Below are 72089 nucleotides of genomic sequence, written 5' to 3'. Positions count from 1 at the left end.
CAGCTTGAAATATCCTGCTGACAGACAGACAGACAGACAGACAGACAGACAGACAGACAGACAGACAGACAGGCAGGGGTGAAAACATTACATTAACTTGAGAAAAGACTACTTGGCAATGTTGGGCAAGTTACTCAGGATTGGAAGTGTAATACGTAACTCTTTACTTATTACTGTGGTAATAACATTACTTTACTTATTATTTTGTAACAAAAGTAAATAGTTACATTACTGGTCAATATATTACTTTGCTACCAGCCTCCCCTTCTGAAAAAGTGATGTACAATACAACCTGTTCAGCTAACACCTTTTAGACCTGAATCCACAATAATTAACCTCACAGGAGGAGTCAACAATCAGCCAAAGTGCACTCATTGCAGCTCTCAAACCTGATGGGATACAGTGTGTGTGTGTGTGTGTGTGTGTGTGTGTGTGTGTGTGTGTGTGTGTGTGTGTGTGTGTGTGTGTGTGTGTGTGTGTGTGTGTGTGTGTGTGTGTGTGTGTGTGTGTGTACAATGGCAATTAGTAATCGCTTATATTACTAGTTACTGGGGAAAATAATGATATTACACTAAGTTACTTAGTAATGACTGCCCAGCACTGCAGCTTTGGTAGTAGGCATAAAGAGAAAAGTCTCTGTCCTGCCATGTAATGTTATCCAACTCATTTCTTCACAATCATACAGCTGTGCAGGTCATTAGCAAACAGTTGCACGGGAACCAAGGGGCCTGCCAAAATCTGCTCCCCAACTCTTGCTACAAAACCTGTAAAAAATGATGACAGGTTTCTGGGTCTGGTTCCTTTGGAGGTCTGAGACTTACATGAGACACTCTCAAACATAAGAGCTACTGGTGATGACAGACAATGGAGGCTGGACAGGATCATGGCTTTGTATTTGTGACCTGCAGTGTGAACAGTGAGGAATCAATACACAGTGGCACTCTCTGACCCAGTGTAGCCTAGCATTGACTGGAACGTTGAGCCTGATTTATACAGTAATTAGTTGCACGCCAAGGCCGTGCGCCGAAAATAGCAGTTCGACAAGCTCACAATGCGATGCAACATGTTGTGAGCTAGTGGATCTGCCATTTTCACGCACCAAACTGGTGCGCAACTAGTATAAATCAGCCTTTATGGGGAGCAGTTGGTTGTTTATTAACCTGTCAAACGCTGATCCAGTAAAACATGTTGTTGGTCTTGCGTGCAACTCCAACTTCAATTTATTTGTCACAAATTCTGCTGTAAAAAGATGGTAAAGTGTGGGTAAAATTATTGTTACATAATTATTGTTACAAATATAAACATAATGTGGAGCAAATGTCATGTTATCTTTGTTATCAAATAATGGGATGATGCAATAGGACATTTCTATGAATTGTATGACTGCATAAGTCATTGTAATGTAATGCTGAGATGCATTATTACTACACAAACTGAAGCTGTTGAGGAGACTATGAGGGTTACCAAAATAATTCTTCACCTGAAGGAGGACAAAGCTGTAGGTTGCCCTTTCTGTTGCCATAACACATGTCAGTCTACCCCTGTGTATACCAGCAAAGGCCAATATGTCATCACCATTGTCACCTACTCCCCCTTACTGACAGATATGCCTTTGAGCAAATACATTTACAACAGCAATACAGTTTGGCAACAAGGCCCCAGACTGTTTTTGTGTAAACCATATTTCAGTCTGGCACACTCACGTCATAAATAGATTTAACCATTTATTACAACAAATGGAATACATTTACGCATGCACCTGCAGTGCATATGATGCCAATGTTCCAAACTTCATACCTGCTATCACATGCTGTATGCTATATGTACAGCATATGTATCTTTATTTGTTTTATTTAACCTGTTTCTACCTCTATCCCTTCTGCTCTCACTCTAAGTCTGTCCTCTCTCTTCTCATGGAAATACTACAAAATTATGGTGTGCGCCCCAAACAAATAAATCACCCACTTCTTTAGACCTTTACACCAAATTCGTTCTTGTGCAAGCTCTATCGTTATTAGTTATTTCCAGAAAGAGAAAGAAAGGGGGGGGGGGGGTGGTAAATCAAACAAGATATATCTACATATATACACACATAGCATATCCATTTCAATACAGTATGTACATGATGTTAGACATAAGGTGCAGGCGGTGGTCAGTTGTTCAACAGTCACATTAAGAGACTGGTTTACTCCAAACATTCATGTCATAAATGTAATGTTTGGAACAAACTCTCACACAAGTCTACCTTGCTGCTGAAAAAACATGCTGATGCTAAGGGTTCAGCAGAGGTCACTCCAAAAATCCTACTCGTAGATTCCTCAGAAGAATTTAATGTAAACCAGAATGTCACTGAATTAAGTTTGCTTGATTTGATTTTACATATCATGATGTCACACAGATGTCACAGAGACATCAACTTTTACAGTCTAGATGTTGGCATGGAACTATGTTCTCTCTGTGGTGAAGCATGCCAGAAGATCCATACAGCACCATAGTGATTTGTAGCACAGCTGCACTGGGACATTGGGATCGCTCAAACCAAAAACTTCTTAAATTAGTTTGAAGGATAGTTCAAGTTATATCCACTAGACCATACCCGGTCGACGCATCCGTGGGGGGATATGCGCACATGATCTGGCAACCCGGGAGGCGACATTGTTTGACACATAAACGCTAATAAGAAGCTGAGATTTGATGAAATGGAAAAACGGGCTTCACAGTTAAGTTCAGATGGTAATGGTCAATGGCTGTGTGCAAAATCAGAGCAATTGCTCCAGCCAGTGAGGAGAACCGGGTTGTGACACCACTACAGACAAACATACAGACAAACAGAGGTTACAAGAATTATAGTAGGATAAGAATAAATGATTTCTCCTATGTGTAAGAGAAATAATTTGTTTGAGGAATTTACATGTTCTTAAACATATCCAATCAAAAAAAAAAAAGAAAAAAAAGGCCCTGTCATTTGGACCTTAGCTGGAAAGAAGCTGTGGAAACTATTAAGGGCTCCAACGCATGCTGAGACCATATAAATCCTATATTGAGAAAGCACCATGAGAGTTATAGCCTTTTTATGTAAATGCAGAGAAGTGCATCCAAAAATAACAGCAGGTATCACAGCATTTCATTAGGTTGGCGTAGAGCATTAGGTTTATTTGTTTATATTCTTGCATGGCTTAATGGTCATGTTAAATTTAGTGAGTTGACATAACAGTATGCATGGTGGGGTGGCTTATATAGTCTGTGTAAAGTGCATTGCAGGAGGTGTGCACACCAGCGAGGGGCTAGACAACCCGTCAAAGCAAATCCATTTGTCATATTGCCGCTGTCGGGCAGAAACCTTGTATCTCTCATATTTCAACTTTTTCACGTAAATCAATTTCCCGCAGACTTATATGCACCAAACCCTTTCGTATATGTTATTAGAATGCATTATTCTTCATGCAAAATCAATTACAATAGTGCCAAACCTCAAATAATATATTCATGTGCCCAACATTTGTCAACACAATATTATAGAAATGATGCAAATTCAACCGATCTTTTTTTATTTTCAGTTGACGCATTTAGAGTTCAATTATTAGGTCCGTCAATGTGTTTGCCGTTTCTGCAAGTGTGGCCACAGTTTTGCGTATTGGACTTTCACGCTAACTCCATATGTCGTGCTTAATTTATAATATTATTGACCATCACATCACATGGACGGTTGATGAGGATACCGTATGGAGGAAATCTAATGCCAATATTTTCAATTCCGAGGAGGATATGTTAGTCCAAAGGACGGATTCCCCCTCAGTAATCAATAAAGCTCTGATAAGAAATCGGATATTGCCGGATTCCAGCATCATCTTTTTACCTCGGGAAAGGTGGGTGAATCAATTGTTCAATAGAAAGGGCTTATATAATATCCTTCCCAAGTTTTATCAGCCTTTGGGTGTGGAACAATGCAAATGATCTCCACGGGAGCATGCTTGCGACTTACAAACACAACATTTATGACATGGTTAGTGAATGAGGCCCAACATTTAATTCTGCACATGCCACTCTACTGTGATTACAAATCATCTTCTCTACGGCCTTTCTCCCTTTCTCTCTTTCTCTCTCATACACATTCATTGTCTACTTCTCTCTATTTTTCTCTCTATCTTGGACATGTGATCACAATGTTTTGTGGTTGTGCGCAAGTATGAAAAGCGTAGGTGGACTACGCTGCCACAATCTCACAAAGGGAGTGAGCATGACTCACAAAGGGAGTGAGCATGACGATTGCTCTGTGATTGAAAAGTTTGAAAAAATGAGTCTCTGTAGAGAATGGAGAATTGAGGTCCGTGGCCTGCTGACAGTATGCACAAGAAATATGATTTACTGTCAGTCACACACACACACACACACACACACACACACACACACACACACACACACACACACACACACACACACACACACACACACACACACACACACACATGCACACACTCACACACGCACACACGCGCAATATCCCGCCCTGCCGAGATAATGATCAATTTATGTCACAGCATACCTGTACACTTTATGCTGCCTTCATGTAAAAACATTCTATCTAGCAAATTCCACACACAACCCCAAAACACTGCCCCCCAAGGGACAGGAGTTATTTAACTTCTGCTGTTTTTCCCGGTGTTTGCTGCATGAGCACAGTGGGCTTCTGTGACTGGTCACAAAGGTCTGGGTGAAACAGACCACACGGAGCCTCACACTGTGTTGATACAGTTGCCTAGCCTGAGGCTTGACAACAGATCCTGAAGAGAGGGGCCAGAGCCTTGGATGAGGCCCCTGGTGGTGACCTTCTTCCCTGTCCACCTCACCCAGACACTGCTCTCACAGCTGAGCTCTGAGTCCAGTCCTCGTCTCTCCGGGGGTCCATTTGATCTATCATAGCCCCTGAATGAATTCTTAGCATGGGTCCCACCATTATGCGTTAGAATAAAGATTAAATCAGTGGTGGAAAAGATTATATCCACCTAAGATCTCAAGAATTAATTATTTAATTTCAGTCATCTTTCCTTGGCATTGCAGCTGCAGAGTTCAATTTACATTGTAATAATTATAATGAAAGACAGGAATACATTGAAACATGTCTGAGAAGATACTATAAAAAAACTACCCACCAGTCAAAAGATTTGCACAACACAGGAATAGACCACCCTTTGCTACGGACTTCTGAGGAAGTACATCTCTCACACATGAAGGAAAATCTGAGTCATCGCTCACTTCCAATAAATCAGATTAAATCAGATCAGAGCTCAAGCACATGCCTATGGTTATATTGTGGAATTTAGCGTATTTCCATTTGGTAAAGATACTTTCAACAGTGTCTGCCTCAGTCTGTGTAAGTTTGTTCAAAGCTGGCACAAGATTCACTATGGGCAAAGGCACTGATTAAGTAACAAAACAAAGAGGGGGGCAGAAGTTCTTTGGCATTGGTTAAGAAGACCTAGGCTGGTTTGATCAGATGTGAAAACCACTTAAAACACTAGCACCTAAAAATACTGTAAAGACACAAACCGAGAATAACATGTCTTTTAGACCCTTGACAATACTGAAGACTGAAGGACTGCCTTAAGGTCACTTACATTTTCATCAGAGGAATGTGGAGGCAGCATCCCTATGAGTCCTTATGGTAATCAGCAACTGTTTTTGCTCCTTGATCAGTCATGTATCCTCAATATTGAGTTTACCGTTCATTATAACTGACTACCGACTACCGTACTGTACTTAATACAATTTTGAGGTATTTTTAGCGGTGCCAACCGCTCTACATTTGACTCTGTCCGTGTGAGTGTCCGTCCGTCCGTCCGTCCGTCCGTATGTTATGTCCGTCCGTATGTTTGAACACGGCAAGGTAGCAACACATGCGCCACTTCAACACACACACACACACACACACACACACACACACACACACACACACACACACACACACACACACACACACACACACACACACACACACACACACACACACACACACACACAAGCCAATACTGCACACATGCGCACACACGAACACACGCACACACACACACACACACACACACACTTGACGTCCGTATGAGCACGGCGTATGAGCACGGCGTATGAGCATGGCATTTAAACAGCTATAACTCCAGTTCGCAGCATGCTACGGAGTACACATTTTGTACATGGACTAAAACCACCAATAGGCACAAACTGAAATGAATTAAGCCCCGCCCCCTCTGTCTTCCTATTGGCTGAGCTTTAAACAGCCCTACGCCCAGTTTGCAGCATGCCACCAAGTCCAAATTTGGTATGTGGACTTAGACCACCAATAGGGACGAACTGTAATTACTTAAGCCCCGCCCCCTCTGTCTGCCCATTGGCTGGGCTTTAAACAGCCATTATTCCAGTTTGCAGCACGCTACCAAGTACAAATTTGGTAAGTGGACTCAGACCACCAATAGGGACGAACTGAAATTAGTTAAGCCCCGCCCCAAAGGCACCGCTTCCTTCACACAGGGTGGGATTTTTTTTACTTCTACTCCACTACATCTCAGAGGCAAATATTGTACTTTTTACTCCTCTACAATTATTTGAAAACTTTAGTTACTAGTTACTTTGTAGATTTTTATTATTATTACAAAACATACAGTAACCACTTCAGCCCTAGGCTATATAAATTTCGGCTATTTGAAAATAGCCGATCTACAAGCTCACAATGCGTCGCAATTCGACACATTGTGAGCTTGTAGATCTGCTATTTTCAAAAGATTTGTATACATTTTATACCTTTGAAAACTTGTGAAACGGGACATTCTGCATAATGAGTACTTTCTACTTTTGGTACTTTAAGTACATTTTGATACCAATACTTTCGTATTTTTACTCAAGTAAATATTGAATTCGGTACTATCACTTTTAACAGAGTATTTCTACATTGCAGTATTGATACTTTTACTTAAGTAAAACATGTGAGTACTTCTTCCACCACTGGTGATTATGAGAAAAAAGCAAGTCACTTCAAACCTATTGAGTGGCAGCGTCATACCTTACAATCTTACAATTGTGTAAAAGTCTACAAATTACAGATGCATTAGAATGTAGCTGACTCAGACGCTCTCTGCTGACTTGTGCATGCACGATATTTCACGGCATCTTGCTTTTTACCACCGTGAAATAAAAATGTTGTGGTACACCTGATGAACTTAAGGACTTGGTCATGGTATTTGAACATTTTCCACATCAACCCATTCTGTGTACAATCATTTGATGCTTTAACTATTCTTTCCACTCATTCATTATCTTGCTTGACTACTAGGATGACAGACGAAGCCAGAATACCGTGCCTGTGTGATGAATTTGTTCTGTTCTAAGTGTCTTTCCCTCGATGACCTGCAAAAAAACAAAAGAAATATGAGAAGAAATATTTTTCTCTCCCATCTGCATTGCCTCAGTCATTTAACCACTTAAGCCTGATTATATACTTTGTTGTACGATGTTGCCATGTGACAGACATAACCGATCTTACCTGCTCACAACGGGTCGAATTGGGACGTGTTGTGAGCTTGTAGATCTGCTATTTCCAAAAGAAAATAGATTGTAAATCACGCAGATGTCAGGATCCACTATGGGAACGGCGTGGCTCCAATGTGGATCTCAGACTTCACGTGGCCAGCCTGTGACATCAGTCCTCTGACATTTCTATGACATATGATTCACATTTTCGGCAAGGTTTCAGCCCGAGCCCGTTGACTTTATTTATTGATATAAATATATTTTTTAGTATGAAAAGTATATGAAACATCACAGTATGTTGAACAAATATGTGTGGAGATACTAAGTTAGCCTACTGGCAGTATGCACAAAAATATGGCACCGATTGGTCAGGTGGTTCAGACAACTCCAGACAAACACAGACTGACTGACTGATTGACCCTCTTATAGATGGCAAGCCTCCTGCAGAGGCCCAGAGAGGGGCTGTGAAATCATGCTGGAATTTCATCTTACAGTCATACGTCATTACAATGTACATTATGACAAATCAATGTCTCCATTCATAGTGTGTATCCATTCATAATTGTGCGTACTTCCAACAGGTGTTCCAGGTGTGTTCCTCACACAGCATCCGCTGCGTAAAGTCGTAGATATCTTCTTGAAACCCCCAATTTTTACACATGCCCCTCCGGTAAATCATAGTGCTTGGAGGCCAGTCTATTACAGTATGTCAGTATTACAAGGTCATATTGATGACAACACGGCTCACCATGGGCATGGACTCGGTACCGCACTGCTCCAGGTTCTCTGAGCTACAAGTCGATCAGTCAGATGGTTCTTTAGATATGTAGGGGACACACAGACAGACAGACAGACAGACACACTAGTCTATAAACGTGCATTCATAGATGACATCACGCTGCTTTGTTTATGTAATGTTATTCCTCTCCTCCTCTCTCTTTCCTCTCCCTACACTATTAAAGATCCTAAATCCATTTCCTATTGTCTTCTTGGAAAAGAAGGGCAGCTTTTTTCCACTAGGCTACTGCTGAGTGTTGTTAAATGTGTGTATGGACAACATGAATCATGTTTTTGATACAGGGGAGCTGGTTCAATGAAGACAAATCGTTTCCTTCCAAATTTATTGAAAACAGCGTGGGGCAAGAGAGAACATTGCATTTATCAGAGCGTCATAGTGTGTCCTGCCTAAAGTCTCAATGCTCAAGTTTTGTCGGAGGGAAGCTTCCCAAGCTATTCCCCGCTAATAAATCTGTTTAGATTTTTCTCTTAATTTTCATATATTGCAAATTTTGCATAATTGTCACCCCTACACTATAGCAATCATGCTATCGGGCTTACAGTACCTCTGAGGGTATACAACATGTACCCATTAAGGATCAATTTTAAACGTGACCAATTCGTGAATCCCTACTCCACACTTTACATTATTTACTTCACACTTCACACTTCTACACATAAGCGTATGTGCTGCCATGCCAACAAGTGTCATTGATCGCACGTGAATGTGTTGTTCTCTCTTCAGATGTCATGTGGCGTGTGAAGAGGTTTGACCCTCTTCATCACATCAGGTCAATGGCCCAGTCCCTTGGGGCAAGAGGGGATAATGCTCTGCAACAAACACACACCTGTAGCATCAGCCCTACACTCCAACTCTCCAGTCATGGCCTCAGCTGGATGTGAACGTGAGCTCCTCATCGGCTGTGGCCATTAATTCACAACTTAACATGTCAGCATGATCAATGCCCTTGTGTGCAGTCTGTGCGTGCGCGCGTGCACGCACGCGTGCGTGCCTACGTGCAAACACAGTAAAATCTTCAGTGTTAATGTAAAAACGGGCCCCAGTAGACCTTTACTTGGAACTCTTATACTGTAGGTCCATTATGGTTTAACTCTCGCAGAGTTAAACTAACACTGAGGATTTTACTGTGTACAGTAAGTTATTCTCTGTCAGGCATGGCATTTTCCAGAAGAAGAGATAGGGAACTCTGTGATGCTAATGGCAGTAAAACTGTCTACAAGGTCACTTAACAATATGAAGAATGTGTCCAGTACTGCATCGCGGGTAACATGAATTCACCCATTGCTCTGCCCATTGGTAATACACAAACAAAACGAACAAGGCGTTTTTTCAACGCCCTACCCATTGAGTACAGGGACCTTCCCCTGAAGAATGAGGTCATGTTGTTCAGGAACCCAGTCATCTATCAGGACAATGGACGACTCATAAATTCCCAGGGTGCAACGTTCAGTTGCACCAATCAGATGCCTGGGAATCAACACCCATACTTGCCCTTTATTTCCTACCATATCAAAGGGGTGTATAACTAGCCATCTGATATCATTAAACTGCTTCCTTCCCTAACAAGTGCTAATGGGAAACTAACAAAGAAAGTTAACACCCAAATATAACCAGTCCTCCCTAATTAAATTTGAATACATAATGCAATACTGCCTAAAGATATTATTTGACAACGTATTACTGAGCTGGCAGTATTTAAATATATAAAATTGTATGCCAAGCCCTGAAGAAGACACTGTGTGGTCGAAACCGGTCGACGTCTAGTGGCATTTTATTGTTTAGTATGTCGTAGCCCTGTCAACCTATTAAAGGCTTTTTAATCCTTGCTTAGAGTGTGCTCGAAGTTTGCCTGTTTCGATGGGACCCCTCTTCATTCGGATATAATTGTATGTAGAGAACCAATTGGTCAAAGAAACGAAATACTTCACAAGTTACTGTAAGGCCAAACTCTGTACAAGTAAACTCTGTACAAGTAATGTTATTTTCTTTGTTCTACCAAAAGATGCAAACAGCTATTTTGGCAGCCATTTATTAGCATTTTGTTCAATATGCAAATTAATTCTATGTTACACCTGGGCAGCTAATTCAATTAACAATGAGTCTGTTTGATTTAGCCAATAGCATTGTCAATGCTTGCAAACTGGCACAACTAAATCAAATGTACTCACTATTAATTGTATTAGCTGCAGCTGTGTTTAATCTGAAATGACAAGTCTGGAAAAGGGTCCATTTGTCTCAATTAAGGACAGTGATGACCTGTACACCTGGTAAATGGGTGACATCACGGAAGAGCTCTGGTTTGGAGAGTCAAGAGACTTAACATTGTCAAGTGCTTCATAAACTGTTTTGTTTTTTGTTTTTTTGTGGAATAACAAAGGCCAGAGCCATGGAAATAAATAAAGTAGATGTCATTAAACAGGTCCATTTTGAGGAGGGGAGACATCATGCCAGACATGGCCTTGCAAAGAATGTGCAGGAAAAAAAGAAAAAGATAGAAAAACGCTGTTTAGGAACAGGAAAAACCAAGGCATCGGGAATAGCGACACATATGAGTGATAGTTTCCGTGAGTAAACCACAAAGCAGGGATTTTATGGTATATTAGCGGTGGGTCCACTGATGGAGGCGAAATCTCTAATCACTGACGTGGTGATATAAAACAGCAGTAAGCAAGGGCGTCTGGAGCCAGACCCATTCACAGTATATGAACTGGAACGTGTTTGAGTCAAGGACGGGCACCGAAATACCAGGACGGGTCCAGTCCAATAGACTACAAAGAGTTAGTGCTAATGTATGGTATTAAGTGATTAGGAGTGCAACAGTTAATCAAATTATTCAAATTTGTAAAAATACTAAATCATTATTTTTAAAAGATCGGGACAAATATAGATTTCTTAGTTTTTCTTGTCATTATAGGTGACGAGTTCTCAAAAATACTTTTTGCTCGACAACGTTGTGTTGAAGTACAACCAAGTATATAAGTGGTAAGTCAGACTAATCAATTTAGTCAAGTCAATTGAGTCATATTTACAATCCTCCCATCGTCGCTCCTTTTAAATCGTGGCCAAACTCACATCAGCCTTTCATAATCCTGCAGATGAACGATTTGACTTTGAATACCAAAACAACAGAACAGAAAACTCTTCAAGACTACCTTCTTTTTGTGTTTAGTTACTAAAATACACTGTTGGTAAGGTAACAGACTGAGGTTTTTGTCACACTGGGACATTCATCAAAGCGGCCTTTCCTCGCTCCAAACCCCAGTTGGTGTGACTGAGAAGATTGATAAAGCCTGCGGTGGATTAGCATGACGAAGCTCCTTTAAATAGAAGCACTGAGCAAATCACCTCGCTTTGACCTGACACAATCCTGGTCGTCACCTTTCTATAATGTGCTCATGAAAACCTTTTCAGCATCTCGGACGAAGAACTGTGCCATAATGACAGTGAAAATATGTACAATTTTCCAACTTTTGTCATAAAAGACTCCTTTGTACCAACCATCGTTGATAAGACATTACTCTTACAATAACAATTTTACCATAATTTTGTGATATTGTGCACATCTTATAATAGCAATAGCGATTACACGGAATTATTACAACTTCCAAAGCAGAGGGGGTTGTGAGATAGGGCATGAAAGATAAAGGCAGTGTGTTGTGGTGTAGGGCAGTCAGTTCCAGGCCCCCACCCCCCGTTCTCTCCCTCCCTTCCTAGACCACACTGTCTGCACAGCAGCCGGGCGGAACATGCCACTGACATTTCCAGCTGGGACTAATTTTTTTTTTTCGTCTGTAAATTTTTATTATTATTTTTAATCATAAATGTTTCCTCTTGCGGTCATGTTAATATCTGGAAATACACTGGCGCTGCCTCGGATCCTTCACAAGTGTTTGCGTGGTGGCGTGATTAAAGGGCGCCTGGAGAGCTTGAAGTCCGGCCTTCGCGTGGGTAGGCAGAGACAGCGGCAGTGGCAAGACTTTCCAGGAATATCTCAAATAAATCAGGTGTGATAGCTGAATGGAAAAATGGTCCATATGCCATGTTCACTTTCCAAACATTCCTTCTACCAGGAAATCCAAGTTTTTACACCTTTGTCATAGAACGCCTTCTCCTGGGTGTTTTGAGAGAGAGAAGGGAAAAAAATCTGTGTGTGTGTGAGTGTAAACAAAAAGTTTTTCCATGGCTTTGTTTGTTGTATTTTTCCAGGCAACAACAGAATCATCCGTTTACGCACCTCTGTCATGCTATCAGCCATCCCCTCTTTTCTCATCCCTCCACCCCGTTTCCAGTGCATTCACAACAACACTCTTGAATAATTGTAGAGGTCAGCTACAGCAGGCCAGATATCCAAACAGGAAACAGGGGAAAAAAGTGTGGAAATTATTCCGATCGAGTGAGATTGGATGACGGAAAACAGGGGAAGAGGAGACATGAAAGGAGGGTTGAAGAAGTGCACTGTCAAAGTAGAGCTTCACACCAGCGTTTTGTTTTGATTGCGGCTCTTAAAACTGGACCGCTGAAGTCACGGAGTGTGAGGCAGGAAGTCCAGCTTGATTTTTATCAGGGCCCGGGTTTAATTCTCCACAATTATTTTTAGCTCTTGCAGGACACTCGATGTGCTCAGTACTAATGCACCGGTACAATCAAAGGTTTCCTGGTGACTGGTTTCAGCTGTGTGGGATTAGTATAGGTGAGAAACAGAGGTCCTTGCATGCAGGCAGGCCCTGAGTGTGGTCACGGAGAGGTCTCTGTATTCACTCTGGGGCTGTTGCCATTGGAAGCTCACCGGCCTGTCGTGCCGTGTTGATGTTTGGATAGAGAAAACGTAAATGGAGTGTGATTTTTGGAAGAAAAATCGCCGCACCGATTGTGTTGTCATTTTTTTTCATATATATATTACCAGTGGTAACATTTTTGGCAAGTTTGTATGTTTCTTCTTGTGAGGCACTCAGCAGTCAGGCAGATTAGGTCATTTTCTTTTTATAGCACCTCTTTGTGTCTCTGCGCATGCACTTGACCACTGATGAGCGGCAAGCGGCTTCTATCGGTCCCGAGTTTGTGTTGTCGAGTTGCCATAGGAAAAAACATTAGCAGAAGGCCTCCCCCAAATCAGAGCAAGTGCACCTCCTGAGTGCCGCACTTTGCTCAACCCCAGCCCTATATGACCAGGTCCCTGGCCCCAGCTGCAACATGTACCACAATGTGGCATGCCATTCGTGCAGATCTGTTGACCGCCTTATTTACTCTGTATACAAGAGCAAAGGAATTGGGAGTTAAACAGATAGGAAGCTGGATATCAGAAGGCTGAATGGTCCTGACTCATGCAACACTGTGGACTACCTCAGACAGGCCTAATTGAAGCCACATTCCTAAGGGTGAGGCTTGAATTCCAAGGCTGCTCCCACACACATATACACTGGACAGCACACACCCTCTTACACATGCAGGCACATGGTCAGTGACAGGGTTTCATTCACTTGTGCAAGCGAAATATCCCGATCTCATCCATGATAGTGGAAGGGAAAGCTTTCATTTCAACATCTCCCAAATCCCTTATCTCGTTCCTGAGTGACATCAGGAAGGTGTTTGCAAATTATTTTAATTTTCAACATATGCTTGCGAGTTGGTGCAGAACAAATGAGGTTGTGATTCACTGCATGTTTACAGACTTCCCGCAGAGTGGCTTTGGTCGCCCAGCCTCAACAGGCCATGAAAATGCTGGGTCAAGACATCAAAGGCCTTTGCCAGATTATTCCAGTCAGGAGCATGAAAACAACACTGTGACAAATACAACTTGCATGGCAGGACAGAATGTCCCTCATCCGTTTGCATTCTGTTCTTAATCAGATTGCATATAAATGTCCCAAATTAAACCAGGCTGCTCCCCGGGAATGTGGCTTCATGGTTGCACTGGAGCTTAACACAAACAACAGGTCAACACTTCACACCATGGACAAACTTCACTGTCTTGAATAAGCAAGAATTGCTTTCAGGTGCAGTGTTTACTCTCCTCATCATAACTGACACAGGACCAATCCTGGAAACCCTGGACAAAATAGCCTTTCTCACAATTTTACTGGGCCTGGGAGAAATGATTTGTATAAAAACAGAAGCCCAAGATGAACAAGGAATTTTCATCTTCATGTTTCATCTTAAAGGTCCATACTACTGCCTATTTTTTGATTTTACGTTTGTTTATATTTTCTCCAAAGTCATTACAATGTTACCAACGTATCTGAATAATTGAGTCAACTAAAAGCGCCCTTCAGGCGTTTGGCCCCTTCCTACTACAGTACGTGAAAGCCACCCGTACCCCCAGACAACACTGCCGGGTCTCCTCCCAACTGCCCCCATCACCTTTTAGTGTAAACTTTATTGATCTTGTATATTGTATGTAGTCAGTAATGTTTTATTTTTGAAAAGCAGAAGTCATTAGAGAATGTGTTATGATTATGTTAATTATGAAAACAAGGTTGTTTGAATGAATGACTTATAGACAGAGCACAATCCATAAACAATGCTGTCAATTATACCCTCGACATTTTTCACAATAAAAACCTTCATGCTGTTGGTTGCTGGAGAAGGTGGTGTGGCCATGACCAAACACAAACTGAGTAGTTTCGGCATCTACATAGTCCAACCAATGTCTGACATCAGGTGTGATTGGCCTGGCACTCAATGCACTCGTGGGGAAGCCAGACCAGCCAGCCAGTATAGACCAGTCCACATACAGTACTTTCTTTTAACCCTCACTAACAAGCCGTAAACAGTGAGATTTTATTGTGTTGGATAACCTATGTTTCATGTCTCTGATTAAGTTGATATTCATACGCTATTGAAATGAATGGAAAACATTGGCTTCCTAGACCAAAAGAACCACAGTATGCTTTGGAAAATCTTGAGTGCGCAGTGGGTGAGTCATAATCAATATGCAAAACATGCCAGAACATTGGTAGGCTATGGTCCTTTAAGGTGCATACAAGTGCCACAGTGGATGTGAACGAGATTACATAATCATGTTGGATGACAGCTGAAATTCCCAATCAGAGGGTAACAAGCAAAATAGATCATTGGTGCTGCATTCGTCAGTGAGAAAATGAATCATTCCATCTCAGTTCTACCCGGTTTTATAGTACAGCCTCAGTCCCACATCAGAGAAAGTCAGGCTGAACAAAACATCAAGTTAGGATAAACATTCAAATTCCAGAGGAACATCCAGTTTGAATATTCAAAGACTAGTGGAAATCTGTCTTGAAAGAGGATTCAGACACAATATGTTATTCTTGTCTTGACAATCTAGAGCCAAACCCTGTCTGTTTCTATTTGGGTATAAGGTTTTCTTTTCTTTAACACTATTGGTCCAAGCACAGCATAATGTTATACAGTCTACAGTAAATCCAAAAAGCCAGCTTCCTATTCATTTTCAGCGGGCAGTTCCAGAGTGTGCATCCTGATGATATTACTGCTTTGGGCCTTCCTGAGATGAGACCCTCCTGAGTCCTTTGAACAAGAACAGGTCATGTTCACAAATGTTGATTCAATGGTTAAAAATCAAAGAAACAACAACATACCTCTTTAATGGTAGTCTATGAGGCTTTAAACATCTGTGTAAATTATGAAATGTCACCTCAATAATATCACATTTATTAGCTACAGCTATTCAGTCTGTCTGATATTTCCAATACTGTGGATTACAGGCCTGTGGATCTACAATAGTTTCCTTAGTCACTGGAGTTCCTTTCTCTGCCGTGCATGCTTGGAGACTTTGGCAGGAAGCTCACATTAGTGGAATGCGTGCAAGTGTGTGCGAATGTATGTGTGCGCTTCTATGTGTGTGCGTGTGTGTGTGTGTGTGTGTGCTGTCTGTGTGCTGGGGTGCAAGTGCACACTGGCGCAGAGCCGCAGCCATGGACAGCTGTGAAAACAGCTTCCCCACACACGCCAGTCCACAACAGTTTCTGAGACACGTACGTGTGGTCTAACCTAACAAGGACAATTACAGGTGAGCTGTGCTCTCACCTGCTCTGACACTGCTGTGACACTTTGACTGTCAAATGTTTATTTTTAGACATTCCACAACAGCTTTTTATAGTTGTTGTGGAATGTGGAGACGCCACAGCAACCAGGGCAGATATGAGGGTTTTCAATATTGACAATGTGTCATCACTGCCTAAACATGTCTACATTGTTACACATTACGATATAAGCACCCGTAACATATAGTTCATGTTGCTGAGCCTGTGAAATCCTGCATTTCACTTAAGATGGTCTTCCTCAATTTATTTCCACATAGTGAAAGGTTCACTGTTCAGAGATTTCACTGTTTCACAAGTTCAGAAGTTCATCTCATTAATTAATTCTTTGCTCTTGTATATTACAAAAGTTCATAACAGACACACCGAATCATGAGACCCTTGATTACAGCTTTTGAAGAGAGTCGATCATGCACACAAATCTACATTGTCCAAGATGCTAGGAATAACACAGCGTATCTGAATTTTGGAAGTTAGTTGCTAATTTTCTTTCATTAGGAATTCTCTGCCCTAAAATAAGACTACCTCCAATAAAAGGGAAAACAGTCTTCTTGCCAATCAAAATGAAGCTCCAGCTGTCAAAATAGATCAGGCTCTGTATTCTAACATTCTGTCATCAATTAATGTCATCTACCCAACAAAATGTATTACTAATTTAATTCTTAAAATGTAACTCCCTTTACATGAGAGTTTTAAAGTTACCGACAAACCACACTACTGTTGGTTACACTGGGACAACTACTTGGCACTTAAAATAGTAGTTTTTCAAATGTGATGTAAATTGAACAAATGGAACAGGCCATTAAACCATTCTGGCTGCTGTATGGTCTATTTATATCAGTGCATTCAAACAAGGATTTCTTTCCTTTTTTTTATAGCCAACGGAAAGACACAGATACTTTCCCGGTTTTAATGGGTTAACATGCTGCACAATTATGTCTATGGCTAACTAGCTCCCAGCAGGCAGTATAAAACACTTACCATATCATAACACCTCTCGGAGTCCGAGTAGCACTCACAGGAAATAACTAGACTAACACTAGACTAGTGAGGCTAAAAACAAAAAATCAAAACAAAAACTCAACTAAAGACAAAAACGAACATTTTGAAATCATTTTGGGGAGGAGAACATACTGTTAGGCTACAAAATGCCTTTAAAACAGAAAACTAGATGGACATGTGTTTGTCTGAATTTTTCAAAGAAAATTATATTCACATTATTCATCTATACTTTAATGAAGACAAACATGAACCAGCTAATTTACACTTGGAGGTGAATTTGGTGTAATGACAGGATATACTGTAACTTAGCATCCCTATTCTGGCGTGAGCGTTGGTGAAAATAAAAGATCTACAGCACAAGCTCACAACGCAACGCAACACCATGTGAGCTTTTATATCAGCTATTTTCGGCAAAAATAGATTTGATGTTGAGGGGAAAAAAAGATCAAACCTAGTATAGAGCCCCGGAGGACCCCGGTCAACTGTGTACTGTAGTGTATAGGGTTTAAGTGGTTATGTTGAGAACCCGGTTTAACAAAGAGTGACAGGATCTTAGTTGATCTTCAAAGTGATGCAGTCTGGTTCACCCTGCATTTTCCAGAATGGAGTGGCTATACTACTGGGATAACAAGTAGTGTGATGGAAAAATGGGACCTATGGCACAGTATGTATTGTGTGTGTGTGTGTGTGTGTGTGTGTGTGTGTGTGTGTGTGTGTGTGTGTGTGTGTGTGTGTGTGTGTGTGTGTGTGTGTGTGTGTGTGTGTGTGTGTGTGTGTGTGTGTGTGTGTGTGTGTGTGTGTGTGTCCGTGTCCGTGTGCCTGTGTGTGCGTGTGTGTGTTAAAATTGTGTCTGCGTGTCGGAGCACATATACTCTACAGATGTGTGTGCAAGTGAGAGAGAGAGAGAGAGAGACAGACAGACAGACAGACAGAGAGAGCGACAGAGACTGAGAGAGAGAGAGAGAGAGAGAGAGAGAGAGAGAGGGCCAAAAGCAAGACAGATGGAGAGAGAGCGAGAGAGATTCTACATGTGAAAGGCATCTGGATTTGATCAGCGTTTCCCACTGAACTGCAGAAGGCCTGGTTGTGTGGTCATACAGTGTGTGGCAGTGCAGAGAAGATCCTGCTGTGTTCATATGGCCTGTAGAAGTGGCCTGACTTCAGGACATCTGCAATAATACCTGTCCACCCACAGTACTGTATTGCACATGGCACAGAAGTTAGCCGTATACTTGACTGAGGGAAGTCCCTATACTATCTTTGCTGAAAATAGCCGATCTACAAGCTCACCATGAGCTCTGCTATTAAATCTACTGTAGATCTGCTATTTTCTGCAATGGCTTTCCCAACACGATGGATGATGATATAGACTCAAGAGAAAGTGTCAATTGGTCGGCTTAAAGAGGAGAGACACCTCATTGTGGAAATCATCAGAGAATATGAAAAAAAAATATGCCACGTAACTACATTGATCCTATATTGACCCTACATTCCCTATTTTGGGCATGTCATTATAGGCGACCATTCGGTCAAAATACAGTAGGTGAAAATTCTGCAAAGAGATGTGTTGCAGCACATTGTGAACTTGTAGATCGGCTTGTAGATTGGCAATTTTTGCTGTGCGACGGTGTCGTGCGCACTGCGCAGTGTTAATTTTGACAGCAAATGTTGATGTAGTTTAGTCATAGTCTTTTGAATAAAATTGCATTTAGTTTTAGTATTTTAGTCATCTGAAAAGTTTTTGTTTTAGTCTAGTTTAAGTAGACTAAATATCACAAGATTTTAGTCGACTAAATCTACAACAAAAATGTATTTTGGCTAGGCCTTGATGCCGTCGTAATGGCAGATTTTACACTTGGTTGCATGCCGAAATAAGCCGATCTGCAAGCTCACGCGTTATGCGTCGTTCGTCGTGCAATGATGTATAATTCAGGCTTAAGTGGTTAAGATTTCCCCCCCGAAGCCTCGGAACGAAGCAGTGTTTACACACTAGGAAGGAAACGCGAAGACGTGAGAGAACTGAAAACAAATTTAAATTGAAAAACTGTCTTCATTCAAAACAAGACAGTCAGGGGAGACAGATAAATATTTGTGGGTAAAGTAGCCGTCTTCTCCCATGTGTTGAACTGGGGAATAAAATTCAATTACCGAGTTCACTGCTGTCAGTAGGAGCACATGTAAACAGAAGGGAGAACGTGAGTCGGTTAGCCCGGGTTAAGCAGTGTTGCTGTGACTCAGACACGATTGCGTGGCCTCCCAGCCCCTGATATCTCCACTCATTAATGTGTGGCATGAAGGGGAAAACACATGGCAACAATGCGCCTTGGCTGCCTCGCGCAAGTTTATAAAGCTGGGGAGAAACCAGACACGCAAACGGACGCGGGCTCACTCACTCACGGCCTCTCCCATTTACGTCTGCATGCCTGTGCGTGTGTACGTGTACAGTGTGTGTGTGTGTGTGTGTGTGTGTGTGTGTGTGTGTGTGTGGGTTTGTATGTTAGAGTAAAGTGGCTGCTGCATTTCATTTTTCAACATTCATCTGCCCGCTCTGTGGCCTTTGAGGTCCAGCTCATGTCCACCGGAGCTGCAGATGTATGCTAAGTAGTAGCAGAGCGCTCTCTCCCTCTCTCAAAGCGCTTGGCGGAGTGAGGCCGCCCACCGAACACAACGCCCATACCAGACGAGTGCATCACCCCTGTTCGGAAAGAATGAACACATTGCTTCCTAATGTGTTCCCAATGAGTGCAGGTATTTGTGAGGGAGTCAGTGATCTGTGATATAATTGGTTCTTCAAACTAGGCCATGATGCTTTACAGGCAAACCCTCTCTTGCTGTGACATCCACACAGAATGCAGTGACAGACATAACAGTCATTTAGTAAACAACTGGGCCTGGCTTCGAATCAATACGCCCAACACACAGACATTGAGCAAAAACAAAACAAAACAAAAAAATCCAAAACAAAAAGCCACTTTGATGAAGAAAAATCCTCCCTCATTCTTTCAAAAAGACAGAACATACTGACAACAAACCCTTTTCGAATGGACGATCATATATGTACAAGTTTGAATCAGCCCACCCCCCTCTATTGAAATTGGGTCAGGGCTGTCTGATGTAACAGTTTTAGTGACCCAAACTGCTGGTCCCACTGATTAGTGTCCAGCTGAGATCAGACAGCGAGAGGACATCAGGACCACTCTGTAGCCCCTTAAAAACATCCCCTTTAATTATTTTTGTAAGTGTAAGTGGACAAGTGAGTGGAAACTATGCGCACTCCGGCACCCCCCCCGCAGGGGAGTGAGGCCTTTAGCTCATGGCACGACGGTCGGGTGGGATACATTTACACATCGGAGGGGCCTGTTCAGGAGGGCAGGATGAGGTCTGGGTAATAGGACGGTACACACCTAAATTCTGAGCCCCCTACGGATCCAATTTTACTAGAGTTAAATGAACCCAGGATTTAGCTCTTCCGTAACTGGCCAGCTCTGGCCCACACTCCACAGATCCAGTCAGCTCTGACTGTGACCGCCCCCCCGCCCCCCCTGACCATGGACAGCATGATAGGCTGTCATCTGTCAATCTCTCCATCCATCCATCATCCGTTATTGACCCTTAACTACATCTGTTTTCTTCTCTATTTATACCGCCGCGCTCCTTACATCATGATGAATGTGTGGCCTATCTATCACCCTGTGTCCTCCGTCTCCCTCCCCTCACCGTCTCTGTCAGCCCCGCTCTCTTTCTCACGCTCTCTCTCTCTCTCTTTCCTCTTCCCTCCCCGCTCTCCCCTCCGTTCCTCACCTCAGAATCTCCACCGCACACCCTGTCCCGGTCAGCCTCTCATTACATTCACCCACCAGAATGTGGAAGGGCTCCACTTCATGCGAGGAGAAAACCACAAGTGTTGTTCTGCCTGGAGAGAACCCAGAGAGACGCTGCGAGAGAGAGTGCGAGAGAGAGAGCGTGCGAGAGAGACAGAGAGAGAGAGAGTGTAAGAGTGAGAGTGAGAGGTTAGGGATCTGCCTCAGTCTGCACTCAACCTGACTTTTCACAGACAGACAGAAAGACAGACAGACAGACAGCTGCAGAGACCAGGATCGAGGAATAGATAGATAGATAGATAGATAGATAGATAGACACTGATTGATCAAACGATTGACAGAATGATTAATAGACGGATACATTAGATAGGTAGACAGACCCTTTTGTCGGCTGACTTTTGGACACAAAACCGTAAAAGTAAAGTACAGTATTACAAAGCTCATCAGCCTCACATGTGATACAGACAATTGTTTCTCTTGCAGATTAGTGGTCACTGTATGTATGTGTGAATGGGTGGTTGGGGAGTGGTGGTGTCAGAGAGACTGAGTGCAACAGAAAGGCAAAGATAAGACAGAGAGAAAAATAAATAAACACATATAGATGTGGCTGGTCACTGGGCTGCTCTATTTGCCTCCATGTCAGGTTCTCTCAGGATGCTGGCACGCATCCCTCACATTATGAGGCTCCCGGCAACCCTGCCAAGAAACCCTGGTTCTAGAGTACAGTAGTGACCAGAGCTGTGCATTTATAATGCAGAGTCTGAGAATTAGTGTGAGTGGGTTCATGGGACTGCAGTACATTTCGGGTAGAGGTGTCTAAGGTTTGAATATGGATTAAATTGGCTCTGTAGCCCTGGCTTCTCAAAGGCACCATTTCAACCAGTTATGGTTCAGATTCCCATAGCTTTGTTTGATCATTTGGCACGGCAGCACTTTTACCCACTTAAACCTAGTTGACCCGGGGTCCCCCCAGGGGTATGTACTTGTTTCCCTCTACACCAAATATCTTTGTCGAAAATAGCCCATCTACAAGCTCACCACACGTTGCAATGAAATGCACTTGGAGATCAGCTATTTTTGCAGAATGTTCACCTATTATGACATGCCTGAGGGACAGCATCTGGTGTATGGGTGCAACAGGTTAATTAAACTAATCAACTGATTATTAAAAAGATATATTCGTTAATCAATCATTAAAAATACATCTATTTAAAACATTTACAAACAGTGAAAATAGCAGATCTGCAAGCATCACAATGCGAAGTGTTTTCACTATTTTTGCACGACACCATTGTGCGACGAAGTATAAAATATGTCTATAAGTGGTCAATCGATTCGTTATACTTAAAATACATTAAAAACCTGCTTCTCGATTATCGATTTATTCAAAAACTGTTCAATAGAATAATAGCTAACAAAATAATTGATAGTTGTGCCCTCAGTCAGACATGAGGTTATCAATACCTTACTATAATAACAGAATATACACTCACAAATTCTGTGTGAAACTGTGAAAATGTGAACATTTTATATTCAGTGGAAAGAAAGTCGAAGTGACTTGCCTTGAGGATACTGGGACTCAGTATTCCAACAGGTCGATGTACCTAGCCAACCTTTGCAGACCATAACCATAAGCATAACCAGAAATCATTTCATTATTCTGTTGGTGTGCTTTTATTTGTCTGGTGACTGCATCAACGAGGTATTTGCTGTTCAGCCCTGCTCATGCCAAGAAATACATAACAATGAATAACTCAGACGGCTTTTAAAAGAATAAAAAGGTTGTATTGATTTCCCAAAGAATGCATCAAGTCAAATGGGCAGGCACAACTCACACTTAAAGGAGTTTCAGGTTCATATAAAGAGGGATATGTTTTTCCATGTCATGTCTCATTTGCTTGTTCAACAATCAAAACCAACTCAATAGGGCCCAATAATTGACTCCAGTCCTGAGAGAGAGAGAGAGAGAGAGAGAGAGAGAGAGAGAGAGAGAGAGAGAGAGAGAGAGAGAGAGAGAGAGAGAGAGAGAGAGAGAGCTACTCTGATTTATACTATGAAATATCTATAATCATCGAACAGACATTGTTAAGCCAAAACGGAAGGCAAGGATTCAATTAGAATGCACCCTTGCGAAGTATTCTTCCACACAATAATGTGTCCGTGGCCTAACAAGAAACACAACCTATTAAGCTCTTTCTAATGAGATGAATACTTACCTTCTAGCCTGCAGCGTTCCCCTGCTTTGTTCTAGTGGGTAGGATTTACTATTTGGTTGTTAGTTCAAAGTCATAGCCATAAATTCTTCATTTAGAAAGAGGACAGGAGAAGTGAACTGTACCCTTGTTATGATCTGATTTCCTTGCCTTTATGGCCACAGATTAATAAGACAAGCACTGGAACACCCTCAAAGTTCGGTCTCGGCTGTTCTGCACTTCACGTCCCATGAAGTGAAAAAAAGAAGGGAAAAGATGATAAATTGCATTTTAGGATAGAAAGCTTCATGAGGGCATGTTGGACACCTGCCTGCCTGCTGAAGCTCTTGGGGGCAACGAAGGAGGCTTAGTTTGGTTGGATTACTGATCCTGAGGCTGTGACACCATACAGAAAATATTTTCACACACTGTCGAAGTGTTACTACAAGAGACTATACTCTGTGTAAATCATTCCATATGGATGCTTACTGTCCAGAATTATTATAAGACATCTCAAAATGCACATGCCATGTTTAATAGCTGTTTTAGAAAGGACTGTTCACAAAAAATAAAATCATGTTTATCTGTTGTTGCTTTTATTGTACGTAGTACGTACGTGCAGTACTGCATCCCATTCTGTGTTTGGTACACTGTATTCACACCTGCACTTTAAAATCCTCCTCATGTGTTAATTTAACACATGAAACCAAAAGGAACAAATGGGTGCACACTGAGTACAACCGCGACAGAAAGGAGATGAACGTGTGACGGCACAGCACAAGCTAGGTTCTGAAACTGAAACATTCACTGTGAAACAGTGTGTTTTTTCAACAGCATGAAAGTCCAGTGGTTCTCAAAGTTGGGTTGGGGAACCCCAAGGGGTCCTTAAGGAAGTTCCAGGGGGGTCCCCAGCAAAATTACTTTTTCCCCCCAATAATATTTGAATAGATTTTTTAATATTTTATGACAAAGACAAAGACAAAAACAAAACAAACAAACAGCTCAGCTCAGACACGATGCAAAAAAAAGGACACAGATACAAATGTAGACTCAAATATCTTGGAACATTAAAAAACATTCTATAACCACATTGTTTGGTGCTGCACTATGTAACTTTCCACCTCTACCCCGGATTCGAACCCGTTTTCCTGCGCAAGTGCTGATATTTTTTAACATTGAGCTAATCGAGCCTGCCTGCTTGCTCAGGGGATACATTGAATCTTGACCAGCAGGTCAAAATTCGTGTCATATCCTGTGTCTAGGTGAGACATGACCTTTGACACAATAAATGTTTCAATAGAAGAGCAGGGAGACAACATACAACCACCCCAATTGTACATTGTATTAACATACTCTACCATACAGATTGGACAAAATTACATTTTATTAATAAAATAAAAAAAGTTACATAAATTTAACCATTTTAACTACTGTATTCAGCTATTCGAAAATAGCCAATTGACAAGCCGATTCACAATGCGTTGTGAGCTTGTAGATCTACTATTTTCAAAACATTTAGAAAGATTTTAACAAAACAAATCTAACCGTGGTCCCTGACACTAAATCTTTTCAAATGGGGGTCAGCGGCTAAATGCATATCATTTTGGGGGTCCTTGACATGAAAAAGTTTGAGAACATATTTGCTAGTCCACTCACCCACAGGGGAGTGGTTTGGAGAAGTGCAATTATACTGAAGGTGGAGGGGAACAAAGTTCTGACTAAGCAGCCTGCGGCTACAGACCTCCTGGACAAGGTTTTCTTAACTGAGGGACCATATGGACCCAGTGCATGCTAATGAGCACTTTGTTTCACCGTGTTTAGTTTCTAATATCAACACATTATAATGATTTAAACAGCGGATCAGACTGCAAAGCTGGATCACAGACTGCTTGATCCCTTTTTTTGTAAAAAACGGCCTTGATCGAGGCTAATACTTCTTATCAAAGTCTTAAGCATTGATCGTTTTGAGGTGTTGCTGATACACCCATGAGATATGTCATCGTTTTTTATGACGGTTCATGTGCACATTAAATTGGGCGCCCTCATTTAGGATATTGTGTGATAATAATAAATATTGTGCAAGTGAAGACTGGATAATGTGTGGGAGCGAGGGAGCAATTGTGGGAAAATATCATGGAAAATATTAGCAAATCGGAAAATGTTACAGGTAGTTGGAATCAAAGAGATATTGTAACAATATAATGCATTCTGCGCTCGTGATGACAAATCTTCCAGAACAACATGAAATCTCACCCCATTCTCTCATTCTCTCTCCTTCAGATACACACGCATAAACACATGCACGCCGGCGCACAGTGAGGATTGTTTCCCTAATGAGTTGGTTTGGCTGGACTTGAGTTACGGGCATGAGCGCACACTGGGACCTCACCCCAGCCGAGCCTGCAGCCTGAGAGAGAGAATACTGAGTGTACCGCGAGCCACAGGCTCCCAGGCTCCTGTGCTGACTGATTTAGCAGCACAAGACAATTAATTAATGAGACATTAGGTGACCCCGGCAGGGGACATGTGGTTGGTTATCATGCATGACCCTGTCACAGGCTACGCACTGTTCTCAAACCAAGTGCCTGTACCAAAACACAATCCTGTTTCTCTGTTTTTAGGTAACTACGTTAGATGTGTGTTATTCTGCCCATCGGTCTGTCTTTCCCTCTGCCGGAAAGAATTGAAAGCCAGAAATGTTGCACTATCCACTGTGGCAGAAACCTAGTTTATTTATTTGTTTATTTTCCTTTTGTAGTTTCACATAGGATTGAATAGAAGAAACACAGGAAACAGATAGCAGAGAAGGGGGAATGACATGCAGCAAAGGGAATCATCAAACCGCGTCATCAAACCAAATATCACGTGGTCGATGCACTATGCAGTTAGCTCCCACCGGGTCCCACCAGGGCCCTATATTTCCTATCCTCCTCTCTAGCATGCCCTGTCTGGCACTTAAGTGTCTTCGCATTCTCACTCGCTTTCTGTCAACTATAGCCTACATAGCTTAGATGTTAGCAGTGTTGTTGTTGACTCTATCAGAGGGCCCGCTGTCATTCAACACATGCTCACTGCGCTTACACCAGCGCCGTGCACTGTCACTCTGGATGATGGCGTACGCTTAAACGGCTACATGGTCAATTGTAGGAGCGAAGGAGAGTAATTCTAAGGAAGAGAAAAAGAGACATGGAGAAACACATGGATTGATAGAGAGAGAGAGAGAGAGAGAGAGAAAGAGAGAGAGAGAGAGAGAGAGAGAGAACCCAAGAACAAGAAGAGACAGTGTTAGGCGGGGGAGCGAGTAATTACCTGCAGCTGCTGTGCTTAGTTGGGGGGTATAAATCTGTAACCACATCAGAAATTATCCATAAAATTTACAGCTTAGGAAAACCATGTGTGTGGCTCTTTAACACTCCTTAACCTACAGAGCCCTCTTTTACAATGCCCCGGAAAAGAAACAGTGGGGCGAACCAAACATTTAGCCCCAACTACACAGTGACACATGTCGCATAAATCTTTCAAGGAAAAAAAGAGACAGAGAGAGATAATGTTACCATTACTCCTGTGTACACCCGTATACTCTCAAAAATAGGTAAATAAACTGCTAGCAGACTTAAAGCCCGGAGTGGCCTATCAATCAATATAATGAGTCTATATGACTTCAAGACAGAGTTATGAGGACTTGTCCCAATATATGTATGTATGTGTGTATGTGTGTATGTATATATGTATATATGTATATATGTATATATGTATGTATGTATGTATGTATGTATGTATGTATGTATGTATGTGTGTGTGTGTGTGTGTGTGTGTGTGTGTGTGTGTGTGTGTGTGTGTGTGTGTGTGTGTGTGTGTGTGTGTGTGTGCGTGCGTGCGTGCGTGCGTGCGTGCGTGCGTGCGTGCGTGCGTGCGTGCGTGCGTGCGTGCGTGCGTGCGTGCGTGCGTGCGTGCGTGTGTCTGTGTGTGTGTGCGCGTGTGTGTGCGCTAAAATCAGCCAGAGGCTGTAAAACGAGAGAAAAAAAATAACTTACTGTCCAAGACTGGAACCGTTTACACATGTGAGATCAATAAACTTGTCTATCCATCCATTTACCAGTCTATGAATTCTAAGTTATTATATGTGGTTTTGAGCTACATCACCTGCTATGCTGACAGGCTGCGGATATGGACAACGATATGGACAACGACCCCCGGGTCCTAATAAAGAGACCATTATGACCAGTGGGATGGCTAAATGAGGCATGCAGTTGGCTGCCTAGACTTGGGACATGGCTGCAAAGCAGGAAGGTCACTGCCTCTGCTCAAAGTGTTGTTTTTTTGGGCAGCTTGGCATATTTTTTTATTTTTATTCAAAAACTAAACCGCTGTTCTGAAAAACTTGTGTTGCTATAGCTAAAATGACACTTATAATGGGTTAATACATTTGATTAATGGTGTGAACATAAAATCAATAAACCAAATGCAGCTGATGGCGTAAAACCCTGCCCACAACAACTATTCTTGTTCTGTGTCTCTAAATTGTGATGTTTAACCTTTCCGACCCAAAACTTTCATCTCTTCGGAGCAGCCAGCTGATCAATCCCTCCAAGTTTTGTGAAAATCCTCCCAATTGTTACCAACTCATCCTGCTAACAAACAAATAACAAACACACAAATGAACAGACAGGACCCTGCCACGCATTGCTGCCTTCTGTATAGTGTAATGTATAGTGTAGTGCAGCTCTCTCATAGCTGCAGTATGGTTTCATCTGGCAATGTCAGCTTCATGGCTCAGGGCAAGCGTACATGTCTGACGTGTTATCAGGGTTTGATATGCTGGGATGGGAATCCATGCTTCTGCTTATGATATCCACCCTCTGGTCATTCATTTTTATCGCTGGTGGGGATTAGGGCTGTGAATCGTTTGCTATCTCACGATTCGATTCCGATTCTTGGGTTCACAATTCCGATTTTTATCGTTTTTTTCAAAATAAACGATTCTCGATTCAAAATCAAAACATAGATACATTTATGTAACTTTTATAATTGTAAAGGTTTTATCAACTGATAATAATGTAAACACACAAAGGTAAATCCAAGATCCTCCCCCCCCAAAAAAAGAAGAAAAAAACATTTTTGATTTAAAAAAAAATGAGAATTGATTCTGAATCGTCCAACATGAGAATCGCGATTCGTATTCGAATCGATTTTTTCCCGACACCCCTAGTGGGGATATGTTTCATCCTGCTTCTGGCTAAACTGCCAAAGACTCGAGGGAGTGATGCACTTAGGGAATCGGTTGGATCGGCGATTGTCCTAAGAATATAGATAAATCTGTAGGGCGTAGTAGCAAAAACTGTGTTTCGTAGAAAACGCAAAATGGTGGAAAAGGTGGAAATGGGCGGGGCCTATGTGGTTAGTTGCATCATGATCCAAGTTTTGAGTACGACCTACAGTTCAAGAGTTATAGGCCAAAACGGGAAGCAGCCCGTTATAGCGCCACTATGAGGCCGATTTAAAAAATGTGGGGTGGAGGTTGGTCTACTTGGTCTACTCTACTGGGAGTGCGCGTGCAAAGTTTCACACCAATTGGTCCAGCAGTGCCTGAGATTAGCTGCTCAGAGATGTGCACACGGGAAGGAGTGGACGGACAGGGGTGAAAACATAATCTCCTCCTCCCTGCCATTTCGGCCTGATGGAGAAAGAAAGAAAGAAAGAAAGAAAGAAAGAAAGAAGGAAAGAAGGATAGAAGGAAAGAAGGAAAGAAGGAAGAATAGTGACAATAACATAACAGCTCTCTCAAGAGGCCGAGTCAACTAATTAACACTGAGGATTTTACTGTGTAGAACTGTGGACGCATCTGTCCCCAGGAGGATCCCAGCCAAGGCCTTACAGTACAGTGGACGGGAGGAGGTAATAAAGCTGTTTATTGTCTCAGGTGGGGTAGCGTGTCTAATGCTGTAGCGGTTGTGCTGTTAGGCCCAGCTGGGGGGAACCAGCCCCATCCGGGACCATGCCTGAGGGCCCTCTTCCCAACTCACCATCAGGGGACCCTCATCTGCTCTAACCTCTGGCCTTGGCTGAGTCACAGTATGTGAAACAGATGAAGTGAGTCCTGTTCAGTCAAAGTATACATGTGTGTGTGTGCACTACAGGTTCTTGATTGGGTAGGAGGATCCTATGGGGAAGGCATTGTATCGCTAATTTTAGTTACATCTAGCCATAATAAATCCTCAATACCGTCATTACATTTGCGGTGCTGTGTTTTGATGTTCAATGTCAAAGTTTTGATACAGTATTTGACCAAGATGCCCTGCAGTGACTAGAATGTTGTGAATGTCAAAAACAATGGGCACTGCTGTTTTCTGTTTTCATGCTAACCCCAGCCAATCATCACTATTCTATTAATAGATCAACTCTGGGGCATAATACATTTTAAGGGTTATATTATTCACCTTTTACAAGTTATAGAAAATGAATATTTTTTTAGCTTGGAGATGAATGGTTTACTGCGACTTTGCATAGGGCTGTCATGTACATTAGGTCATCAAACATTGAAAAAAATGAAAAATAGAGACAGCTCACAAGACACAGATATGCCTGAAGAGGGTAGTAAAGAGAGAAAACGAGAGAAATGGAGAGACACAGTGAGTCAGTGTGACATAAAGGATATGTGTGTATATATATATATATATATATATATATATATATATATACACACACACACACACACACACACACACACACACACACACACACACACACACACACACACACACACACACACACACACACACACACACACACACACACTTTATTTACTGTATATTTGAAATGAATAACAATTCATAACTTTTTATACAGTTGTATATATTGCAGTAATAATGTGTGGTTCACAATATCCCAAGGCACGGAACCTCGGAACACAGTTCCACTGGTCTACTGTATGCCTGCTCTCCACCACTTTGACCCCTGTCTGCTGATGGTTTGCCCTCAGCCAAGCCCTACTGACTCTCGCCAGACCACCGCACACTGGCAAGGGACTGAATCAGAGGGGCTGCAGTGGTTATAGCCCCCGCCCCGGGGACAGTGGCTGCATCAGGCTACTTTCCACTTTCCTCCTAGCTACTTTCCTTGAACCGAACATCCCAGTGCAGAGAGCTTGTCCAAGGCCCATAAATCTCTTTATTAGCACACAGCCTTTATTGCTGACAGAGTTGTGTTCACGCCGGCATGGCTTCCCGATATCTCCTCATCCTCTCCACAGTCAACAGACTCAACACTCACTTCAGGGGTTCCAGGTCGGCAAAGATATATATTCCCCCTCAATTCTGCTTCAGTGTTTCTCACTCAGCTGACTGGGGTTCACAGAGTTCCTCTGGCTCCCAGTGCATGCTGCTCCATAGTCCCAAAGTCTCTAATCTTACTCTGCGTCTTGGCCTGCAGATATCCCAACTCCTGTCCTGCCCTACTCTGATTCCTGCCTTTGCTGTTGCCCACCCATGCTCCAGAAGACTGCTTCACATCCAGTTTCTCCTCAATCCCCATAACGACAGTTCATTGTCATCAGTAATCATCCGGGGGCAATTAGTTATAGAGCAGGAAACACTGTTTGGAAGTTTCCCTAAGTTAACATAGAAAAGGCCAACATGATGGGAAGCAATGCGGTACTTATCTCCAGTTGTGAACCAAAAAGGTATATGTCCCAAAGTTGCTGACTTGACCAAAAAAGCAAGTGGAAAGCATGGAAAAAACGCAAATGGCTGGAAACACTTACAAGCCACTCTCCTCCACTGTTTCAATCTACAAATAAACTCCAGAGGATTTTCCAAAGCTGTGTAGAAGTGAGATGAGAAAGAGAAGGGGATTGGGGGAAAAAAAAACTGACCTTTAATTTGTCTTTCTCATGCAACACGCGTTTATGTTCACATTAAATGCACGTTGACCTCATTTGCAATTTGCACCAAACGCAATACCGAAAGGGCACAAATTCCACAGGTCATGTCCAGTAACTGATAAAAAAAAAATAATAATAATAATATTCACAAATCATTCATGGGATAATCGGGAAAGTTGTGCTTCTAGCCTGTGGTCAATGGGTTACATAATATCAACAAAAGAAATCCTCAAAATAGCCCTGTTAGGTTATGCAGTGATATGCTGTGTGATCCAATAGTGAAACCACCGTGTCACTTTTGACCCACTGTGACGCAAAATGCAGAAATCCTGACAAACGAGAATTCCGTAACCATCATAATATCCAGCACAAAGTGTAACCATCTGGGCGTACGGGCGGTACAGGGGTAATATTCGTGCCCACCACTATGGATAATGGGATTCGATTCCTCCATGGTGCCTCTGGCTTGGCCGGGTGCTCCAACGAACACAATTGGCCGATTTTGCAGGTACAGTAGGAGCAGGTGAGGTCGATCTCTGTCGCTGCACAAGCGAATCCTACAGGTCTGTTCAGCACTTAGCAGAATAGGGAGGGATATCGTGTTCCTCCGTACGCATTACAACCTCTTGGTAAAACTCCTCACTGTCCGTTGAGGAGGCGGATGGTGGAAATAAAAAGTTGAACCAGCAAACAAATTACTTCCAGGGGTGTGAAGAATAGGTCCGATAACATCTGAAAGTATGTGAGATGTTGATATTTATTAAATATCAACACTAACAACATTGATATACTGTATCTTAATGTAAATATATCACACAATGATATTAAGAGAAATTGTAATAACAACAGATTTAAAAATAAAAATGAATAGATGAGCGCATTGTGCATGGTTAAATGAGACTTTGACCCTAAAACTCTTCAGGCCAGTCATTGCTGAAAGTACGTTTAATGTATAATGAAACTGTCCACAGGCATGTAGAGTCTCTTCAGATTGTTGTTTTTGGCATAAATCTTCTTGGAAATACCAGTGCAACACTCTTTGAACCACTCCAAGCAAATGCACAGTAAGTGTCAATTATCTCTCCTCTCTCCTTCTAGATGAAAGCTGTATAGTGTTACAGTGTAAGTGATGTGTGTACAAAGTTGCTCAGGACAACAGCATAGAAGGTTGTTGTTTTCCCCTTCTGGCCTTAACCAGCCACTGCTATTGATTGTCACAGTCTCACTGATTGTCTTTAAGGCTGTTTCGACATGCCCCACATAGTGCACTTCACTTAAATGGATAGATAACGATGTATAAATTAAATACACAGTGTTTTGACAGCGAGTGGCTCTAACCAATCACTGTGATTCTCTGCTCCATCTTTAAAAATCATTATTTGTGAATGAGCTTCAAGCCTCATCAGGCAGTCTAAACAGTGCGGTGTTGATCACTTTGCTGGCTGTGTCAAAGGGGTATTTTCACCTCGGCATAGAGAGTAATTGAAAACAAGACTCAGACTTCCATCATGGAAACCTACTGTATTTATTCAAACCAGAGGAGATGTCAGCATGCTATAGGCCTATCTAAAATGCTGAATTTCTAATTCATGCTAAAATTGGTAGAAAGCTCACCCAAAAGAATACTGTCAATCTGATAGGAAACTTTGGAGCTGATCAAGCGTGTCCAAACCATACTGGTATAGTCCAAGCCGCAGAACTTAAAGTCAATGGTATTTTTAGTGCAGCTGGAATCAAATCCTTTGAAGCAAAATATTTCCAAGACATTCTGAAAGGCTGGATCACATTGTCCAATACATGAACTTTGGCAGATCAAAGATTGGACATGAAATGACTGATCATGTTTCTCAAACTTTGAAAATTACATAATTGTGTTAGAAAGTACAAGATACAAAGTAAACTCTAAACCAAAACTTTAACTCGGTGAAGACAGACTTTGAAGTCTGCTCTGCACAAGCATGGCTGCCTTGATAATGTATTATTAACTGAGAAAACACAGGCCTATTTTTATTGAGGTACCTGACAGGCTGTTTACACTGGTTGTACAAAAGGCAGTAAACAGCACAAATGGACTTAGGAAATTGTGTTTTGTTGGTAAATTGCAGGCACCTAGATTTTATAGATTCATACTCTCAGGGTGGCACTATAAAACAAAGTGTTTATAATTCATTTAATCTATGATTAAAGCCAAGCAGGTTAATAGATGCCTTTGATCTGTTTACTGCTCATCTGTTAAGACACTCTGATAACGGATGCTGTAGGACTGCACACCGCATTGTTTTAGTATACTGAATTATTGAGAAATGATTCTTGATAACATTACAGCCAGTGTTGATCGTTTATTTATTAGTTTATTGACTTATTTAAGGAAGTATAAATCAACAGGAGACAAATCACAAGGAGATAGAGGATGTGAAAAGCAGTGACAAGAAAAACGAGTGGAAATGGAAACCTCCAGCGTTTGCCAAATGGCCCCGTGTAGTTCTGGGCCGGGATAAAGTAGCTGTTTCCCCTTGGTGGTGCTGGGGTAGATTAGCATCACATCACAGCCTCATGAGCCATGACATAAGAATGCTTATGAAACTCAGACACAGTACATAGCCGTTGCTTCTGAATGAAACAAGAGACACGGAGTAATCACTGGAACCTGACGGGTCCTCAGCCAGAGCAGTGCGCCTGAAATTCCCTCTTGACCAATGTATTTCTATCGGTTGGTTCTTGTATACTTATTACTTAACATATACATATACTGTATATACTGTACTGCATGCTTGGTATGATTGAACATCACAATTCAAACAAACACTTTTCAAGGTTTCAGATATAATTTTAAAGACAAACAAGACAAGTGTTAACCTAAATCTGGTGTATCATTCCAAGTAGGGCACACGCATGCACGCATGCGCACACTGTGGTGTAAGCTAATAAAGAGAACAAAGCCTAGGATAGGGTGACAAAATAGAGTGTCATTTATCCCTCTAGATCCAAGTGTAACAGACAACAGAGAACATGTTGCAAAGGCTGAAGGACAGGATGTGCTCCCTTGTTCCAATTAGAGCTAGACCAATATTAGTTGGGTCGATATATAGGCTATTTATTGTCTCCGCCAGGCCGAAAGGCATGGCGAGAGAGTATGTTTTGCCCCCTGTCCGTCCGTCCGTCCGTCCGTTCGTCCGTGTGTCCGTCCGTCCGTCCTTCTGTCTGCGAGCACTAGCAGCTAATCTCCGCCACCGTTGGCCCGATCGCAGTGAAACTGCACACACACTCCCTGGATGCCACAGCAGAACCTCTGCCCCACATTTGTCAGATCAGCCTGTCATAGCGCCACCATGGGGCCGACTTTTGCAAATCACATTTTTTTACATTTCTCCTACAGATTTTGTCCAAAAAACACGCAAATCGGTACACAGTATCTCTATAGTCATGTGATCAACACGGATCTCTGAGTCTGCGATTTTCCATATTCCATCCTGATTTAAGATTGTCTTCCAAAGTTTGCAGGATTGGTTTGTTTTGAACAAAATGCCTCAAATCATGAACGCAGCATGCGATTTCAGTGAAATCTTCCACGTAGATTTCCAATTGGCCCAGGAAGAAATGCCATTTGAAAACTGTCAAATCAGCCTCATGAAGGCGCTATAACAGGCCGATTCACGTTTTTACCTATAACTGCACCAATCTGCGTTAAACTTTTCACGCACACTCCCAAGAGGCCAAGGAAAAACCTTTGCCCTGCATTTTTCATATATGCCTGTTAGAGCACCACCAGGAGGCTGACTTTTGTAAAACAAATGTTTTGCTCTTGCTCCTTCAGATTATGTCCAAAAATCACACAAATCGGTACACAGTATCTCTATAGTCATGTGATCAAGATGGATGTGTCCGATATTTCATATTCCATCCTACTTGGCTAACAATGGCTTCCAAAGTTTGCAGGATAGGTCCATTTTGAACAAAATTCCGCAAATCATGAACGCATTTTGCACGCACAAAAAGGTATTTGTATTTATTTATTTTCTAATAAGTTAAATGTTCTCAAATCTAAGTTTTTCAAATTGATTAGAACATTTTGCACTTATTGAAAAATAATCCGTCAAAACATTGGTGGTCTAGGACTCTTCAAAAAATGTCATTCGTGCTCTAGTGCCAATGCTGCAGCGGTACTCTGTTCTTTGCAGCCCGATCCAAGATGTATTGCCTTCTTGACTCTTAGCGTCTTGTATATTTGTAAGTAGCTGACCTGTAGTGAACCAAACTACAACAGCTGTTATACAGTGCACAATGTTGAGGGTGGCCGATAAGGTTCTTACCACAAGGTAGATTGTTTGCTTGCTCTGCCATATAGGGAGAGGAACCATTACATGCCAAGTGCATACACCTGCCAAAACAAACACACACACACACACACACACACACACACACACACACACACACACACACACACACACACACACACACACACACACACACACACACACACACACACACACACACACACACACACACACACACACACACACACACACACACACACACACACACACACACACACACAAGAGGAAGGTTCCTGGTTTGATCACAGCTTCTCCGGGCTTTGTGTTTAAGTGTCCTTGAGCAAGACACAAGACCTGCTCCCGATGAGCAAGTTGGTGCCTTGCATGGTTGGCTTTTATGCACAATGTGAAGTGCTTTGGAAAAAAGTTCACGTTTTAGGCAGGATATGTTTGTATGATAATACATTAGACTGAAAGAGACAACTTCGTGAAATTCTCCATTTAGACCAAATCACAGAACATGAGAAAGGGGAGAAAACACTCTCATTGTGTCCATCTAACAAATCCAATCTACTCTCATTGAAAGCTCATGTAAATCAATCTGTCCGATACAGCTATGACTCTCTTGGAAACAAGAATTTATTGCTCAAACACTGAGAATACTTGCTGTGTTCACAGTCCCAGTTTACCATTTCTGTGTGATTTGGCCAATTACTGAGCCTTTTGACGACAGGTACAAGTCAGGATGTTGGCAGAAGAACCTCAGTTATTTATAAAATTCTCTCCCTCTTTCTTGAAATGCTAGAACTGAAATGTATTTTTAGAAGGGGGCCAATGGCAGCCTTCAGATTTTTGCTAAGGCTTTGTATTGGACTGCTCCAAGACCCCCTGAGATCCTTCATCAGAGCTCACTACCCAAGAGTGTGGTCATGTACTTCTGCGGATCATTTTTATTGGGAACAAATTATTTCTTTTTCCTGGAAGTGAGGCGATTTGTTATTGGTCCACTTTGTTAAGATCCCTGTTAACTGACCTATGGCGTGCACGCGCACGCACGCACGCACGCACGCACGCACGCACGCACACACACACACACACACACACACACACACACACACACACACACACACACACACACACACACACACACACACACACACACACACACACACACACACACACACACACACGATAGTGTGTGCTTACACACACACATGCACGCGCACACATTTATTCACTCAGAAAATATGCAATTGGGTTCATAAGAATAAAAATTGGCGCTCTTATCCAGACATAGTCTACCCTTTGACACCCACAAGAATTTAGTGTGAGGACCCCCCACCGTGTTACAACCAGAAAAATAAAACAATCTGCCTCTGTGTTATTTGATATTCTTTGCCTTTTTGGCCAGCACATTTTACAGAGGCATCAAATGGCATGCATTGCTTTGTTTTTGAAGCCAGTGGACACATTTTTGAAAGTGAAAAAAATATATAATGTGAATTATATAAACAAATAATATTGTTTTTCAGACAATGCAGGCATTACGTAAAGAATGACTTAAAATGTTATGAATTGGTTGGTGGGAGCCTTAAGAGAAAAGTTCATGGTTGTAGGATAGTTGACACAAAATAGAGGAGTCCGATTATTCTTAAAATAACACTATTTGTAGTTAAATAAGGAATTTGGTGTTGTATCTTCAAGTTATTAATGACTTTGTCCTGCAGTAATTAATAGTGAAATACATTAAATAAATAATTAAATCATACAGTATAAGCAGCTTAAAATGTTTTGCCATGTTGAGAATAAGGGCCCCAATTTTTTGGTCCCAGGCGAACTTCACAAAGCATAGTCAACAGCATGGTGATGAACCTTTTATATTTTTGGCACATCTGCAGGGCCATTACCTGCATCACATTCACGGTGGCGAGGTAGGTTGGGTTAGGCTGAATATTGTGTGTTGCAGGTGGATTCAGTCAAATGATTACTTTTCATTACTTTTAAGAGCATTGCGCTGCTCTCAGTGCAAATGCATATTGGTCATACACAGTGTCATAGAACATAAAACTGTTAATGTTCTTTGGGGAAAATAATATGCAGTAAATATGTCTGGCATTGGTTTTTAGAGAAACATTTCTCAGCGTAATAATTTTCTTACACCACGAAAGTCCAGCGATGAGACAAACAGAACATGGCACTAATGTATGTCATTTAGTTAACAAATCAGTAAATCAGTATATTATGCCTTCAATATTCTCTGTGCGTCATAATGTACAACAGTTTTGTTGGCTACAATAATTTAAATGTTGTTGCATGTGGGTGAGAATGCACAAAAAAAATTACCAAAACATTTTCATCAGCTTGGAGGCTTTTTGCTTGGAGACTTCACCAGGAGCCTGGATGGCTTAGTTCCAGGCTTAAAATAATTTAGGGATAAGGAATAGGCTATAATAGACAGTATATCATTAAGGTGCAATCAGAGTTGCAGGTTGTATGGAATAGGCCAGGGCATTCACAACTGCTACATTTAAGTAGTCATCAACTACTCCCATAAAGTAATCAATTAACCGTGGTACAGATATCATATTGTTTTTCATCCAATAATAACGATCATGTCAAAAACATCTCAAATACAATCAGTAAATGTTAACTAATGTAGTCGGGACCAACCGGGGGGTGGCGAGATTGCCGAGTCCTCGACTGGCTCTGAGAGGTTGTTTACAAATGAGCTGCAATCTGATTACATTAAACCCCCAACAAGCCTGTCAGAGCTGGAGATACAGTTGAACTGCAGTAACAACAGTGGGAATCTTTCCTTCTCTAAATACCTTAAATTATGTTTATTTAACATGGCATAAAGTATTAAAATGAGTGGTCAAACAAATCTATGTTCAACAACAATATCCACCTCCTGACGCAGACCATTTCCAAAGCTCTGAATAGTCTACTTCTGTATGGATTATACTGTTTGAATTTACAAGATCAACTTTGGATTTAACTATTTTAGCAATCTCGCCAATAAAGACTATGTCTACTGGTTGCATCAAGTTTATAAATGTATTTGTTTATTAACTTAAACATATATAGTGACTGACATTATGGACAACAACAATATCTGCTGTAGACCCATTGCCACTGGTTTATTACTGCACTATGCTAAAAACACAGATGACCAATTAGTCTAGCGATGCACAGTATCAACTAGTGGTGAGCATAAGGGTTTCACTATTCAGTCAACCCCCTAGTATGGAAACAAATCTAACACAGTAGTGTGATATTAGAATATTGTATAGCCTTTTGTATTGTAGAGCCAAGGACAGTTCATAGTGTAGACATAGCATACACGGACTGGTATCTGCTGGGTTCCACACAGACTGTGTAGATAGTTATGAAAATTATGCAATAGCATCATGTCAAGCGCAATGTTTGTGTCCACGTGAACCTATAGTGTTTGTGTACCGGCATGGCTCGACTATTGCAGTGAAAAGCTTATTCAGCTGTTTCAGCATCTTTAGATGTACATAACTTGCAATTGCTCAAAAACAGGACAGAAATAAGTATTCAAATGTAATGTTGAGAACATACGATTGGTGCTCTGAAAAGGAATCCATAACATTTGTCGACATGGAAAATAGGCTAAAGGGGATCATGCATATGTTGCCTCAGCCCTATTACGTTCCCACAGTTTAGGGTTAGGTTTGGGGTTAGTGTTAGTTTTAAACGTGTTAGTAGTGTTAGTTTTAAAAATGTATGCTCTCGGCTGAGGGCTACTGGTGCCCAACACTGCTCCCTTCTATCCTGTGATGGTCTAACACACCGCGTGCATGATCTTCACAGAGACATGGTTGAACGGGACCATTTCAGGAATAACAACCTTTTTAGCCGACAAGAGCTGCGTTTTCAGTGGCAAATCACAGGTGGTGGTGAGGTGTTATACAATTAACAACTGGTGCAGTAACATTACAGTGGTCTCAAGCCATTGCTCTCCAGACAGGGTTTCTTGAGCGGTGCAACCGCTCCTATAAGCGGGTTTAGGACCCATCCGCGGTGATTTTTTTTCTTTCGTCGTGAAAATGTGTCTTTCGCTGTGACGCCATGCTGTGGAAAACACGCCCATAGGCTAAGCTTTGCAGCGTGTGCTGTGATTGGCTAGCGAGACACATGATGAAATGAACTTCAAACTTCGCAGACGCGCTGTGATTGGCTAGCGAGACGCATGATGAAATTAATAATAATGTAAAAAATGTAGTCTGATCGTTTGCCATTTTCTCGTGATGGGTGTGATTTTTTAGCGGTGCCAACCGCTCTATATCTGACTTTGTCTGTGTGTCCGTGTGTCCGTGTGTCCGTGTGTCTGTCCGGGTGTGTGTCTGTCCAATAAACAAATATTGATGACAACATCAATACGGGGCTCATCAAAGGCACCGCTTCCTTCACACAGGGTGTGTTTTTTTTTAAAGATTTGTTTTGGGGCTTTTATGCCTTTAATGATTGGACAGTAGACTGACAGGAAATAGGCAGAGAGATGGGGAGTGACACGCAGCAAAGGTCATCGGGATTGGGATTCGAACCCGTGCCTGGACCGCCACGCCGCGGGCCAGGCCTCCAGCCATGGTTTCTGACGATAAAATGTCGACCCTACCATCTGCCTGCTGTCATAACCATCACAACAGTGAATATATCTCCAGTGCAGATACTCTAAAAGAAGACTCTATATCACTCCATCAGTGATTTGAAAACGACCCATCCTGAAGCCAATGCTCTCCATATCAACCTGGGGGTAGAATGCAGAGTCCGTGTGTGAATACATACAGTACACAAGTGATTGGATGATGCCTGTGTCACCAAAAAACATCACTACCCCCACCAGAAACCCTAGCTGACCACTTAGGTGTGTGTATGTGATGTTGAGAGTATGAGATGCTGCCTTCAAATCACATTGGGGCCCTGAGATCAGCGAGAGACAACCTGAACCGAGCCATCAAGGGTACCAAAACCATCAAGTAACTCTGAAAATCCTGAGTTACTTTGATGACTCCAGTGACACCAGGCGCATGTAACAAGGGACGCAAAGGTCACAGACTACAAGACTGCTCCTCCTCCCTGTGATACACTGACTTCCTCAATGAGCACACTACACCTAAACCTGCCATATATGGAGAAAAGGAACACCCATGTGTGAATGCTGTTCATAGACCTCAGTTCAGCTTTTAATACAATCATTCCCCAGCACTTGGTAAGCTAAGTGGGTCCACTGGACCTGAGCACCTCCTCTGTAATTGTTGGATTTTAGACATTCAGGCCCCTGTCAGTAAGGATGGGAAATAACACCTCCAACAACATCTCACTGAGCACCGGTTCCCCTCGGGGCTGTGTCCACTGCTGTTTACCCTGATGACCCACGACTGTTGTGCCAACATAATAAAGTACGTGGATGTCACAACGGTGGTTGGCCTCATCCAGGATGACAAGGAACTGGCTTACCAGAGAGGAGGTGAAACAATTAGTGAAATGGTGCAACACCTGCCCCTGAATGTTGACAAAACGAAAAAGATCATTATTGACTTCAGGCGGAACGAAAAAGATCATTATTGACTTCAGGCGGAACGAAAATGATCATTATCGACTTCAGGCGGAACCATCCCCATCACACTCCACTCTACATCAAGGGCACAGCAGTGGAGTCAGTCAATAGCACAGACAACCTGACCTAGTCCCAAAACACCTCATCCATAGCCAGGACGCACACGGGTGTTTCCGACCTAGTCTCAGTAACTTGGTGACGCCCCCTTCTAAGGTCAGAGGCGCGCCGTCTCTGGCGGGCTTGAGCAACGAGCGGCACCACCGAGCGAGCCATTAGGCGAGCAAGTGGCCCGCCGAACGTTGCGAAGGCCGCTAGAGCCCCCCCCAGGCAGTGCTAGCCAACAACACAGCCATCCGCGCCTTGACTTCTGTGCACTGACTGCGCTCACCCGGTGTGGGTGGGGCTATCTACTGAGACCTGGTAGGAAACACACAGTCGCAGCCAGGACAGCCAAGCAGCGCTTACACTTCCTGCGACAGATGAAGAGAGCACATCTCCTGTCCTCCTCACCACATTCTACAGGGGCACAATAACGTGTACTGACCAGCTGTACTATGGAGACTGCAATGCCTCGGACCAGACTGAGAATATCATTGGGACTTCAGGATGTGTCACACATGCACTGACCAAGTGCATGTGTGATACAAGTCCTCCAACATAGCTACTAAGAGATTAGCTGAAAAATATATTTTTCACATGCATTGGTTAGTAAGTACAATGCAACTTGTCGAGTGGGAAATGGGCATTACAGTGCAGACGGTTTTGGCTTGAGGTGGAGAGACAGGAGCTTTGTAATTGGCTAGTGTACAGTAGATCCCATAAGCTGGACGGACAGCTTGCACCCGATTGGCTAGTTACACTCCATAGCCTCGCGGACGTGTATACCATAGCCTGGAGGGATGGTGGGTCAGGATATAAATTCACGAAAATAACAGTTGTCGTTGACCGATTTGAAAAATAAATTGGAATTGAGTTGACTGTAGCTTGCTGGCAGAAATATGCTGCTGATTGATTTGGTAGTTTGCAAGTAGGCCTACAGACAGACAGACGGACGGACAGACAGACAGACAGACAGACAGACAGACAGACAGACAGACAGACAGACAGACAGACAGACAGACAGACAGACAGACAGACAGACAGACAGACAGACAGACAAGGGCAAACACAAATTTCTGCGCCCTGCCTTAGGCCTGGTGGAGATGAAAATTGAAAACGGCTAATAAAAAGAAGCTGACACACAGGCACTTACAGTCACTTAAAGTACACACTCAAAAATACACATGTATTAGTTATTTACTGTACATAACATACTGTAAAGCTTTACCAGACAAAAGATAATCCAGCTCAACTGAGTATGGGAGTATTTCACTATTAAGTAACACTGTTCAGGAGCTGTTTGCTATCAGTAACATGCATGTAATAAACATTTACACCACCAGAATGGAAAAGTCACATTGACCTGAAAGGCCCTATTTCTGTGTGTAGATATCCAAGAGAAATGGCCCATGTTATTGCCATGTAAGAAAAGCTAACCTCTTTTTCCCAGACCATGCTCACACAGGGGAGTCAATAGGTTTTCATGAGTGAAACCTGAGTTAGGGTTTTTCTCTGGAGACAATGAATAGAGACTGGTTGAGAACCAACTATTAAGTAAAGGGGAGAGATATTTGAGTTAAGCTCTCACACTACTCTCAAAGGAGTCTCATGTTGGGAATAAGAGATTATCAGGCACTTTTTACATAAAAGAGAAGCACAAAGGAGGAATATTGTTCAACTTTTTTTTCTCCATAGTGAATAGTGTTAAAGTACAGACCTAATTTTCAACTATTGTTAGGCACCTTGTTTCTCATGTGTCACTTGTCAACTTTGCAAAGGAAATATATAGTTAGCTCAGGTCTCACTCCTGTCAATGCTATAGCACATTTGCAGTAACAATACTACATTGCTTTAGTAGTAGACAGTTTGTATGTGTGTAAACATACATAACACCCACATACAAAAACATGTTTGAAGATATGCAAAAAAATACAGTAGCACACAAAAATAAAGAGTTAGATCGCCATTTTGAAGTGCTGTCTGAATGTATAGTGAGAATTATTATACCCTATAGTATATAGTGGACTCATCGTATCCCACGACGCATTGTGAAAAGTAGTGCACAACTGTCGGTCACTAACAAACCACTATACCATCATGTATTGTGCTGAATGAAAAATGCCAATGTTGATCAGCATAGGCACAATTTCTGCAAAAATAGCAGATCTACAACCTTGTAGATCTGTTAATTTCAGCTAAGAGATTTGGTGTAGAGAGAAAAAAGGAGGGGACCAAGTACAGACCCATAGGGACCCCAGTCTATGGAGTTTATAGGGTTCAAGTGGATCATTGTGCGACAGCAATGACATAATTAATGGCAACCTGGGTAGTGTCCAAAGATTGATTGATTGATTCATTCATTCATTCGTTAATTTTGCTAATGAGCTAATTGCATTGCCCTGTATAGTACACCCTATGGAGTAGGGAGTGAGTAGTGAAGGAGTGAATACATTTGAACACAGCCAATGAGGTTGCCACAATATATTTAAAATATAATACAGGTAATTATTGTTTGCACTATGTCCATCCAAGCACAATTCTTCAATACAATACATACATTATAAGAATAGACATAAGAGCCACCATGTCCAAATGATTTATTTCAAATTTATATTGTCAATTTGCTCAGAGCAGAGCATACAGGTATTATCAAAAAGAACAGAACGCACACACAAACACCCATACCCATATGCAGGCACAGACACACTACTGTATTTGCACGCATAAGTGAATGAGTACTGTATGTGTTGCATACTGGTTCATATATGAAGACATTCAGAAGCACACTTACAGAGACACGAAAACACACATAAGGGAGGTGTTAATCTTTCGTTTTTGTAACTACAGGTGGGCTGGACCATTCTGGCAGGTGACATTTTTGGCCAGTGTATGAGTGCAGGAGAGCCTTCCACTCAAGTAGAGACAGTCCTGCAATTGATTCATCGATCAATTTGACAAAAGGTAAGAATCTATTGATAACATACAGTATGTTTTTGTTTCTACTGCAATCAAACCTAAAAAGATAGGCAATGTCCAATTGTAGAGATGTTATCTCAAGCTATTGAAGCTATTATTTATGTCGAACATGTTATGTTGTGGTCTCGCAGTAAGCCAAATCCCTCTCTGTATGGGAAATGAATATGCATTGGTATATAGTCTGGAGAGTGCAAACTGGGTGCAGATAGAAGCTAAATTCAAATTTACAATTTCTAAAACATATGTTAAGTCTGTTACTGAGTGCTGAGCGCTATTATGAGACTGAAGTAATGGAGTGGTGACACATTTGAGATGACAGATAAGTAAGTATGTGGACAACAGAACAATTGGTAATCTGAGCAGCAGTTAACACAATGCCTGACTGGGTTTTAACATTTGAAAACAATGTAGATGTGGTCAAGGTGATACTGTAGATGAGCTTGTGGTCATGTTTCATTAAGCAGTTTGATTTGAACACATTTACAGGCATTAGACTGTAAAACAATAAAACTGCCAATAGGCCTTTAATGGTATTTTATTTGTTAGATGGCAAGTTGTATCTAATAAATTCATGTTCAATTACAGTACATCTAGCTTAGATATTGCAAACCGTTCATTTGTTAAATTAAAATGATTCTGTGTCATTATTGCCATATTTCCTTGCTTGCGTGTTTCCATGATTGTTTTCTATTTTCAGTTAATATAAATAAGTGTAATGTCAACACAAGGCTTTTTATGGTTTCAGCAGAATTGAGAGTGTTGTGTGGAGAGCAGAGCATGCTTGCATGACATCACTGCTAACAGGGCAGGAAAGACACCTGTTTCATAAATATGTGTCTATTGATCTTTCAAACAGTGCACCGCACAAGAATAAGGGTTTGTGGGATTCTGAAGGTCACAGTCAAACTGAGAAAGTGTGACCTAATAATATTACACTGAAATACAGCAACAGAAGTTGAAGAAAGCAAACTCCTACACATCTGCGAGCTTCCACATCAACTGCTATGAGTCTTAATGAACGCCAGCATCCTGACTCGGCTCTCCTGTACAAGCAACATTATGCAATGTCCAATGAAGCAAAACCAAACACATGTGGTCCACCAGGGTCCACTTTGATGCTTGGGTAAACTATTACCCATTTTGTAACATTAAAAATAGACTGCTGGACTGCTGTCCAGAAGAAAGACATGGAGATTGTGAAGGTCAATAGGGGTGAGACAAGGCCCAGGGCAGAGCAAAGGCTTGCCATCCGTCTACATGGTTCTAATCCAATGAAGCACTTGATGGGTGCCACAATGTCATTTGCAGTAAGTGAGCATGTAATGAGTTGTAAGCGCCCCAAGCAGCAGAGGAAGTAAGCCAAATGGCTAAGTCGTTTCCAGAGGTCACACTCTTAATTCCTATTGTCAAGTATGGTGAGTGTAGTGGGTGAGTAACTCCGCTCTCAAAATCATACGTTGCTGTATCTTTTGGCTCTGGGTATGTAAGATATAGCCCCACACCAAAGGTATACCACCAGGGCCAAAGAAAAAAAAAGAAAAAAAGACTGTCCTTTTTTGTGTGTGAAACTGTGTCTGTACTGGAAAAAACTATCAAGCCATACGCCCATAAAACTACATGCTAAAGGGCATGGCTTGCATTTGTTATACGCAGTTGTTCAGTGAGATGTGTTGTTTTGTACACAGAGCTGGCTTCTGCAACTCTACAACTGGGCACAGTGAATGCGGAGAGAACAGCTCAACCTAGTGGGTCAACACAACAGAGAGTGCTATCAGGGCTTTCAGTTTCAAATTTATAGCTGTAGGGAACATGGCGTTTTAAATGTGAATTAAGACAGACCACAAAAAGCTCTGAGCCTTAATACAAAATAGTGTAGAACTAAGAATTACAATGTGTCCTCTGTCTTAGGACACATTGTAATTTGTTAAACCGTATTAAGCTTTATAAGATCCTCCTGTCCTAACGCATTATCGGTCAAAATCTCACAAAATACCTTTTATGCTGAAAGGGGAAATCTGGGGCAAGCAATGTCTTTGAAGTTTTATTAGGATAAGCTAACAACATGCGACAAGATAGAATTATCCCCTTGATAGTATAATGCATTAAAAGTCTTACAAATACACTGTAGTCAATTAAGTCTACCCATGTTAACATACTATACTTTTAAAAAAATCCCAAACTGTCTTTGTTACAGTGACAAGAGCCTATATTGTCTGAAAGTGCATAATGTCAGCATTATGTCTTAATAAGCCCTGCTTTACAGGAAAATGTAATTAATGCTTAATGCTAGGAGTAGGATGTAGTAAAATATCATAAAGTTGACCAGCCTCTGAAATCAATCGCTTTGAATACCTTTAAAGCATTTATCTCCAGTTGGAAATGTACAGCTCTCCATTACAGCTATATGAGCAGTTAAATCTAATCAATTATGAAGTGTTAAAATCATCTGCTGTAACACAGACCGTATAGAAGGAAAAATAATTTCACAGCTAACAAAGATAGTCTTGAGGTCATGGGCACTTCTGAATCTATTCCAAAAAGATGGCATTCTCTTCATCCTTTTGATTTAGTTGAAATAATGCCTTTAATGCATGTGTTGATATTCAAATAACCACTTTAACACTATAATAAAAATCAATATTTCTTTCTGTTTTGATGAGAGTAAAATAATGTCTGATTGCGTTTATATTTTCTACACTTGGGAAGGGATTATGGGAAGTTGATAGGACATATTCTATGACCTCATGGAGTGAGTTCCGCACTCTGGCATTAGGGACATTATGCGTAGCCAGGAGGAAGCTAAGTCTGCGACCAGAGCCCATTTCACTCAGTCAGATAGCGGTGATGTTTTGGGCGTAGAGGATGCTCTCAGTGGTTTGGCTGTGATTGATCCTTCCCCTGCCCGTGATCGCACCATGAGACCGTTCCAGTTTCCACATTCATTTTCCCCCTGCTAACCTAGACCAATTCAGTCCTGTGGCGCTTCCTTTATTGGCTTTCTGACAACTCTTTGGACTCCACCCAGAAAAAAAGGTCTTGGGCCAGTGCTTTGGACAACAGTAAACCTCTGCATGGAAACATTACTGTATGTTTACAAAGAGTTCAATGTTAGTGGGGCAAAGCTATTATACTTTGATGCAACAACAGACCACTCCTTGCAAAACAGACATTGGAATATAAGTTATAACTTCACAATGCCACCTGTATGTTGTATCATTTCTGCCTGGAAATATATAATTACAAAATTGTTTAGCCAGGTGATCTACAACAAGTACATTTCTTTGATCAGTATCCCACTTTTTATATTCTTTGCACTTATGTTGCACTGGTGCTCCACCGTTCAAAGAACCCAACACCACTAATGTAGCACATAAAGTACGTGCTGGACAGATTCCTCCAATTTTCTACAATGGCCACCAATGTGTCTCTTAACCCATTAAAACCGGGAAAGCATCTGTGTAATTTTTTATTTTTGTGTTGGCTATCAAACCAACAATAGTAGATATACAAGCTCACAGCGCGTCACTTCGTGCCATGCTGCGAGCTTGTAAATCTGCTATTTTTGAACATTTTTGAAAAATCTTTAAAGTCTTGAAACATTTTCAATTACGAAAAAGTTTGATAACTATTGATTTCTACTGAAATCCTTTTTTCTATCAATTAGTCATCCCATGAATTCTTTGACTTGAATTCATGGATTTGCCAATAATTTGATGACCAGTGGACCGGTAGGTGGTTCCGGTAGGAGACACAAAGGAGACTCTTTGTCTCTCCTACCGGAACCGCTGCCGGTCATCAAATTATTGGCTTAGAAATGCGACAAAAACAAAAAAAAAATCCATGAATTTAAGTCTCCATGGGGTGACTAATCGATAGAAAAAAGGTCATTTTCGGTGTGAACTATCCCTTTAATGGGTTAATAAGAGCCGATTCTGTCTACAGCACTGCAGATGACCGTAGCCAATTATGAAAGATAAGTGCCCTATTCAAAGCCTATTTAAGTGGCACAACAGCAATTGAACAAGTAGAAGGAAAATGCACCTCTGCAATAATAATACCACAATACATCAGAGTAGTTTAGAATATTACAAAAACACTGGACTTAGCATGGACTGTTGCGATGGGTTTTGCATCTCTAGGCAACTGCCCCATTATGATTAACCGTATTGACACAGTGCACAGAGGCAGGAAAAAGAGAATCATAGATGGTAAACATTCCCAGATTGGTATCTTAAAAATAGACCTTGAGAGCAGTCATAGAACACACACACACACATACACAAAAAAATCAGACAAAATATGAAAGAAAACACGTGAATAAAATTATGAGGAGAACCCGCAATGGAAAAAGTAGGCAACACAGCTTGCCTCTATCGTTTCCCTTTCTTTGCCTCGTCTTACTGTTCTTGTTTTCTAACTAAGTCAAACTTTCTCTTTGCATTGTAATTAATATGTTGCAGCAGTGTGAGGAGAGGTTGGAGCTTTCCAGTGGTCAGCCAATCTTCTTGATGCATGGAAGACTCCATTGTTAATTATTTCCTCCGACAACAGTGGTTGGAAAAAAGAAAGAAAGAAAAAAGAGGTGGAAAATGGGCACGCCTGGTGAAGGTGAATACAGGGCCATGTGGCCTGTATGACAGCCGCACACTAAATGCTCATATTTGGCATACTGTAGATATTGAATGTCCTTTTGACATGTGGCAGACGCAGGTCAAAAGAGATATTACAACCACTGATTTCCTTCTTCCTATTAACCCATTACGACCTGAGGTCATATTCTACAAATGTCTTCTAAATCCTAACAGTTTTCCGAAAAACTGTGCAAAAAAATGTTGCTGAAAGTGGTGCTCAACTTTTTAATGCCCACAATTATATGTGTTTGGCCACGGCCGCCCATTTCAAAATATTGTGTTCCAGTGACTCCCAGAAGCAAAGATTTGAGTTAGAAATGTTCGCTTTAAAAAGAAAAAAAATATATAGGCCTTTTCAAAAAGTTGCGCAATGTTCACGATTTAAAAAAAATAGCAGATCTACAAGCTTGTAATGAGCTTCTAGACATTCTGTAAATGCTGTGCTGTGGTACTAATTCAATTACTAATCGACTTCTCCCAGTTATGGAATCACATGCAGTCGAGAGTCAGAGAGGTGTTGAGAAGAAGCAGTATTTATTCTATGCACTGAATGAAGTGTGTCTTTATGTACAGAATGGGTGTGGGTATGTGCATGCATGTGTACAGCAGGTGTGTGTGTGTGTGTGTGTGTGTGTGTGTGTGTGTGTGTGTGTGTGTGTGTGTGTGTGTGTGTGTGTGTGTGTGTGTGTGTGTGTGTGTGTGTGTGTGTGTGTGTGTGTGTGTGTGTGTGTGTGTGTGTGTGTGTGTGTGTGTGTGCGTGCGCGCGCGTGCGTGTCCATGTGTGGTATGAGTTATTAAACATCAAAGCTGCCATTGTAGCAGTTTGTTCCTGATATGTCTTTTTCATATTGAACTGGTTTGTAGCTTAATTGTATACCTTCAAGACTTCTATAACACATTATAATATTCTTGTGATACAATCCTGACAATATCACCTTGCTTCTTTTTTTAGGTGTGAGATGAGAAGTTTGCTAATTGATAATGTCCTGCTATCGTATGTCCTATAGTATATATGTCTAATGTAAAGACCCTCTGCAAGACATGTTTTGGGGTCATTAACATTACAGAACAATTTGAACTATCCCAGTTCAAAAAAGTTTGAATCAAAATGAATGACCAATCACCCCATAAAGCCTAGTGCAGTCCAGAACAGTTTCATCAATTGAATGTCACAATCTCTCCCGCATAAACCTCCCTAAAATACACCAAACCCAAATCCCTCAACTAAAAGTTGCTATGACTGTGTCACAAACAATGTGGGTGTGTTCTGGGCCATTGCTGGTCCAGAACACATTCCACACATTCTCCATATGTTTAACCAACAATGCTGTTACAGTATATTCCACGCTCTTTCTTAACCAGATTAACCCTGGTGTCTGTATTTTGGGCAAATGATTTCATAATTTCTTTTTTTTTATTTGAGTCTGGCATAGGCTCAAATAAAATACTGTTTTATGTCAATCTGTCAATGTATTGCTTAGGCCTCCTCTTGTATACCTATGGGGGTTTTGCTTTGTGTTCCCTGATTTTGCTTAGCATGCTGCTTATTTAGGGAACATCCCAAGAGCGGAGCCATTAATGCCAAGTTTAACTGTATTTCATTTGTTGCAATAAATGGTTAAATCTATTTTGACGAGTGTTCCTGACTGAAATGTCATTATATACTTACATTGAACAAAATATTAAAACTTATTTTTCTGTTTTTGCCACAGACTTCACAAGATGTGCAAAAAGTATACCTCCGTGAGCCCCACTGAGAATAGCACAGCCGTGACCGTGAGGACGGAGAATGGCTATGAACATAAGAAGTACCGCTATGTGCGCAAAGAAGGCAGCTGCAATGTCATATTCCGTCACGTGCCAGAGGAGTGGCTCCTCTACGTGACAGACATTTTCACAACACTGGTAGAAATCAAGTGGAGGGTGATGTTCCTGATCTTTGCCCTCTCCTACATCTTGTCCTGGCTCTTTTTTGGTATCCTCTACTTTGTCATTGCTCTGGCCCACGGTGACATAAAGGAGAACACGAAAGACCCGTGCATGTATGAGGTGCACACCTTTACTGCCGCTTTCCTTTTCTCACTTGAAACCCAGACCACCATTGGCTACGGCTTCAGGGGGATGTCAGAGAACTGCATGGAGGCCATTGTCCTCGTCACCGTACAAGATGTCATCAGTTGCTTTATCGATACCTTTGTCATTGGAATTGCTGTTGCCAAAATGGCCTCTGCCAGGAAGAGAGCACAGACAGTGGGCTTCAGCCACCATGCTGTCATCAACTTACGAGATGGCTGCATGTGCCTCTCCTGGCGCGTGGGAGACTTCCGCAGACACCACATGGTTGATGGCACGGCCCGCGCTCAAATTGTCCGCACTACCATGCACACCACAGGGAAAGTGGATGTGACATACAAGGACCTCGCCATCCAACAGAGTGAGATTGTCCTGGTCATGCCCATCACCGTTGTTCACAAGATCGAATCCAAAAGCCCGCTGTACAAGATGAGTCTGGAGGACTTGCGGAAAGATGACTTTGAACTGGTGGTGTCATTTACCTACACAGACGACTCCACGGGCATCCTGCATCAGACCCGCACCTCTTACACTCCGGCCGAGATCCTGTGGGGCCAGCTGTTCCAGGAGATGATTAGGGTCAACAGGAGGTACTACAAGGTAGACTATGCCTTGTTTCATGACACTGCTAGGGTCCTGGCACCAGAAGTCAGTGCTGAAGACTTTGAGCGCAGGAAGCGACCCTCTCCGCGACTTTCCCCAAGGCTTTCTCCTCGGTCTTCGCCTCGGTCTTCGCCTCGGTCTTCCCCGCGGTCTTCACGACGGGCCTCACCGCATATAAATCATCAGGAGCAATATTTGAAACCCCCAGTGGTGACTGTGGAGCTGGTGAAGGACATCATCCTTCAAGCGGAAGTGGCTGTGGCCATTGCAACACCTCAAGGTGATCATTGTCATCAGGACACTTTGAGTCCTCCAAACAACGAGGGGCCATGATGTTTTTTGTGATGGCTATTCCAAAACACCATAGGCTCATGGACATGTCTTTGTGGAAAACATTCTGTTAAAGTAGAGGAAAACATAGGTAGCTACAGTATCACTTTTGAATTTTATAAACAGTGTCATGGACAAGAATACAAAACATACAATGTAGGAAAAAGTACGTCCTTTGAAATGCAAATGATGTTCACTGAATGATGTCACCATCCAATTATTGTATATTCACTAAATATTTCATTTGATAGTTGGCTGAAAGCAATAATCAGTTGCATATTTGTTGAAGTGTTTTGAAGTGTAAAACAGTATAGAAGCAAATAAAAGGTAATAAGTGTCCCAACAACACGATGTTGGGAATAGTTGCATGTAAAATAGTGTGCTGCTTTCTGTGTGTGTGGTGCCGTTTTAATACAATTTTAGCCACTGAACATTGTGAATACTGCAGACTGTTAGTGTGTGTTCTAATCATCATTAATCATTCAAATATGTTTCCAAATTTGTTTGCATTCCACTGTTCTTAACAGATTCAATCCATTATAGTAAAGCTGTTGTTTTTATATAATGAGGTGTTTTTTGATCTGACAATTTGGCCCACATTTATTTTAGCACCACCAATGGCAAATGAATGGGAGTCCTGAGGGCAATCAGGACATGTTTCTACATTTAGGCAAAAGTATCCTTAATTAGCATAAAACTGAAATTGTTCTTGATGTAAGCAAATTAAAGATAATTTTGCTTGGCACACTGAAGCACAATACCAATATGTTTAATTACATAACTCCCATTCCTTTCAATATAAGTAGTGGTGGAACTTTATTTGTTCAGCAGTTACCACCCAAGCCATGCAATCCCCATTTGTATTATCACACATAAGAATAAAAGAAAGGAAATATAATAATGTCTGTTCATTATGCTGGATTTTTGAGAAGGAATAATCAGTATTAGTATTACAGAGCCACGAACAAACCATAAAAACAAAGCTTGAAACGCTACCATTTGGTTGGGGTTATACAGTAGTTATACATAGCCTAATTGTTGTTATTAACCACTTAACCCTATATGATTTGTTTGCCGGGGTCCCCCAGGGCTCTATCCTTGCCCCCTTCATTTTCTCCCTCTACAAATGTCTCAACCGATAATAGCTTATCCACAAGGTCACAACACATTGCAACGCAACACATTGTACACTTTGTAGATCAGCTATGTTTGCTGAATGTTTGCCTATTCTATTCTCACTGAATGTTTGCCTGATATGCCCAGTATATGGATGTAAGGGGTCATGTGGTCAATGGACATAAATCTTAGTATTACAGACCCAAAATAACAACATTTTAAACATGGCGTCCGTATCTTGGCCATGACATTAAGAAAATGCTAAAGTTTTCAAAATGTTAAAAAAAATAGAATCAATAGCAGATCGGTATTTAATAGATAGACCTTAAATGGTAGATTGTCTATTTTCAATATTTCAGAAATGTTCCCCTATTTTTCTTTGATAAAGGGATTAAGTGGTAAACTTGTATCACATTTCACTAGCTAAGTTACAAATATAAAATAAGAACAATACAATACTTCAGTGCAGTGACAATGTCCACAACCCAACTATGACGCTCACATGTCTGGTACAGCATGTCTCTTCCCCTCTTCTAACAGGCCTGCCCAGTCATATATGGATCATGTCTCTTGTCTGTGAACAAACGCACGGACTGGGCGACAAGCTTTGATGTGCAATAAACAGGCACTACCTTAACATGTGCTACTGTGACTGTGTAATACCATCAAGACAACCTAGACTTTTCATCTAGCAAAGTAGATCAATCCAGGCCTCATGATTTAGTTCAGGCTGTTCCAGCAGTGCCACAAAAACAACTACCGTATCACTTTACGAGGTCATGTTAAAATTACAGTATGATGCTGCTGATGATTATGATGATGATGATGACTGACAACGATGATGTTATGATGATGATGAAGAGGAAAACTCCAAAGGATAAATAAAAGTGAATTATCTGTCTACTTTGAACACTTGGAACCCTATAGCATTCCTAATATGGGGCTAACATTGGGTGAAAATGACAGATCTACAAGCTTATTGATCGCCAAAGCTATTTTCTGCAAAGATATAGTAGAGTGAAAACAGGAGGGGCATATTGGGAATCCAGTCAACTAAGTAGGGTTTAACCCCTTTTTTTCTCCACAGAAAATAACGGATCTAAGACATTTGCAAAAATAACAGAAAATACACTATTATAGAGCCTTGAGGGACTCCGCTCAACAACGTGGATAAGAGGTCAAGTGCACAGTGCCAAAATTCAGATTTCCATAATATTAATCTCCTGCTGTAAAGTAACTAAGTACATTTACTCAAGCACTGTACTTAAGTACAGTACTTTACTGAAGTATTTCCAATTTTCAGTACTTTTACTTCTACCCCACTACATCTCAGAGGCAAATATTGTACTTTTACTACACTACAATTATTTGAAAACTTCAGTTACTAGTTACGTTGTAGATTTTGATTATTATTACAAAACATACATTAATCACTTCAGCCCTATATATATTTCGACCATTTGAAAATAGCCGATCTACAAGCTCACAATGTATTGCGATGCAACGCATTGTGAGCTAGTAGATCTACTATTTTCAAATGATTTTAAAACATTTCATACATTTGAAAACTTGTGAAATGGGACATTTCGGCATAATGAGTAAGCTACTTTCTACTTTAGTACATTTCATTCAATACTACCAATACTTTTGTACTTTTACTCAAGTAAGTTTTGAATTCCGGACTTTCACTTGTAACAGATTATTTCTACATTGCAGTATTGATACTTTTACTCAGGTCAAAAATGTGAATACTTTTTCCACTACAGTTTTTTATCTCCTGCTGTTCACCAGCGCCTGTGCAGTGAGAGTGAGAGTGAGAGTGAGAGTGAGAGAGAGAGAGAGAGCGAGAGCTGTGTGTGGGGGCCAATTATCAGCTAATTCCAGCCTCCAGCTCTCCACCTTGTGGTCCACATGAAGCAGCACTGCCCGTTCTTTGACTGGAAATTGGGCATGGAAAGCAAACACACAGTTCGCACTGACACAGGTCATTTGGTCTAAATATACAATATGTGCTGCTATAAATAGCAAGCCCCAATGTGACACACAAATAGGCATTTTAAACTATTTCTTTGGGGGGGGGGGTGTATAAATAAAAAGATGTTGCGGGTTAATCTTTTAACATGACAAAGAAGCAGTAAATACGTTTATTATTTATTCTAAATGCTAAGGGAATCCAAATGAAACTGCTGTCGAACACAACCAAAGGCTGACCTAAAATTATAGGCAACAGATGCATAGCCTAAACATCCTAAGCAACTTGATAGCTTAGTGGAGAAAGACAGTCATATCATAATACCGGCATGTAGGCCTTTATTGAGTGAGTCATTCTTTCCAACAGAACACATTTTCCATAGAGGCATTAAAAGAAGAAGAGAAAATACCTTAAAAAAAAGACAACAGACATATCCTAATATGAGGATTTCTGAGTATATGATGGGCAGTTAAACTGTAGCATACACTCTGACTGCAGGTCAAAAGGCAGGTGTTCAATTTTGCCACCATCTCACAAAATTCCATCTCTGGGGAAGGTTAAAAATAAAAAAAATATATAATAATACATAATACAGTAAAAAATGTGATACCCTCCCATGACAGTTGGCACTTCAAAAGCAGCCGTTCCCATCACTGAGTTTATCTGACTTCCCGCCCTGAGTTATGAACAAAATATGTTTTTTTTGTTTGTGTTGTTTGTGTTGTTGTTAATTGCACCTCACCAATGGTGGAAAGTAACTAAGTACATTTACTCAAGTACTGTACTTAAGTACAATTTTGAGGCACTTCTACTTTACTTGAGTATTTCCAACTTTCAATAATTTTATTTCTACTCCACTGTATACATCTCAGAGGTATATTGTACTTTTTACTCCACTACAATTATTTGAAAACTTGAGATACTAGTTACTTTGTAGATTTGTATTATTATTAGGCCTACAAAACATGCATTAACAACTTTATCCCTAAATACTTCGGCTATATGAAAATAGCTGATCTACAAGCTCACAATGCCTTGTGAGCTTCTATGTCTATTTTCAAAAGATGACATTTTGAACATTTGTGAAATGGGACATTCTGCATGTACTGTATTAGTAGCCTACTTTTACTTTTGGTACTTTAAGTACATTTTGATGCCAAGACTTTTGTACTTTTACTCAAAATTGTAATTTTGAATACCAGACTTTTACTTGTAACAGAGTATTTCTGCTTTGCAGTATTGATACTTTTACTCAAGTAAAACATGTGAGTAGTAGTACTTCTTCCACCACTGCATAAAACACACAGTTTATCCTATTCTCCCTGTCTTGGGGTGCCTCGATCCTTCCTCTCCCTCTCCATCATCCCATCATCTCGTCATTGGCTGGGTGCAGATGGAGGGAGGAGCGTGCCGGTACAACACTATTTAAACTGCTTTGGAAGGGATCTCTCCGCAAAGCACATTAAACAAGAAGATCACTCAGTTATGAGGGAGTCTCAGTCCTGTTCTGTATCATAACGGTCCGCATCTTTCAATTAAACAACAACAATACATCGGAAACAGCGCGATCAGGACGATAAGCGGAGGTTAAAACTTTCCTCTGGGAATATTATTGTTTCACCATCCTTATCCTGCATCTCTCAACCCATGGTCTACAAATGAGCAACAGGTAGATTCATTTACATCTCAAATGTGGTGCGCTTCTTAATAGAAGTTTGTTGTGTTTGTTTGATTGATTGATTAATTGATTGAATAGCCTACTTTATTTAGCAGTTTGCAAAAAAGCACAGAAAAGTAGCCTACAGTTCTATACAAACAAAGGGATGCTAAATAAGATTAAACCCAAGAAAGCACTATGGCTTGTTTCCATTGGGGTCCCATGTATTCAATTCATAGAAACATTTAGTGACAAACAAATATACAATCCTATGCAAAAACATCATATAAACGAGTTGTAATCAAAAAGAAAAATATGTACAGTTTCACAGGGGGGCCACAAGTATAGGCCTATTTGTGATGTATGGCTGGGGATAAAGTGTAGAAGTGGTATAGACTACTAAAAAAGTTTGTAATCTAACTCACCGTTTTCCAAACAGTGGGCCGGGACCTATGTTTGGGTCGCGGAGCAATTTTGTATGGGTCGCGAGTGAGTAAATATCTGCTTTTTTTCCCCGTTTCCTGTATACAACATATTTTCTTTTTTCCAAAGACTTAGAAAAGTTTAAACAAAACATAATAATAACAACTTTTCATCATTTTAAAAACAATTCCAACAACAACAGGTCCAAAAGTATTTCATAAATAAAATCAAAAGAATATATACATTTTATATATATATATATATATATAAGCAGATCTACTGCTACTAGAAACTATCTTCTAATTTCTTTTTGGCGTCTTGAGCTAAAAACATTCAGTTTACGAAGAGAGATATTAAAAGGAAGGGGAAAAATCTAATAGCCTATCATTTCCCCCTAGTCTCACAAACAAAGGACAAGAATTCAACATCTGGATGTCACTTATATTTTCCAATTATAACAGGCGGCCTAATTAGCTTACATCTATTGACATTTAGGGCTATACTGCAAATGAAACGGCCATTAAATTACTAGCCTACAACTCGTCTTTTAGGGGGTGTGAGAGAGTGATTGCACCAGAAGCCAATTCCCATTTTCCCCGCACCTGTTAACATTTGTCGCTGGCATTCTGGGTGCAGCTTTAAGGGTTTCTCTTTTTAGAATCTACTGATCTGCCCGTATATTTTCCGTGTTATGTCCTCATTCTATAATATGTCAGTGGCCCATTCTTGTTCGTTATCTTATCTGTCAACTGAAAGCATTGACCAGTGGTTCTCAAACTTTGAAATTTCAAGGACCCCCCCCTTAACTCTGACTGAGTGTACAAATGGAACCAAATGGACCCTATGGGTCCATTTGGTTCCATTTCTACACTGCCAGACTTACAGACTTCTAAGGGTCAATTTAGACCCCCCCTCAAGGAACCTTGAGAGTCCCTGGACCCCACTTTGAAAACCACTGGCATAGACAATTTGACAGATTGCAATTAAACTTTCAAAAGGCAAGAATATCAAATGTGACATGTTGAATAATAGTAGTCATGTCCACTTTTCCAGTAAAACACTTGCTTATATTCTAAAGGTCCTTTATAAACAGAAAACAGTTGCTAAAACCCCCCCAATGGGCACAACTCCAATTACAATCAAGTCTGTTTACCAGCCATCAATTGAGTAAAGATGACGATGAATGCCTGTCAATGTCAACAGTCCATGCAAATTGGTCCCTAGCTTGATGACATCATTGTTCTTGACCTCACTTGATACAAATGTTCCATTTGATGTTAAACTTGGAAAGGAAAGTAACATAAAGATTGTGAATTAGCCACTCAGTTTAGTTGTACATCTGTCGTAGATTAAAAAAGAAAAAGAAAAAGTTTGACAGCTCACTGCACATCAAATAGGCCTAAATGTTTGTAAGGACTAGCTCTAGTCGTGTGACCTGACATTTTATGTGGTCATTTTGATATGATCCAAAATGCAAAACATTCATCACGTTTTCCCTACCGATTCTTGCTCCTTCTCATCTTTGATTCCCATATCCTTCACACACAAAAAAAAAGATTTGAAAAAGATGGATTCATTCATGTAAAGGAGAAGGGAACCCATGAAGGAGCTGACTTTCGAGATTGTTGCCAGGACAGCAAGGTCTAGGACTTGTACAACAGACACAGGGGTTAATGAGTGGAGAATCCTCACGGGACAGCCATTATATTGCAGAGAGGTTATTAAATCCCTGGAGTCTTCCTGAGAATCAACAAGCCAAATGCATGCTCCTGTGCATCCAAAGAAAAAGAGTACACTCCATGTAATGGTGATCGGTGATAAGATTTTAATTGTTCGGTTTATTTAAATTTTGATTCAAATAGGTGTATTTAATTTAGATTTAAATTGTTTGGTTTATTTAAATTTAGGTTTAAAGACGTTTATTTAAATGTAGATTTAAAGACGTTTATTTAAACGTAGATTTAAATAAACGGAATATGTGTGATTAATGTAATCTGTGTTTACTGTATCTCATTGTACTGTACGTGTATGAATTTGTGTGAGATGTCTAAATCAGTGGCACCACATAAAAAGTTGTTAAAAAAATCTTAAAAGAAAAATGATAAATTATTAGATTCCAGATGGTCAGAAAATTAAGAAATGATTTGGTCTCTCAAGCAATAATTTACACCGCACAACAATACAGTTTCCATTGTTATAGTTATTAGTAAGGTACAATATGTGAATTTCGGTGAAAATAGACGATCTACAAGCTTGTAGATCGGCTATTTTCACCAAAGAGATTTGTTGTAGAGGGAAAAAGGAATATAGAGCCCTGCCAATCATGAGCAATGAGGCAGGATCATGCATGTAATGTGATCAACAGGTTAGTGAGGCCATAGTGAAAGATACAAACTAGTTTTCATCATCAGGGCCAACCTTTGTGCAATTATTGCTTTTTGTTTCATGCCTGTACATGGGTCTGAGTAGTCTCAGCTATAGTTTTCCTTTTTTTTAATCCTACCGTATTGCAAAGTAAAGAAAAAATCAAAAACAAATTGTTCATGGGATCCCATAGAAACATCATAACCCACAATCCAACAAGAAATGATCTTGTCAGTGCAGTGCAGCCAAGAAAAACAAATCTGCTTTGTAAATGCCCATCATTGGGACCTTAGTCCAATTACTCAGTGACCTCTTTCAGTGAAAGTTGAAAAGTCAGAAGAGGGTTAAATAGCACTGTTATTTTGTCAAAATTGAATGAAATATTGTTGGCACAAGAAGGCTTCTTGCCCCTGGGTATTGAATATTCAATGGCTTTCTCAGACTGCATGCACTGCAAAGTTTCGGGTGAAGTAATTATGAATGACACGTAATGTTCAGCAAAATGATCATGTTTATTTTTAATTAATGCTTACATAATGTTTGATTGTCTGCTTTCATCAAGGCTACATGAGTAGCCTACAGTACAGTATATAAGTAATTTGATCCATTTAGAAATGTACGTATGACGTTTGTTGCATTTCTAAAAAGCTTGTCTGTCTTTCTTTCTCATAGCATACTGTTGATGAGGTCCAAGCCCCTTTTGAGAGAGGACTGACTGACACATCGTCAGCGCTGCAGACCTGTCCGTGGTTGCAGTCAAACCAGAGGCCAACAAGGACAAAGAGGCATCTCTTCTGTCCCCCTCATTTCAGCACCATTTCCTGCTTGAGTCGGTCCCCCAGAAGTGTTTCAAAACTGTTTCTCCAACGCTTCTTCCAGAAACTGTTTTCCAAAGCAGAAGCAGTGGCACAACCCTCCCAGACAGAGGTGATGGGAAGTGTGCGAGCCAACCGCTACAGCATTGTGTCATCAGAGGAGGACGGAATGAAGCTTGCCACTATGGCAGTGCCCAATGGCTATGGGAATGGCAAGGGCAAAGTGCACACGCGGCACCAGCCTCCAAGCAGATTTGTGAAGAAGGACGGTCACTGCAATGTGCAGTTTATCAACGTAAGCGAGAAGGGCCAGCGATATCTGGCTGACATTTTTACCACGTGCGTGGACATTCGCTGGAGATGGATGCTTGTCATTTTCTGCCTCGCCTTTCTCTTGTCATGGCTGTTCTTTGGTTGTGTCTTCTGGCTGGTGGCCATCTTCCATGGGGACTTAGAAAATGATGCCCATAGATGTGTGTCCAATGTTAGCAGTTTCACTGCTGCCTTCCTCTTCTCCATCGAGACGCAGACCACGATTGGTTACGGCTACAGATACGTGACAGACGAGTGCCCCGTCGCTGTCTTCATGGTGGTCTTCCAAAGCATTGTTGGCTGCATTATTGACGCGTTCATCATCGGCGCCGTCATGGCAAAGATGGCTAAGCCTAAGAAGAGGAATGAAACTTTGGTTTTCAGTCACAATGCTGCGGTGGCCATGAGGGACAACAAACTGTGCCTCATGTGGCGTGTGGGCAACCTGAGGAAGAGCCACCTGGTGGAGGCACATGTTCGGGCGCAACTTCTCAGATCCCGCACCACGGCTGAGGGGGAGTACATCCCCCTCGACCAGATGGACTTAGATGTGGGCTTTGATAGCGGAGTTGACCGTATCTTCCTGGTCTCTCCCATTACCATTGTCCATACGATAGATGAGGACAGCCCTTTCTATGACATGAGCAAGCAGGAGCTGGAGACGGCAGAGTTTGAAATAGTGGTCATTCTGGAGGGCATGGTTGAGGCCACCGCCATGACCACACAGTGCCGGAGCTCCTACCTGGCCAGTGAGATCCTCTGGGGTCAGCGGTTTGAGCCCGTACTCTTTGAGGAGAAGAACTATTACAAGGTAGACTACTCTCGTTTTCATAAGACATACGAGGTGCCGAGCACCCCGCTGTGCAGTGCCAGGGACTTTGCGGAGAAAAAATATATCCTGTCAAACTCCAACTCCTTCTGCTATGAGAACGAGATGGCGCTGGAGAACAAGGAGGACACAGACGAAGGGAATGGGGGTAGCGTTGGCCCAGACGGCACCCAGACAGACAATATTTCAGAGCATGAACACAACCAAGCTACCGTGCCGCTAGAGCCACGGACTCTGAGGCGAGAATCCGAAATATGACTGGTACTGTATAGACCTCACATGAGAGATTCTAACAAAAGAAAATCACCTCTCGCTCTGAAAGGCACATTGAGCTGAGCCGGGCCTTGGGAAGAGGACAAGTTCACGCTGACGGTACTGCTGTGGAATGGGGCTAGGTTGAGGACTTGTATGTAAGAATGTAATTACATACAGTAATGACAAAGACACAGCACTATGAACAATGTGCATATTGAAGGAAGAACTCTCCATATGGTCCCTGTGAATGTGTGCATCTATTTAGTGTCTGTTGACTGCAAGGTAACACAGAGGAAAGGGTTGTTAAAGATGACTTGAAAATTGCAGGCATGTCTCCATTTCTCTGTTCAGCACATTGTAAGAACACGTTGTATTAAGAATGGGGGTTTTATTCCTCAAGTGCTGCTAAAAATTAAATGTATCCTTAATACACAGGCACTATTGAAAATTTGCAACAACAAAAAAGCCCTTTTTTCATATTGACATTTTCTCTTTCACAATGAGAACCAAAGAAGTTTTCTTTGCTAATTTGCACGTTCCTGAGCAAACTGTTTAAAAGTTCTCTATAAAAAATCCTGTAACTTTATATAACTGAGATGGTCGATTTTTAGACATCCGACAGAAAGTCTGCCTGAGTGGTAACGGTTAACTTTAAAATGAAGTACCCAAATATATATTAAAACACTAAAGAGCAATGGGAAGATATTTGGTATTCTAAAACTTCTACTTCAACACACATGACTGAAGCAAAAAAGGTACAATACTGTAGATTTACTGTTCATGCATGAGCTGGTCTCATATCAGATGTTACACTTTGCAAATATCTCATTTACCTAGCCCTACCTTTTTCTTTTACAAAAGAGGGACATTTTTAGTCCTGTATATTCTGCATGGAAAAAACAGTCTAACGAGACTATTAGACGTTTGTATCTTCTCATAGCTAGGCTTGCCTTCCCCCAAATGGTCAAGTTTATTATGAATGAACAGGTTAATTGTGTGACTAAAGAAAAAATCTGTTCTTGTGGGTTAACCTTTTCAGTTATTGACGATAAAAGTCTGTTCATTGCTGGGCAAATAGAAATAGAAGCATGCCTGTTGGTGTGAAGGAAATTAGCAGGGTAGTATTAATGGCATCACAATGAAAGAGATTAATTTAAACCTACGAGGGGAGGTAAACGAATGTTCTTAAAAGTGCTGCTATGTTGCATTTTATAGGGTTAATAACACAAGCCAAAGAGTATTATTATCATAGTTTTGTGTTTCTAAAAAACAAAAACTGTAAATTAGATTGGTACAGAAATGAGTAGATCATTTAGAAATGAAGCAGGTTTTCTTTTCAAGAACATATGTACATCTTATCGTTTATGATGGTGTTGATGCTTATCTTGAGCCACTTCATCAAGCCTTAATACCACAGTCAAAGAATGACATAAACATTCATGAGCAACCATGATTGCACAATCTGTTTCTCGGGGCAGGAAACTATCACATACTGTTTTGTGTTCTGTAGTATTGGCTGACCTAAACAATAGTAAGTTGTAGGCCTACTAATGTTTGGACAATTTGAATCTAAGTGTAACCAAATCTTTGATATTCAAGACAGGTTTTAAGACCATGAGGCCCAAAGGATTTCTTGTGCAAATCTCTATTACAGTGTTATTGATGGAGATCTTCATTTGCCAGTTTCTGTGATGCACAGTACTCTGACATTTTTGCCAGGAGTTGGACACCATGATAACTCTATTGATCAATATCATGTACCCAAGCTGCAAAAAAAGAAAAGAAAAGTTTTCCGTTTCTGTACAACTGTTCTGAGTAAACAGTTGAACATTATTAACACAACTGCCCCATATTGCTGTAGATGCATGTATACTTGTATGCAGACTATGGATTGGCCTGCTTTATTACCAATACTACTCTTATTTTTCATTCTCCATTTTTAATGCTTTGTTTTACTAGGGGATTTGAAAGTTTTGTTCAAAGCCAAATGTACTGTAATCCTGGCATATGAAGGTGTAACGTTACTGCACAAGAGTTTGCATTAAGGCAAATTTATATCCTGTGTGTTTTTTAATCAACGATGGGAAGGCCTTTAGGCTGCATATTTCCTACATGTGTAAATACACCCCTTCCCTTTTGCAGTAATGTTGTATCAGTCTTCCAAATGTACTGCAAAACCATGGAATGTACAGATTTTTGTATTAATAATATTGTTGTTATTATAATTAATATTATTATTATTATTTTACATGCTATGATATTGTTCTTTTTCAATAAAATGTCAGTGAAGGATCAAAAGCAGATGTGTCCTTTGTCACATGAAACAGGATTAATTTGGTGTAAATGAGAAATCAGTGCAATTGCTTCCAAAATTAACAATATCTACTGTATAATATCATCACCGTCTTAAACTAATGGTCCAAGTCAGTTTTTGTTTTTTTACATTGTTCATTTTTAACCACTTGAACCCCAGCATGCCTATTCTGGGGGGAACATTCGCCAGAAATAGCAAATCCACAAGCTCACAGTGCATAGCAAAGTGATGCGTTGTGAGCTTGTAGATCGGCTATTTTTGGCGAATAGATTTGTTGTAGACCAAGTACAAGTCCAAGTACAGATCCATATTTATTCAGTATCATATTTATTTGAAAATATGACTTTGGCCATTATTTCTAGACTGTTACACTGTTAATGCACGTCAGAGGCCTTACCATACAGCGGTGGCAAGGCTGGTGGGATTAGCCAGCCCCCCTGTCCTGAGCCCTGCTTCAACACAACGATTAACACACTTTCCTTCCACACTCTTGACCCTTACTTTGCTTACACACGTGTTATGCCGTCTCTCATCCTCCATCATTGTGCATAATCTCCTTGGTCCTCAAAATGTCAGGCCCGCTGTTCCTCTGCTGACAGTGTGCTGCCACAGCCCGCATATCAGAGGTTTTATTCCACAACAAAATATATGTCTGTTATCACGTCATAATTAGAAAAAAAAAATGTTTCTTGTTGAGTGGGTGGGTGGTGGAAAGACTTCTGCGAGGCCTGACGGTAACTGTGGTGTTTTCTTCCAGAGCTCCACCTCTCCACTTCTGGTGGAGAACATAAGAGACTGGTTGGAGAAAAGACTTGACCTCAAGCCAGCGTCATGGAAAATCCTTGGTTTACAGTTAAGCGAGACTGACACTAATGTCAACTTCTGGAATCAGAACGGCAGAGTCCGAGTTAAGGATGTGATATATGTTTGCACGTGTGTGTACTGTGTGTGTGTGTGTGTGTACTGTGTGTGTGTGTGTGTGTGTGTGTGTGTGTGTGTGTGTGTGTGTGTGTGTGTGTGTGTGTGTGTGTGTGTGTGTGTGTGTGTGTGTGTGTGTGTGTGTGTGTGTGTGTGTGTGTGTGATTTATTGAACTCCAACGTAAAGCAGTTATGTTATCTGACTGATCTCCATCATTTCGGCAGAGGAGTGGGAATGAGACAAAATTATGTCAGTTCCTCATTGCGATCAGAATCTGATGTTTGATATTTCCACAGTATTATACAAATATAACAAATTACATTTAAGTAATCAAATAATCTGTTAAGTGATGTAAAAGGGGAACATTGACACATTGGGAGGATAAGGATAAGGATAATTCCTTTTAACAGGTCGTTCATGAAAGTCCTTGCGGTCTTGTTTCCAATGAGAACCTGTGAGCAATTAGGGGTTAAGAGTCTTGCTCAGGGACAAATTTCATTTCATCGACACATATACTGACCTGGCCAGGAATCGAACCTGGGGCAACCAGGGCCTCTGGCTCCCTAGGCGGGTTCACTAAACATTCAGCTATGGCCGCCCCATAACCATATAAGGGAACTCCTTATATGGTTATGGCTGAGTCATGGTGCATGAGGTACGCCTGCCCATCCGTCCATCCGCCCACCAGCCCTCCCTTAAGCCAATTTTAATATAGGACGTAGAGAGTATTTTTATTATTTTTTTATATTATTATATTTTTAAAAATACAAGTTATCACTATATTGACATGCATGATTCCAATGCATAATTTCCAGGGTGAAACATGCTGTCTTCACTTTTTCATTTTTACAGAGGAGTAGAGACCATTGATAGAGAGCTTTCATTATATTAACCTGAAGCTCAATATCAGCAAAAGGAATGAGCTTGTATGAACTGGTTGTCATCCAGAGCAAGGAACTGAAGAGATGGGATGATGCAAGTGATCGAACTTGGGGTCCAAATAAATAAAAAAAACTAGAGTGGATTTGACTTGACTTTGTTGTTGTTCTTGTTCTGCTGTATGTCTATTAGTGTGTAAGTTCATTGTGAGAAAGGTCACATTTAATCTATTTGTACACATGCTTTGTAAATAAAGCCGATTCTGATAGAACACAAAGTTGAAGCCATGACAGTATAGACAATGCCTCAAATATGGATGTTGCCACAAAGTTATTACTGAGTTATGGACAAAAAAATATTTTGTGAGGTCACACACAGTGACTAGACAACCCCATACACCTGTATGGATGGACACGGACGGATGGACCATCTGAAAACATAATTCCTCCAGCCAAGGCTGTCACAGGCGGAGGCATTAAAACATAATATATGCAAGCATATAAAAAATGGTTTAGCTGACATCAAAGCCTTTCACTTTTCCTCACCTTCTGACCAGAGTTTTGCACTTCAAAACAAAGCCCATCTTAAAACACAGAAGGGTGGCACTACTTTGGCCCCAAGGGGCACTTGGTGGTGGGAAAGTAAGGATTTAGGAGTTGCCCTTTTCCGGTCACACCATGTAATATTCCATTTATTTATTGAATTATTAATTTAAAGTTATGACCAGGAAAGCCACATTGAGGTTACTTCCTGCTCGGAAGGAAGAATAGTAGCACATTGTTAAGCACCGTACACAGTAACGTATGGTAGCTTATGCTGCTGAAGGTGAATGTGTCTTGCCATTGTGGTCGTTCCCTCACCCCTTGTTTATGAAAACAATAAGGCTGTATACAGGCAGAGCAAACATCCGAAAGTAAATGTTAGGTTAACTTCCATTATTATTGTGTAGCCACCTTAGATATCAAGTATCAGAACAATTAACGTTTTATCACAGCTTATTTCTGCTCATTACATGCACTGCCACTGATAAAAGCTTTCAGATACTCAGAGGTACAGCTGCAACCTGGAAACAACAATGTGGAACTAAAAAGCCCACATTGGCAACACAAACACAATCCGTGTCCCTGACTATAACCGGAACGCCCCTCTTTTATTGAAGCTTCTGGGAACAAAACTTTCAGACAGACTCAGCTCTTGCCCAGACCTGTGATCCTTTGTGTGTTTTGTCTTTCACTGGAGTGAAGTCTTCCTGCTTCACACGGACCCCTGCTTTGCCAGACAAAACCATCCTCAGAGGAGCAGCTAGCTGCAGAGGGTGTAGAAGCTGGTAAAACTACACCATACCGTACAACAGCTCCCTCCATATTTTGAAGATTAAGATACTACCATGTCTGAATACAAATTGTTTTTTTTTTTTACCACTGAGCCTTTACCAGATGGTAAGTGTTAGCTACCCAGATAGTTTTCCTTTGATGATATTACAATGTTTAAAACAAAACAAAAAAATAGCCAAAATGAGTAGGTTGTTGCACACAAACAGAGAAATAGCTCATATTATGAGTATGCAATGCTCGCTGCAGGTGATCCAGAGACGGCACTGGTTGAGAAAAGTATTTTCTAAGAGAGCAAGCTGCTACACTGCAAAGCTAAGTGCAAAGATTTACCTTTGATTAAAATGAACACTCTTTCCTAAAAATGCACACATCACAGCAAACAGCAGGGACAGAACTGCGGCGCTAATTGCATAAGCTTCTAATGTCCACAGCTGAAGCACTAACGATGCAGAACTGATGATGAGTCACAGCCATTCAGACAGGCAAGGTGATGGTGGAATTTTCCAACGACCTGACCATGCGGTGGACCTCAAACCCCCCCTACCCCCACCCCTGCTTCTCACTGAAGCCTGACTTTGAAGCTTTGCCAAACGATGTTGAGTCCTCTATGATGTCTCGCCAAACTGTCACCATCACAGGCAAAACTCTCTTGTCACCAGACAACACATACAGTAATCATTTCCTACTGTGCTATAAACTATTTGCATTTGCTGAGGCCTTGGTGCTATTTAAATGGGCATAGACATTACTATACTGTTAGTCTGTAGGCTAAACCTTTTCTAAGTACCGTATGTGTGCATTAGTAGCATTACTTGGCAAACGCCAGAGCAGTAGGGTTGAGAGACTGGTGCTTTGTGTGAGTGAGCGAGTCTGGACTAAAAATACAGTAGGAAATAAACCCTTTCTGAACTGTTGTCTGTGCACACTGAGGATCTGACTGCTTTGGCACTGTAAGAGTGACTATCATGATTAATATTGTGCAAATTACTTTCCTTTAGGAACACCTGTTCCCTGTTTCTAATTGGAAAAACCAAGAAAAAAAACGATGAAGTACATTTTAACTACAAACCAGCTTGTGCTGGCTGTGCTTTACGTACAGTGGCATAATTTGGCCAGCTGCGACCATGTAGTCTTTAAATAGGCCGAGTAGAAGATGAATAAACAGTGTGATATGATTATGTCACATTCTGAATAATTTATAGGTAGGCCTAATATTTCTGTACCTTGGCTTCTATGATGTCCTCCAGAAGATAGAATTAGATCTCTGCGCTGCCGACCAGCTGAATTCTATTCCCCAAAGAGGTCCCTCCATTTCCTGCATCTGCTTATTGGCAGCTGCCCCAGGCTAGAGACAAAAAAGATGCCCGTTTCAAACCTTAGAATACACCTAGTGTGAACAGTACTGTACATGAGGCAGAATGTTCAGAATTGTGCATGTTGTTTGTGTGTGTGTGTGTGTGTGTGTGTGTGTGTGTGTGTGTGTGTGTGTGTGTGTGTGTGTGTGTGTGTGTGTGTGTGTGTGTGTGTGTGTGTGTGTGTGTGTGTGTGTGTGTGTGTGTGTGTGTGTGTGTGTGTGTGTGTGTGTGCATTTGATGAAGTATATCTGCATAAATGATCTCAACCAGAACGATCAAGTCAGAGAACTTAGGAACTTATCAGCTGTAATGTTGCAAAAGCTTAAACTATCCTTTAAGACAGTAATATTTGCTCTGGCATAATGTTTTGCATTTTCAATGCTTGTATTAGAGTCCTATGAGTGCCTTGTCAGTAAAATAAGTGAGCACTAGTGGTGAATATATGCACACAGAAAACTGCTAGCTAGATTGATGTCTAATAACCACTTAAACACTCTAGACTTAGAAAATTGGACTTGGATTGGCTCTGTTCCGCTTTTTTCCGTCTACACCTCATCTGTGAGCTTATAGATCGACTTTTTTTTGCTAATGTTCCCCCAGAATATGGATGCTGGGGTTCAAGTGGTTAAGTTACACCAGTAGGGCTTTTAAAAAAATGTCCATTCTGATATTGTGTTTCCCTGCATGGAATATTGCAATACAATATTCATACATGCTCTAGCTAATCCTTTTCATTGGTTAAATATTTATAAAACCCTGAAGTACTTTCACTTTACTTTCTATTTGAAAGAAATAGGCGATATACAAGCTCCCAACACTCCGCAACGCATTGTGAGATTGTAGATTGGCTATTTTCACTACTTTTGCGCGACGAAGTACAACATTAATTCATGAAAAAGACATACAAAGTTGAAATATGGAGACACAAGGTTTCCATTCGACAATGATGAAATCAAGCCTAGTTCTGTAATAATTCTGTACCTATACCATTGCAGGAACAGGTTTTTGACCTGGCACATGCGGGTTTAACCTTTAACCTTGATTGCAATAGGGGTTAACAGAGGGTAAGGTAAGGGGCAGGCCACAGCTGGTCACAGCAACCTGAGCCCAGCACTGGGCTTTACTCCAGGACAAATGGGATTCGGTTCTCATTTATAGCTCATGGCCTTGGGCAGTAGAGCTTAGCCTCTTCACATACACAGACAGATATAGAGAACGTAAGAAGAAAGTTGGGGTGCAAAGCCCACTCCTGCATCCGACAATAAGCTGCGATGTGCCAATGAGTAAAACGGGATGGTTTTATAAGATAGCACACACTAGTGTGGCAAAGAGAGAGAGAGATGTAATTCTGAATATGGATTTGACCTTTCATTGGCATACACACTATGGTACGTTGTCACAAAAATGCCTTTGGATTTAACCAGATGAACCCTAGTGTCCCAACTCTGGGCATGAATAGGCGAACATTCGGCTAAAACAGGTGAACATTTGAAGAAAATAGCACATCTACAAGCTCACGGATCGTGTTGTGACACATTGTGAGCTTGTAGATCAGTTGACATGCTTGAATGTATTAACATTTATTGTATTTAAAGTAAATACCTTGCATTCATAGAGCAAAAGAAGGTACCACAAAAAATATGTATATCATTACTGGCATAAAAAATGTCAGACACTGATTTGATACAGTACATATATATATATTAAATAAGTGTCTGCCTTTTCTTTGCCACCTACAGTATATGTCCCCCTTACGCTATATTCTGAAGAACAAATGTGGCAGAGATATGACCACCAGGCTGAAAGGATTACAAACCTTTGTGACTGATGTCCTCTTTGAACCTCCCAGCGACAGTATAGAATATTTGAGTCAGTATAGCTCTGAGGAGAAGTAACTATGGCCACTTTATGTAGTAACAGACACTGTAAAAGACTGAATTTGGCCCTTATATTACATTAGCAATCCATGCGTTTCACAAAGAATGAAGAATGCAACAATATGGACCCTGCGGACGCACAATAAAGGTTTCTGAGTGAAAGCACCACAGTTTGTTCAACAAATTCCAATTCTGATCCTCCTATTATTTGCGCCATCGGTCACCCACTAGTACGTCAGTTTAACAAAAAAGAAAAAGAATGTGTGTGACGGCAAAGTAATGTAGTAGCTGTGTAACAGCAGAGTTATTTAGTCTATTGTACAGGACCACAACAGAGTGACAATGCTTCGGAGAGGGTGACAAGCCAGTGGTTTGGATGTGCGCCTTGTGGTATGAATAAAGACTGCCGTTGCCTCATCCCACTGACAGCCACAAACAATAACAGCAAATTAGGAAGCATCCCCATCATAATCATCATCATCATCATTACATGGCTGGATCGTTTTGCTAATTCAATTCTGGCCCCTTGTTCTTTTTATAGAGCATGACACAGACACCACAAAACAATAGTGGTCAAGTTAACGACCTACAAATGGACTCATCGTAAACATTTTCCCTCTCAGTCGCATATTGCCCATGAAGTAGAGTAGACCACACCCATAATAGCACAATAAAATCATACACATACCTGACGGTGCATGTTCAACTTTGGCATACAAACTGTACTACTGCATAGACCATAAATGGACAACAGATAATGATTCTCTCAACTCTGAGACACTGGACACTGATAGACAGGGGCTCACAAGGAATAGTATGTGACTTCTTGGGCGTTGGGAGTCTATATGTTCCTGAAAATGCTAATATATATATATATTTTTTTTTAGAAAATAATCAATTAAATCGAGTTACCTGTAGACTGACCACCACACCACAGGGGCCTGGGTTTGTTTCTTGACAGCGGTGCCTCAGGCTTGGTCGCGAACTCCAGTCCACTACGCTCCGCTGGGCTAACATTGGGTATTGGCAGCAACCCATTGGTGATGAATACATTGGAGAGACAAAGAAAATAGAAAATAATTATTCAAAAACAAATATCTAAATGTATTTAAACTGACAATTCATTCAAATGTATTAACATCTTTTTGTACATCTAACATACTCTAACTGCCATTCACTCTACACCGAAACTACTGTAGAACTCAAGACTAAATAAAATGAAACAAATCTTCCAGGTTTCTGAATGTGAACTTTGCCTAGTATTCATTTGACTGTGTCATCACAACATATTCGCAGTTGCTGAAGTCCAAAACTGTTCTTTTATTTTGAAAACATTTTAAAATAGTGAAAATAGCAGATCTACAAGCTCACAATGCGTGGCATCGTGACGTGTTGTAGATCGTCTATTTTCACTATTTTTGTGTGATGAAGTAGGGCATTAATTAATGCCCTACAAACAAACATAAAACATTGAAATATGGAGATACAAGGTTTCTGCCTGACAGCAACAATATATAAATGACGTCTTCAGGTTTCACCTACAGTATAATGACATGCCCAAAATAAGGATTCCAGGTTGAAATTAGTTAAACACAGGAGAGTACAATTAAGGCTTACAAGGTTCTAGCAACAAGACGGTAGTCAGGACACAGGAACACTGATACAAAATCTGACACACACGGTGCACAGATAACCAGGAAAAAATAATGGATGTACTAGAGAGCCAAGACAAGGACACAGGGTACAAATCAGGGAAAAGTGGGGAGCTGAAGAATGTAGCCAGGGACCTCAGGCACAAGGTCTGAGGCAGTGGCGTGAACAGACATTTTGAGGGGCAGGTGCTCAAGTAAAAAAAAA

At 41.1% G+C, this 72089-nt stretch overlaps 2 protein-coding genes across 2 annotated transcripts; both read left to right on the top strand.

Moving 5' to 3' along the window:
* Nucleotides 1-44024: 44024 nt before the first annotated feature.
* LOC311060407 (inward rectifier potassium channel 16-like) lies at nt 44025-53118 on the top strand. The gene is made up of 2 exons (XM_084078585.1): nt 44025-44159; nt 50518-53118. Exon 2 carries the CDS (start codon nt 50528-50530, stop codon nt 51812-51814), a length of 1287 nt encoding a protein of 428 aa, XP_083934711.1. The 5' UTR covers nt 44025-44159; nt 50518-50527; the 3' UTR covers nt 51815-53118.
* A 6901-nt stretch (nt 53119-60019) lies between these two features.
* kcnj2a (potassium inwardly rectifying channel subfamily J member 2a) lies at nt 60020-63828 on the top strand. Its single transcript, XM_084077383.1, has one exon. It carries the CDS (start codon nt 60274-60276, stop codon nt 61555-61557), a length of 1284 nt encoding a protein of 427 aa, XP_083933509.1. The 5' UTR covers nt 60020-60273; the 3' UTR covers nt 61558-63828.
* The last annotated feature ends 8261 nt before the right edge of the window (nt 63829-72089 follow it).

The sequence above is a fragment of the Gymnoscopelus microlampas genome, assembly GCF_963454915.1.
Source record: "Gymnoscopelus microlampas genome assembly, chromosome: 14".
NCBI classification, from domain to species: domain Eukaryota; kingdom Metazoa; phylum Chordata; class Actinopteri; order Myctophiformes; family Myctophidae; genus Gymnoscopelus; species Gymnoscopelus microlampas.
The sequence above is the reverse complement of the archived record's forward strand: the minus strand, read 5'-3'. Positions and strand labels throughout refer to the sequence as shown.

Bases quoted from the DNA above. Each gene is read 5' to 3' on its own strand.
- LOC311060407 (XM_084078585.1), top strand. From the start codon at position 50,528: ATGTGCAAAAAGTATACCTCCGTGAGCCCCACTGAGAATAGCACAGCC.
- kcnj2a (XM_084077383.1), top strand. From the start codon at position 60,274: ATGGGAAGTGTGCGAGCCAACCGCTACAGCATTGTGTCATCAGAGGAG.